General features: G+C 37.8%; 1 protein-coding gene across 1 annotated transcript; it reads left to right on the plus strand.

Annotated features, from left to right (window-relative positions):
- Nucleotides 1–47,154: 47,154 nt before the first annotated feature.
- LOC145787572 (uncharacterized) lies at nucleotides 47,155–52,475 on the plus strand. Its single transcript, XM_082599339.1, has 3 exons — nucleotides 47,155–48,139; nucleotides 49,705–49,839; nucleotides 50,224–52,475. Exons 1-3 carry the CDS (start codon nucleotides 48,088–48,090, stop codon nucleotides 51,261–51,263), a joined length of 1,227 nt encoding a protein of 408 aa, XP_082455465.1. The 5' UTR covers nucleotides 47,155–48,087; the 3' UTR covers nucleotides 51,264–52,475.
- The last annotated feature ends 19,116 nt before the right edge of the window (nucleotides 52,476–71,591 follow it).

A 71,591-nucleotide genomic window follows, 5' to 3' on the forward strand; every position in this document is an offset into this window, starting at 1 on the left:
GTGTTAATAGCCAGATCTCTTGGAAAACGTTATAAGTTTCTACAAATTTTATTATATTTTCAACAAAGGGCTTAACTTTGGAATAAAAACTTTGAAAATTTGGGGGGCGCCATGGCCCCTTTCGCCCCCCCCTGGCTATGCCTGCACCATAAACAACTTCAAGTTTTAATCAATCATAAACTTAACAATAATGAAGTTATATGATGTAATAAATGTTTAGTTTATAAGTATACTGTACGGTGCACATTTGCACGAGCCAAAGTCCTCACTATGCTTCATCAAGTTAATGTTAAGACAACAATTTATTGTTTACGTAATAATCGATCAAAAGACATTCTGGGTAGATAAATGAGAAGCCAAGTATCGGGGTTAAAGTAGAATGCGTTACAAATGCGCAAAGTAAACTTTTGTGTCGGTTTTTCCTGCTGTTTAGAGGCATGTTTGAGTTTTTCGGTTTTAGTTTGAATATTGTTTTCTTTCGCTGCTCTGAAAAGGCTGTAGTGGAAGCCATAAACAAGGAATACAACTGATATTTTTCTTTATTATATTTAATAGCCCTATTTTGACTTTAGATATGACTTGACCTGAGTTTACTTTTTTTAAACTTTAATCATGTTTTGGTAAATGCGCATCCAATACGCTCAAAATCGCAGGCAAAACCACCTAATATGGTTGCAAAGTCGGAAGTTCTTTGAAATATATTTTGCAATAAATATTAAACTAGTCTGGCCGCGACTTGTAGAGGAAAGGTGGGGTGAGTTGGAACTTTACAGTTTTCCAATGAAATGTTTTACTTATAAATCTATGCTGCCACCTAGGGGAAGTGTGGGATCTATGGAACGCCGGGACCTATGGGACACCAGATTTGCGCCCAAGCCAAAAGTGGATTTAAAAAAATATTTATATTTGGAAACACCGTTTTGATATGTAAGCAGAAATCAACTTCAAAAATTCTGGAAAAGGCTGTTTTGAAAGACGCAAACGCTTTTTTATGTTTTTGAGCTTGAAAATGTACCTTTGAGGTCTAACTTTGTAAGAATTCTTCAGGAGTTTAGGGCAAGCAGGACTCTTAGCGCAGAATTTCCGATGAAACCATTTATTTAAACAGTATATAGACAAGAATGCAGCACAGTGAAGTGCATCATTTCAAACTTACAACCAGTTATCTAAACATCATGGCTATGTGGGACCTATGGAACACTGTTTCACATACCGGTAGGTGTTCTATAGGTCCCTTTTGTTCTTGAATTACAGATCATGCCTACTTTCAAACCTAGAAAGTCAAATAAGGGATTGCTTTCTGAACAAAACCTGAAAAAAGCTATAAATGGTGTTCTTTCAAATGCTATGAGTATTAGAAAAGCTTCCAAAATTTATGAGATTCCTCTCAGTACCTTGCATCGCTACAGTACAAGAAAAATATGGTTACAGGAAGTACTGAAGTTAAAAAAAAGACCATGGTTACTCAAGTAAGTAGGCCTAAGCTACTTATAGCTCTGTTTAGCATTAAGATTACAAGTTTTTGCTTTACTTAAACCTAGGCCTAGTTTTAAATAGTTATATATAAGCATGATATACAGCAGAATTGATGTGAATAGATAGCATACCAGTAAGCTGGTAAGTAGGTAAAGAAAATAAATTTCAATCTTTTGCTTCATCAGTCATTGTAGCCTAATTTGATAAAACAGGAACAACAAATCAGCCAACTCTCATCATGATTTGATACAGAAGAGAATGGTGATGGAGAAGTGTAAATAAAGCAGAGGAGAAAAAAAACTAATCTGAATGTTTACTTTTGTAGATATTTACAATGGACGAAGAATCCGCATTGAAACTCCACATTGTTAAGATGTCAAAATTATTCTATGGTCTCGACAAATTAAACGTCAAAACGTTGGCATTTGAATATGCCCAAAAGAAGAAAATTCCAGATTCATGGAACACAAATCAAATAGCTGGAGAAGATTGGTTAAAGGGCTTCCGTAAGCGAATGGGTGATCTCAGCTTAAGAACACCAGAGTCGACCAGCCTTGCCAGAGCAATGGCATTCAATCGCTTTAACGTCAAAGCATTTTTTGACAACCTTGAAAATGTGTATGACAGTGTAAAGCCCCCAACAACAAGAATCTGGAATTTGGATGAAACAGGGAAAAACACCGTTCCAAAATCATGACAAATTTTATGTCAAACTGACACTAAGCAAGTTGGACAAATTAGATCAGGAGAACGTGGGGTGAACGTTACGATGTGCTGCTGTGTCAGTGCTGCTGGAATAGCCTTACCACCTGCCTTCATATTCCCCAGAGTAAGATTTACGGCCCAGATGATGCGTGGTGCTCCTGCTGGAAGCCTTGGTTTGGCCAATTCATCAGGATGGATGAAGCAAGACATTTTCCCTCAGGTATTAAAGCACTTTATCGAAAATATGTCGGTGTCCAATGAACAACCAGGTGTGTTGATCATGGACAATCGTAATAGCCATATTACACTCGAGGCTATTGATTGTGCTAAAGAACATGGGTTGGCTCTTCTTACACTCCCCCCTCATTGTGGCCACAAATTACAACCATTAGATGTCGGTGTATTTGGTTCCTTCAAAAGATTTTACAGCTTGTTTTGCAACGAATGGCACTTGACGAATCCTGGAGAATCGCTTTCAATCTACTATGTTGCTGAATTAGCCAATAAGGCTTTCACTAAATCCTGCACCTTGGAAAACATCACATCATCATTCAGGCGAACCGGCATCTTTCCTCTAAATTCAGAAATTTTTACATAAGAGGAATTTTTGCCCTCCACAGTGACTGACCAAGTGCGAAATGAAGATTCTGGTGATGATGAGTACAACAATACTGGTGAAACAAGTGAAGTCGCTGCATCACAAGCTTCATCCTCCATGATGTCATCAACCTCAAATTGCCACATGGAAGCAAATCCTGAAATTTCCATAGTACAATCTGTCCATCGTTTGCCAAAAGCTAAGCGAAGAAAAATTCAGCGGCGTAAAAAAAGTCTCTTCTTCAATTATAACCAGCACTCCAGTGAAGACGAGACTTTTCCTTCAACAAACAGATGATAGTGACACATCAACTGATGAGGAAGTGTCTTATGCTGACTCAGAAAGTGATGTCAGTTTGTCAAAAAGTGATGCCAGTCACGACCATAGCAGTGAAGAACTGAAGCCAAACTGTGGAGACTTTGTTATTGCCAATGTACACACTGCTGCTGGGAGGAGCAAGAAGTTTGTGGAAAAATTGATCAGTGGGCTAGATGAAGATCATGACTTTGAAATCAGTTTTTTGGAAAGGTCAAAAAAAATTAAAAATGCATTTGTGTTTCCTGAAGTTGAAGATTTGGCCTCTATTGCCACTCATGACATTGAAAAGATTCTGCCTCCTCCTTATGCGGCTGCACAAACCAAGCGGTTGTGCAGTGTGTTGAAATTTAGTGTTGATTTGTCTTATGTGTGATCTCTAAGGGGCGCTATCATTATTCTGGCTAGATTTGTCATTTAAATGGTAAAAAACTAAGAAAGAGACACTGCGGTTTTAAATATGCTCTGCATGCAGTCGTTGCCGAAATGTTACTGTTCAATGTGAACCCTATTACCCAAAATTTGTTAGTGGCAACACTGTTCAATATATAATGTTCGTTGCATAGTGTTTTTACTGAAAACTTCGGAATAAGGAATTCACTTTGAAAGGTGATATCTTGGAAACGCCTGCACTTCAGTAAGAAAGTTTAAATTTGGAGGGGTAGAGTTTTTAGGTTTTTAATATTTTTAGTAGCCTAACAACTTTACCACGTGTCTTTATTTTGTAGGTTTCATTTTTTGTTATTTTTCTGTGTATTCGTTTTTTTCGATTGGTGTTGAATGTTTTCCGTGATGCTTTGTTAAAAATCTAGATTTTGCTTGACAATGAGCAGTGCTTTTAGCTCTAATGCAATAGCGTTCAATAGGTCCCATCGGGTGTTCCATTGGTCCCATAGGGGTGGGACCAATAGAACATTTCGCAAAATTTTGGAGCGTGCAGTGGAAGATGTTTTGGTAAATAAGCGTCCTTGTCGGTCAGCTGCAAAAGATTTCAGCATTCCTCATGTTACGCTTAGGCGTTATTGTCTTAAACATAAGGAAACCATGTCTGCTTCCGAAACTGAAGTGTCCATTCAACAATATGGATACAGCAATCAAAAAACAGTTTTCAGCACTGAAAAAGAAAACATGCTGGTGGAGTATTTGCTAAAAGCTGCTTCGTTAAATTATGGCTTATGTCAGGAAACGACGAGGAATTAGCATATGAGTACGCTAAAAAAATGCAGATCAAAATCCCGAAATCGTGGGTAAAAAACGAAAAAGCAGGCAAAGACTGGATGCTGAGTCTAATGAAGTGGCACAAACAACGTATCAGCTTGAGAACACCAGAGAGCACATCTTTAAGTCGTGCAACCAATTTCAATCGGCACAATGTAAAAAGTATTTTTTCAGAGAGAACTTGGAACGTGGATGAAACTGGTCGCACAACGGTTCAAAAACCAAAGCGGGTTATTGCGGGCACTGGTGTCAAGCAAGTGAGTGCCATGGTTTCAGGGGAACGTGGTCAGTTAGTTTCTCCTTGTTGCGCGGTAAACGCTTTGGGAAACAGCATTCCTCCTATGTTCATTTTTTCCAGAGTAAACTACAGGGACCATTTTATTAATGGATCATCTCCAGGATCCATTGGTGCTGCACATGAATCCGGATGGATGACTGCATCAAGCTTCCTTTTATTTATAAAACATTTTGTTTCACATTCCCAGTGCTCTGCTTCAAACAAGGTTCTTCTTTTGCTGGACAATCATGTCAGCCATATATCCCTGGATGTTATCGATTATGCTAAAGACAACGGACGGGGTGGTTTATGCTAACATTCCCCCCTCATTGCTCCCATAAATTACAACCACTGGACAGAACAGTCTACAGTCCATTTAAGAAACATTACAATAGTGGATGTGATGCGTGGATATAAAAACCACCCTGGAAAAGCAATTACAAAATTCCAGGTGTTGTAGGAGTTGCATTTCCAAGAGCTACAACACCAGCAAATATCCAAGCTGGATTTAAAACCATGAGCGTTTATCCATTCGATCGAGAAGTTTTCACCGACCAAGCTTTCCTTCCATCTGATGTCACTGATAGACCAATGTCTGGCTCTGCTGCTGCTGAACAACCATCAGTTTGTGCTCTTCCATCCGGCAATGAAAGTGCAAGTTCTTCATAAGTGTGTCAGGTATCACTTCAGCTCATACTTCTGTTTCTTCAAACATCATTAATTCACGTCCATCAAGCGCTCCTACGCAATTGGCCATAACACCTGAGAGCATTTGTCTATTCAAAAACCCAAGTCCAAGAAAAGGAAGAAGATAGGAGATCAGGAAAAACAAGAATCCTCACTGACACTCCAGAAAAAAATGGAACTTGCTGAAGCAGCTCGTATCATTGGAAAGGGTAAAAAGAGAAAACTGGCGAAATGTTTGAATAACTTGGAGCCTACAAATAAGAAAATTAACAAAGTCAAATGACAGCAACACAACAGGAAACAATGAAAAGGAAACGCGAAACGAATGCAATATGACGACAACATTACAACAAAATGCTGAAAAATCTTCACAAAAGTCCGATTCTGACGTTGCGCTGGGAGACTTTGTTTTGCTGACAGTTTGTGGAGAAAAAATTATGCACCACTATATTGATCAAATCGTTGCACTTTCGGAAAATGAAATCCAGTCCAAAATCATGAAACGTTCTGCACACTGCAGCAATGACTGTAGTTTACCAGAATTTCACTTTCCCGAAGATGCGGAAGAATAAGTTCATGAATCATGATTCTTGTGATGTCCTAAAGTTACCACTTCCATTTTATAAACAAGGCACAAAACGGTGCCAGCAAAAATTTGTTTTCCCAATTTTCCTGTGGAATTGTTTGATTTTAATCCAGAGTAAACAACAAGTTCAAATTGAGTTTGTAATGTAACGGTAGTCTTGTAATGTAATCTAGCGAAGCATAATGTCACCTTTCGTGGACATGACGAATCAAACTCATCTAAAAACAAGGAAACTGTTTCGAAGAACTTTGTGTAGAAATACCACATGCCTCTAAAAGAATGGATAGAAAAGCACCCTCAAAATGTGTCATACTTTTCTCATGTCAGCCAAAATGAGATGCTCAGTAATCAGTATTGTAGCAATATTGTAACTGATGTTATCTGCAATCAGGTACGTACTTCCAAGTACTTCTCAATTGAATGTGATGAGGTGACATCGCATAAAAATGCCTACATGTCTATTATAATACGTTGTGTGGCAGATTTTATGATACAAGAACGATGTTTGAAGCTTGTACAGATATCCAGTTTGTCTGGAATATCTTTAGTGGATGTCATTGTAAAATTTTTCTGTAATGTTAAACTTCCTTTGAAAGACCTAACAGGCAAAGGTTTTGATGGGGCCGCCAACATGTCAGGCAAGGATGAAGGTGTACAGCAGCACCTAGTTGCAGCAGGCGCCAAACTGTCGGTATATCTTCATTGTTTTGGACACCGATTATATCTTGTGCTTGAGCACAGTGTTGAAAATGTGGTGACAGTCAAAACATTTTTTGAAACAATTACCCTAGTGATATCTATCGCTTTATCGACTGTTCTCCCAAGATACATTCTTTGTATAAAGAGCATTTCAAAAATGAGGGAATCACATCTAGAAAAATTGCATTGCATTCGCTATCTGATACTAGATGGTCTGCACGTTCAGATAATCTGGATGTTATCATTAACCCATATATGCCTAGCGTCCTATATGTAAGACACCTACTCAAATTAAAATTTTTCTTTGCACGTTCAGTTTTTAGATTTAGATGAAGTCAAAATACGTTTATGAGTGTTTTTGCAGCATATTACACAACTTTTTTCAAAAATTGCTTGTTTGGTTGAGACTTGACATCATTTTCAATTTTCCCGATTTCGCTAAGTCTGAAATTTTGAAGATGCATGTCGAATTATATCAATAAATCCTCATATGCAAATAAGCTTCTAAAAATATTTGTCATTGTCTTTATTCGTTATGTATCAACACATTTTACAGCAAATGTTTAAATTTAATTGGCAGCAAAATTTTCGAGAAAATTGATTCAAACGATTGGTGTCCTATATAGGTCGCCAGGCACACGTGTTAGCAAAATGAAGCAAAAGCAACAATCAATTCCCACGCATCAAGTGGTATCAAACAGCGATTCCCTATGATTTCTATGCCGTGAATGGAGGATAAAGATGAAGAAATCAAAATCAGATTTCAACCTGTGACCTACCAATCACAGACCGCCGGAAAAACGGCGTGTTAGACCTTTCGGCCACGCTGCCAACATTTCGATGGGCTAACCGTTTTGAGTACCGGTAACCTACATTCTTCAATGAACTTTCTCCCCCTACTACCGAGATTTTAATTCAGTTCAGCCCCCTTAGAGAGTGTGCAATGTGCATGATAAAAGAAATATTGTTACCTTTAGTAAGAGCGGTAAGAGTAAGGCTTTTGGTCGGCTGATTTTTGCTAAAGTAAAATCTATTCCTGTTTTACAAATACGTATAGCTAACATTGAGATGGTAGTGCTTTCTTTTTCAGAGTTTTTGAAAAGTTGTGATGAAGGGTGATTGATACGGCTATTTTCTCAAGACGCTAAGCGGTTGTCCTGCGAAACTGGTCTTTCGATGGGCGAGCTCCTAAAATGTTTAGATGTCATTCCAATAATTTTTTGCAAACGGAAGAATGAAGCCACTGCCAGCAATCTTCAGACCTCAGACATTGTTATCAGTGACGAGGATAAAAAAACAGTGAAGTATATTGGAGGTTATATAATAAAAAATCTGCTACGCAAATCTTGGAACAAGGAAACAGAAAAATCTTTTTTGCAAAGATGCGTTAAAAAAAGTTTGGATTCTTCACTGCTCGAAATAACGGACCTCCTTCTTCGCATATTGATTGCTTTGGAAAAAGCCTTTCGAAAGAGCAAGTTGTTCGCTGGTATCGATTTAAATATTATGAACGAGTGTCTGACAGCGCCACATGTCCAAGCACATATACAACAAATGTGTGTACATATGGATCTGGAAGATACCAGGTCATGCGTCTCGTGCGTCCATACAATTTAATTAATAAATTTAATGTCTCATTTTCACACAAAGTATAGACGTTATTTACCATATGCAATAAGTACCCTACTGTACATTTAACATTTACAAGAACGTAAGGCACAACTGCAGAAGCATATCTATGTTGGTCAGTGGTCATGTTTCCTGATGCACTTGTGTTGTGAATGTAAGCAATTTTGAACAAATAAATTCCCAAAAACTGTGCCTTCACTGCATTGAGAACAATTTGATGCCAGTGCGACTCATATCACAACTTGCAGCAAGTAAAGCAGAGATTTTATCCATTAAAACATGCAACACCTGGTAGCAGCTGTAGTGTCGAAGAAACGCATAAAAAAGGCATACCAATTGGTAGGTTTAACCATCATGATTTTTGAAAATGAATTTCCAAAGTAGTGTAAAATAAAAGAAATATGCATGGCCCTGGATACACTAGGCTATGTGCAAAGTTCAAAGACATTAAATACCACTTGAAGTATCCAATGAGAGAATGTGAAAGACCTAAATGAGTGACCAGCCAGAGTGGACAGGACGCTGAGTCTACACTGCATCATCATCATGTTACCCTCCCAGTACTAAGTAGGCCTAGCTTACCGGTACCTTCAATAAAGTTGATTAAGACTGTTAATGTTGCAGAGCAACATATTGGACATTAGTAACTGTATGGACATGTGATAAGGAGGGAGGAAGGAAGTTTTCTTAGAAAGGCACTAGATCTAAAGGTGGATGGGAAGAGGAAACGCGGTCGTCCAAGAAGAACGTGGAAACAACAAGTGAAGGATGAATTTAAAAAAGTCGGACTGAAGGAGGAAGATGCAAGGGACAGGGTGAAATGGAGAAAAAGGATAAAAACAATTGCTGTGCGGAAACAATCGGCCACCCCCACTAGTGGGGAACAAACCGACGATGGATTATGATGATAACAACCATATACTGGTATTTATAAAGTCACCTAATGCAATATGAATATTTAACATACCGATAGGCCTACTGTCTGTAAACCTACCAATTTTTCAACTGATACCAGCAATCAATGATGAAATTCAACAGAACTTACTCAAGATGAAATCAGAAGTTTTGAGATGCTTCTCGCAAATTCCACATTGCCCACGATGAATTTGAGACTTTATGTTATCTTCTTTTGCATTTGGATTTCGATATGATAATACCAAACGATTAAGCAATTCTTGATGTTGATATATTATTCAACAGTGTCTTCAAAAACTTTAAACTTTTCACTTGCTTAATGCAAACATAGTGTCCCTTTTTATACCTGGTAGAACATCCAGGAACAGAACAGAATCTGGGAGCCATGGAATGACAGAATGTTATACCACTAAGTAACTTGATCTGGGCCTTCCTACCTTGCTTATAATGCAACTGTTAGCTAGGTCTATAATATGATAATAATAATATGAGATAAGGTCTCACTGGACATCTCAATTACCATACACAAGCATCATTCCATCAAACCAACCATTAATTTGCTGCAATAGAGTTCTTAATATGCTGCCTGCAATCTTGCAACCTTATGTAAATACCTGTGACACAATAGACCTTTCATTAGACACAAACACGCTGCGTCGCTGAGCGAAGTCAGTTAGAACCACTGAAGCGTGACTGGAACGGAGATAAAGCACGAAAAAAGCCAGTTCCTCGTCTACTAATATAAAGTCTATGGCTAAAGATTGCAAGGCTTGTTGGAAAAATTTGAAGAAAAAGTTTAAATAAGAAAAAGAAAAGGTCCTGCATTCATGTTCGGACAATTTGAGAAGGAGATTTAAGGTGTGGAGCCTTTATGAAGTATCGCGCCTCATGGAACCCTTTTTCAAGACATCAAAAATTGATTGTAAAACTAGTCTTTTCGAATTTGGACCGTTGGATGGAGGACATTGATTTCGAGGAGAAATTCTTTTTAAATTGCTTCGCTGCAGTAAGTGATGCCATTGGTTTTCATTGTGTACTGTATTGATGAGTGTGTGTGGTAAATTGCTTTTGACTTAATTGTGCATTACTTTATTTATACTCCTCATTTGTGTTTAGCTGCTAGAGAAGTCAAGAGTAATTTATTGCAACATAATTAGTAGGACTTTGGATATCGAGCATTATTTGTTAGCTGCGGCAAGCGATCATAAAACATTTCAATCAACAAAGCTAGGTCCGTACTCGTCCAGAACATTAAAATTAAAAATAATTGTCTACTTGGTTGAAACTAACTAGTGGTTAATTTGTGTATGAAATTAGTTAAGTGTTTCTCTAATTTACTTAGACTTACGAAGTCTTCTTTGGTTTGTGATTTGTGTCATATTAGTGTTACATCAACCTGTGTGGTAGATCAAGTTCTTGTTGATACACTGTGGTAGCCTTGACTACAATTCAGTCTCTTGTGTCAGCTTGGTGCTATATTGTGGTAGTCCAGCTGTGACGGTACAATTCAGTCCGTCGTTGTGTCAGCTTAGTGCTATATCGTGATCTAGATGTGATTGAAATAATTTCCTTAGCCTTAAATTTATGTAAATTTCTGGTATTGTTGCAACCTGGTATAACAAACAAATTGTTTACTTAGTCTTCGCTATTCAATTTAGTCTTTTGGATAATAGTTCAATCTTATTATCAAGTGGTGAAATGCCATTGTATCACAAAGAAGTAGTGTGTTTCAGCTATTTCACTCTTGTTGTGGATAGTAGAACATGTTTCCAGTTTCATTGTTACATGCCTTGCCATTAAATTACGTTGATCTAAGGTAAATGAGTTTAGAACATATAAAGTATAATCTTAGGTCTCGTACAAAACTTGTTATGTCAGATTCCTCATCAGAAAGTAGTGTGAGTGTGCTTACAAGCACAGTTGCTGCTAGTCAAGAAGATGCCATCTCCATTTCAGTTCAAGGTACATGTATTATTGGCGAACAAAGATAGCAACCAAACAAGTCTCAGCCATTGCCAAGAAAGGTTAATTCTTCACATGAATTTATTTTGTTGAGAAAAGGCTTTCTCTCTGCAGAGGCCAGGCTTGTTGAGCTTAAGCAAGAGTTGTGGGTCCTGGTAAAGGATCTAGAGACAGTGGAGGAAGAGATTGCTGATTTGCAGGAGCAATGAGAGGTGGTTATGCATGAACCTGCATTTGCTTGAGTCAATTAAAGAGTTGACCAAACTAAGACTCCCTCTAAATTTTATTGAAGTTATGTGACGAGTGAGGAAATGACACCTCGTAACAATAGTAATGTGCTACACAGTGTGGCAATAAATACAGGTTCTCGGCCCAGCACTGTGCAGTCTACCAGCCGTTTCCCAAGTTCTGGCTTGGAGATTCATTTGACTGATAGTGTACCCAGTCTTCAGTTGGAAAGCAGTGTCACCGGCCAGCAGCAGAGAACTGACCATCCATTTTCATCTTCTGGGTCACAAGTAAACAGCAACCTAGGTCATTTGAGAGTATGTGATAGTGACCAAGGATTTGGACAAACGAGGGAATTACGAGCAGTTGCCAAACATTTTTTGCTTTTCAGGATAGATCACAACCAGCTGATTCGTATGGTGCAGGAAATAGTTGCCCAGGTACTCATGTTGATTTGCATGCTACACCAGTGAGACACCTCACTCAGGGAATATCTCCACCAGTTACTCTGCCAAAGTTCAGTGGCGAAATTATGGAGTTCCAGGAGTTCAAGAAAAAGTTTCATAAGTTGGTAGGTGACATATATTGGGATGATGTGCGTTAGGGTGCACCATTTGCCCCAACTTTTTACAAGAAAGCCTAACTTTTTTTTACTTGTGAGGTTAGCTTAAAAAATAACTATTCCAAAATTTTGAGTTGATCGGACAAGGTTTGACCCCCCCAGCCGGCCATTATTTAAGGCCACCTACAACACTTTTTGGCTATTTTTACCACTAGAGGGCGATGTGTAAAATACACAACTAACAATTTAGTTTCAACAGATGCCTCTCTTCTTACTAAATCATTTAAAAAAAAGTTGGTCAAAATTGGATGAGAGGATGCAGAAATATAGGCAACTTTATACATTCTTATGCTTAAGAGCACCTCTAGTGGTGATAATACATTATCAGATATCTTGCTTCTTTCTTATCCAAATCAAATGAAACTGGTGTCTAACCCCTCATTTTCGAGGGTGGAGAATTCATTTTTGATGCTTATTTTACAAATTAGTCACTATAGGGCACTATATCCTCATTCACTCATATATCACTATATCCTCCATCACCTTCAGATCTTGGTGGAATCTTTCTCCTTACTCATCGCTGACCACACCAATGTTTTCCGGGAAATTAGCAAGATGGCAATGCAAAAAATGCATCTTGATGCTCATGTTGCAGCCGAGTTCTTTGTAGCTTTCCAATAGCCTCTGAACAATTTCAATATAATTCTCTGCCCGTGTATTCCCAAGAAATCCCTTGACAAGGTTTTTAAATGATAACCATGCATTTTCTTTCAATTCTGACATTGAACCACAGAATCGTTCATCTTTGATGAGTTGCCGAATTTGTGGACCATCAAATACACCAGCCTTAATTTTTTGTATTGACAGGCCAAGAAAAGCCAAAATGAGGTGATTGAAACAGTTGCTTTCAGTTGACAATGCTTTAACGAATTGCTTCATTAGGCCGAGCTTTATATACAGAGGTGGGAAAATAATTTTCTCTTTGTCAACAAGGGGCTCATGTAGAATATTGGAATCACCAGGTTTAAGGTCAGATCTCGGAGGCCAATTCCTCTCCATCCAGTGCTGATCTGGGCTCTGCTGTTCCACATACACAAATAGCGGGGGTACTTTGTGTATCTGTGTTGCTGACCAAGAAGAAAACATACAATTTTAAAGTCAACGCATATGATCCAATTGTGCTTGTGATATTGCAACGATTCCATAACTCTTTTTATGTTTCCGTATTCTTCACGAAGACTAACTGAATGTGCAATTGGTACTACACCGTATAAATTGACATTATGGAGAAGGTTGTACTAAGCTCCTCTTTGAGCTGTCAATGAACAATCGCCAATCAGTTAAGTTGTAGATCGGAATTCCCAACTCCTCTAGTAAACCTTTTACATTATGGCAATACACAAAGCCACAAATACACAATGCAACTGTCACTTCGAAAGTACGGTAAAAACACACTTTCTCTCGATCGAAAGTACGATATGGTACCTTCGCTCCTTTTCCAAGTAAGTTTTTCTCATTTAGTCTGGATGCTAAGTTCCGAAGCTTTTTTCCTAGTCTCAAATCATTCAACTCATGCTGATGGAATACTCCAAGTTCTGAATCATCTTCAATTTCAAAATCTGCATCATTAGGCCTGCCATCAATAAGACATTCATCATGATCCAAATCTTCGAGCGTAGGTGTTTCGAATACCAATTTGTGACGTGTTCCCTTGGTCCACATCCGCAAACTCTCGATACACTGCTTACATACCTTGTGGGGTGCTCAAGACTTATCTTTATCACCAAGTTTTATTTTAAAATATGCAAAGTAGGCTTATTTGACAGATGCACTGACGTCTTTTCTTTGGCTAGGAAAGTAAAACTGCCGCAAATATATATAGCAAAAGGAAACCAGGTTATTTAGATACTGACGACGAGAAACAGCAGACGCAGTAGCAGACATGATAGTATTCTAACAAACAAACGGCCTACTTACATGGTTGAAAGTGGAAAGCAACTAACTTCAATTTTACCATTCTAATCTAGTTTCGTTGGATGATTGCATCCTCCAACCAAAAATGTGGGAAAAAGCATCGACCTAAATCGATGCCTATGCCTTTGTTGCTTAATAATTGAGTTGACCCTTCTTGTATATAACTTACTATATGTTTTGCTTGTGCATTCCTAATTACGTATAGAAAAGCTATATGGCTAAAGTGGTGAAAAGTTGCATACTTTGGATGTATGCTGTAGAGCAAACACTTGGCGTGATAGAAAAAAACTGGCCACAATTTTGAAATCAGCACACCGGAATTAGCCTAAATCAAGTGTGAAATCAAAGTCAACAAAAATTTGTTTCAAAATTGTTCCCCAGTGTAATTTGCCTCAATTGAAGTGGCAATGATATAGGCAAATTCTTTTGTATATTTATTATTTGTATATTTATTATTTGCTAGTTTATTGCAATAACCAGGGGTTCTTAAACTTTTTTTAACGCGGACCCCTTAAAACAAAATTGGTTTGCGTGGACCCCCTTTATAACCTAGTCCGAGAAACTTTTTTGATCAGCATGAATTGGACATAACCCAATAAAATTGAAATGAATTGGTAACAAAATTTATTTCTATTTGAATTAGGACCTTCTGATGATCCTCCTTTTAGGGTGAAGAGAGTAGTAACTATCTTTGATTTGAGGTAACAAAATTTATGTTTCATTAAATTTAAGAAATAGCGAGTGCAGATTGTTTTTCAATATCTTTGATTTAATTTCTTTAATTTGAAGGATGCTGCTGTTCGTCTTTAACAAAAACATGAAATTATGCCTTCGTCTTTGATAGGGCAACAGCAACACGCATATCATCCTTTGCATCCAATCGGTTTCAACTCTTTGTTTTGATAGTTACCAAGAATGAAAATCCAGACTCACATAAATATGTAGTTGCAAAAGGGATTATAGCAGCCATGGCTCTCTTTACCAAAAACCTTTCACAATCTTAACCGAGCCTAGCTGACGTCTAGCTTAGCTGCAACTGATAAAATTTTGCAATGTTCAAATAGCGGTAAAAACAACAATGTGGCAAAGACAACAAAACAACAATTCATTTTTGAAATTATACACTAAGATTTCCATTTGCCTTTATGGACCCCCTAAAACTAGTCCGCGTACCCCTTGGGGGTCCACGGACCCCAGTTTAAAAACCCCTGCAATAAGCCATTGCTTTAGTTCTCCATTAAACATCTCATTTTGTGTAAGCTAATATAAAAAACCGCAACTCTCCGTAATAACACAATTTCATCTTTTGCATACAGTACCGTAGTGTAAAATAAAAAATATGATGTTTTTGTCATTCAGCACCAAATCTGTTAAAACCAAGCATCAAAAATGAAATCTCCACCCTCGAAAATGGGGGGTTAGACACCAGTTTCATTTGATTTGGATAACAAACAAGCTAGTTATTTGATAATGTATTATCACCACTAGGGGCGCTCTTAAGCATAAAATTATATAAAATTCCCTATATTTCTGCACCCTCTCATCCTATTTTGACCAATTTTTTTTTTAATGAATGAGTAAGAAGAGAGGCATCTGCTGAAACTAAACTGTTAGTTGATTATTATCCACAGCGCGCTCTAGTGGCAAAAATCATCAAAAAGTGTTGTAAGTGGCCTTAAATAATGGCCGGCTGGGGGGGTCAAACTTTATCCAAACGACACAAAATTTTGAAGTAGTCTTTTACTAAGCTAACCTCACAAGTAAAAAAAAGTTAGGATGAAATGACAGAAGTTTTAAAATTTTTGGGGCAAATGGTGCACCCTAATGTGCGTATGACCTATTTGCAATCATTGTGTGTAAGTGAAGCTAGTGGGGCTATTCGTGGCCTTGGTGGTCACACTGATTGAACCTTAGCCTACGAAAAAGCTTGGCGTAGGCTTGATGAAAGGTTTGTCAACTTTCATCTGGTAAGTCGAGTTAGAAATGAAATGCTGAGCGAGCCAACTGTCCATGAATTTGACGCCTCTGCTTGAAATGACATCCGGGATAAGATGTTCAACTGCGAGCAAATTTATCTTTGCCTGGGTCGTTTAGCAGAGCTGAACAGTCTTGTCATCCACCAAATTTATGATAGGTTGCTTGAGGCCTTTCGAAAACAATTTATTTCAGTGTATCCAAGAGGTCAGGAAGGCTTCCAAGAGCTCTGACAGCTAGTGGACGAGGCAGCTGCAGAGTCACAATCTTCCCTTGGAAAGAAGCTGCATTGTTTAGGGGTTGAATCCAGAAGAGTAAAAATAGTAGTGCGGTACAAAAGCAGTCGCGTAGCCCTGTCAAGTTTAATGCAGTTAGGGAGCCTCCTCTGAAGTCCCCAGCAGTGCAGCAATCATGTGCTTTGTGTGATGGTGCACATTAGTCATTAGGGTGGAGGGTCATTCCATGTCAAATCACCCAATGGGTTAAACACCACCTTCTCCGATTTTGATGAAATTTGGCACGTTTGTTGCATATGGGCAGAAACCCCCAAATATTAAATTTTATCGCGATCGGACCATTCGTTCTGGAGATATTGACCTTTGAACTTTTGACCTTTTCGACGAGGCGCCAAATTATAAAATTCAATATCTCATTAACCACTTGACCAATACCCATGTGTGAGGTATCATATTAAAGGGAATTGACTCAGGAATTCATTTTTGACAATAAAATCTGAATTTAACTTTGTTTAGAAGTAATGACCTTTTCACCTATATTTTGACCTTGAATTTCACCCTGTGGAACAAGTTCGATTTTTATTTTGAAACACCCAAATTGTAGTCAAGGTAATGGACTTTTACTTCTGTAAAAATCAGAACACTATTATTTTTCGTTTTTGAGATATGTGGATGTAAAAATTCTGTATTCGGTGAAAAAAAATTTTTTTTTGCCACAAGTGCGAAATTTTTTGCAAAACGATCAGATCAACCATTTTTAAAATTAATTATATATAGTACTACTTTAATTATGGAGAAATATCACTGGAAAAGGTTTATTTGGAAGAAACTGTTGTTAAGCATGCTGTTCGCTCTGCAACATAACGTTAGGGCCAATTCACATGATACGTGTGGTGCAATCATGCGATTTAGCATTTGAAGTCCTTTATTTTTTATAAGTTGTGATTATTTAGCAAATATTTTCAATATCTTCATTTTTCAGGTGTTAATTTTTACTAATTTGATAGCAGTACCAATATAAGCTAAAAGTAAATTTAGATTTAAGATGGTAAAGAATTGTAGTTTTAACAGTAAAGATAGTCCGTGTCATCAGAACACTCACACAGAAAAAAAGACCATGCGAAATGTGGAAGACGATGAACTTCAATTGTTGGCATTAAGAACCAAAATATCTGAAGCTGATATTGAAACCATATGTTGCCATCACGATCAACTGCTTATAAAGAAGTTTTCAACACTGAAGAGGAAATGTTGTGATCCTTATTCAAGCCACAGCAAAATCAGAAGAAAGTCATTGCAAGTTGTGACTGCTGTTGCATATGGCAGCCTAATGAATCCACCAGAATGTGTTATACCAGGAGAGAAGGTGTGTTGTGCATGCATGATAAAATTAAAACAAACACCTGATGAAACTAGCACTCCATCAGCGGCAACATGTTCAGATCCAACACAAATGCATGATGATGAATCAGTTGACACCGAAAGCAGTGAGCTTATGAGTACAACAGAGTTTAGTTCACCAGAAAAAAACACTTCTTTAACTAACATAAATGCTGCATTAGTTCGGCTCGATGAAACACCCGTCAAAACCGGAGGCTTGGCACCATCAAGCAAAAAATCAAAAGGAAAACAGAAGCTAAAAAGAGGAACAATCAAACTAAGGCGTGGTCTGGAAAAGCTCTATGAAACTCAACTGGAATCATCAGAATCAGAGACTGATAATGAAAACCACGATCTTGAACTATACAATTCTATGTTCAATGAGCTGAAAAATAGATTCAAACAAAGTAATTCCTATGCTGAACGTGTTCAAATACTGACTCTCTCTCCGTTCACCATTGAGCGCACAATGCAACTATTTGAAGCAACAAACTACATGGTTAAAAAGAGCAGGACTGTCAAAAAGGAAAAAGGAATATTAGGCCAATGTGACAAAAAGAAGGGAAAAGCTATGGATTTGACACTGCGGGATAAAATACTACATTTTTATGAAAATGATGACAACAGCCGTATGTGTCCAGGAGCGAAGGAGAAAGTAAGTGTTCGTAACAAAAATGGGGAAAAAGAAGAACACCAGAAACGTTTGGTTCTATGTAATTTGAAGGAGCTACATGCAGCTTTTAATGCGACTCAAATGCAGTTTGGTTTGAGCAAAGTAGGGTTTTCTACATTTGCGACTCTTCGACCAAAATGGTGCGTATTAGCTGGAACTTCAGGGACACACTCTGTGTGCGTGTGTAGGATACATCAAAATCCAAAACTCATGGTGGAATCATTCAGTTTCACAACAAATCAATTAATGGCAAGTTGTGTTTGTTCCACTGAAAATGAAGCGTGCATGATGGGCTATTGTAAGAGTTGCCCTAGCAAACAGGGAACTATCGATTTTTTGCAAAATTGTGGTGAATTAGCAGATCTGGATGATATAGGTTATAAGCAATGGGTGAGTGTTGATCGTACTCAATTAATCACCATTGTAGAACCAAAAGAAGAATTTGTAGATACATTGAGTAATCAGATTTCAAAACTTACACGTCACAGCTATATTGCTAAATCTCAAAAAGGTTACATGAACAATCTCAAATCTACTATGACGCCCATGAAAGAAGCTGTTGTACAAGGTGATTTTGCAGAAAACTATTCCTTTGTTATCCAAGACGAGATTCAAAGTTACCATTGGGAAAACTCACAAGCTACTCTCCACCCCTTTGTTGCATACTACCGCTCTGACGATGAAAGCCTTGAACACCTTAACATGTGTGTTATCAGTAACTGCAAGGAACACAACACTGTGGTAGTCCACACCTTTCTAAAGCATGTAATCCCCTATCTGAAACTTAAACTTCCACAAGTTGAAAAAATTCACTACTTTACAGACGGGTGCAGTGGTCAATACAAGAATAAATACAATTTTATCAATTTGTGTTACCACCAAGCAGACTTTGACCTAGAGTGCGAATGGAACTTTTTTGCAACCTCGCATGGCAAGAGTGCCTGCGATGGCATTGGAGGTACAGTCAAAAGGCTTGTTCGTAAAGCAAGCCTCCAAAGACCCTCCACTGATCATATTTTAACCACCACATCAATGTTCGAATGGTGCCTCCACAACATTTCTGGCATTTATTTTTTCCATGTTGACATGGCTGAAGTAGCTATTTCAGAAGAGGAATTGCGACCTAGATTTGAGTGTGCGAAAACTATTCCAGGTACACTCCAATACCATCGCTTTGTTCCTGCAACAAGTGCAACTCTTAAAGCATTTAAAACCAGCTCTCAAACTACTCCTCCTAAGCTGGTTCCGATTTCAGATGTTGAACCTATGGTTTGCAGTGATGAAATATTGCAGGTTCCTTTCATAATAAAGGAACAAACTTATGTGTGTTGCATGTATGATGAGTTTCCCTGGATAGGAATGGTGGAGAAGGTATCTGAAAAGTTTGGTGATTTCCTAATCATTTTTATGCATCCACACGGACCATCTACTCAGTTCCGGTGGCCATTACAAGTAGATCGATGTTGGCTACCAGAAAAAGATATTCTGTGCATAGTTAATACCCCATCTTTGACTTCTTCATCATCGCGCAACTACATGCTGAGCAGATATGATCTACTGCAAATATCCAAAGTTTGCCCAAATTGGTCCCTTAATTCCTCCATTGCAGAAGAGTAAAAGTAAAACTGTTTTTTCAGTAACCACTTACCACTTTCTCAAATTGGTTAAAATGATCATCAACTCTTGTGCTCACTATCTAATGTCTTGCTGGATATTTTACCCATAGTAACCTTGTACCGTACATTACTATCATTGAAATCAGAAAAATAACATTTTTGTCATTGTGTTAATTGCAATTTTTCTTTGTCTTGAAAATATGCATGCTAATTATAGCTCATGCATTTTTTCATAATTTGAGCATTGTATTTGTACCAAATATTGCAGGTAAATAGCGAAGTCAAAAAACAACAAAAACGTTTAAAAACACATTTGTAACTTAGATTAACATTCAAACATACTAAATTAATAATTAGTATAAGTCTGTAAATTAGTCAGGAAGGTCGTAAATATCACAAAACATCTCAAATTTGAAAAATTCTCAACTATTCTTCAAGCACTGTAATTCAGCCTATTAATTCTGTACTTAAGATGTATGATATTACACGGTTGTGTCATATCATTGTGAATTTATGCATATCAAGCAATTGGAAAACTCCTACATGGATGCAGATTCATCCAATATAATTATATACTGCCGCTGTTGCGTTATCATGCAGGAGAATAATGATAAAACATCAAAGATCAATGCTCTTTTCTGATGTATTTATTGTGAAACTATTTTGTGATTCAGTCCTGAAGTTTAGACTTCAAGTTAGCAATCATTCAGATACCATATTTGAGTTTGCAAAAAATTTTACCGAAAAAATTTTTTTTTTCGACAAATACAGAATTTTTACATCCACATGTCTCAAAAACGAAAAATAATAGTGTTTTGATTTTTACAGAAGTAAAAGTCCATTACCTTGACTACAATTTGGGTGTTTCAAAATAAAAATCGAACTTGTTCCACAGGGTGAAATTCAAGGTCAAAATATAGGTGAAAAGGTCATTACTTCTAAACAAAGTTAAATTCAGATTTTATTGTCAAAAATGAATTCCTGAGTCAATTCCCTTTAATATGATACCTCACACATGGGTATTGGTCAAGTGGTTAATGAGATATTGAATTTTATAATTTGGCGCCTCGTCGAAAAGGTCAAAAGTTCAAAGGTCAATATCTCCAGAACGAATGGTCCGATCGCGATAAAATTTAATATTTGGGGGTTTCTGCCCATATGCAACAAACGTGCCAAATTTCATCAAAATCGGAGAAGGTGGTGTTTAAAATTTCAATTTTTTTGGGTGATTTGACATGGAATGACCCTGGAGTGAAAATAACTTTTTCGCAAAATTCAAAAACATAGCCCCCTAAAAAGTTGCTTTTGTTCATGAAAAACACATTTGTGAAAAAAAAAATAAAAAAAATAATGTCTTGATGAATCTCAATCCACAAATCAAAGATGGCCGCCAACTTTGCTTGAAAATACAGTAAATTCACCATAACTTTGCCAATACTTGCCCAATTTTCATCATATTTCAACAAGCTTTCCTCGTTCATGTCATAAAACACTAGAAATACATATGATGACAGCGTGAGCAAATTATGACGTCACCAAATCCAATATGGCCGCCAAATTATGTTTTTTTGCATTTTTTCCATTTCTACTATTTCTTCTTTCATTTTTTTATAGATATATAGGCTCGCCTTCGTATGTCTAAATTCTATGAAATCTGAGACAAGACTTCTAACACCAAATCCGCTTTTAATTCCATTTTATACACAACATGAATTGCTGTATATCTAGATTTCGAGTATTAAACTCTCTTCAGTACAGCTTGAATAGCGAATGAATAAACACTACAATGAACCAGTTTATATAATGCTAAAGCAACACGTAGGCAACGATGACGAAACAAATGCTTCATCATCATTGTCTACCTGGCAGGAGATTTGACAGTAGCGAAACGGTTTAAGCGAACAACAGATAAAGGCCAACGGATAAAGCTACACGTTGAGGAAACTGCGTAAACAATAATATCAAAGTGAAACAGTATCACACTAGTTTAACGTCTTTTCGGACGAGCGGTTAAGCTCGACTGGGTCTCGGCCCAACTAAGTCGTCAGGATCTAGGAAGCATATCTGTCGAAAGCGAAACCTTGAAACAAGCAAATTTGAGGAAAATCAGTATGAGTTACTACTGTTGACCCCTAAGAGAACAGGTGATAGTGACAAACGCCAACACCTTAAGCGTGGTCTTTGTCCATCGTACTTTCAATGCCACCGTCAGGATCAGGACAAAACGCAACACCAACGGAAGGAGGGCAAGTCCCACCAACAATAGGAACGAGATACCGGAGCCTGATAGTAGCAGAGTCCATAGAATTGATAAAGCAGAAACACAAAAGCTAGAAAAAAGAAACAAAAGGAGAACATTGTTAAAGCATTGTGAAATGACCCCAAGAAGTTGTGCAACTCAGTCGTCTGCATCATCTCAGGTTTATCATAGTGACAGTAACAGCGACACAGAATGTCCTAACAATAGTGGTACATATATAGATGCTTCCTGTCCAAAGAAGAGAAAGGTCTTCTCCAAGTCTTTGCAAACAATGGCAACCATATGTGACAGATATGGAGTCTCAGATAGGGCAGCAGAAGCCATAGCGAGTTCTGTTCATGCTGATGTTCAAGGCGGCAACTCCTTGGTGATCGACAGAAGCAAAGTTCGCAGGGAAAGGATGAAGAAACGCACAGCTTTGTCAGGTGAAGCCAGCACAAAGATTACAGGTTTATATTTTGATGGCCGAAAAGATAAGACAATGTTTAATGCAAAAGAGATTGATGACAAATTTCACCGTAAAATAATAACAGAGGAACACATGACAATTATAGCAGAACCAGGATCATTTTACTTCAGGCATGTTTTTGCAAGTAACGGGACAGGGGCTGAAATAGCTTCAAAATTGTTAGATTATTTAGAAAAAGGGGGTAGATACAAATGAACTAATGTAGTTGGTACCGATGGAACAGTCGTCAATACTGGTGTAAAGAAGGGAGTCATTCGATTAATTGAAGAGTCACTAGGTAAACCATAATGGTGTATCTGCCTGTTGCATGCCAATGAGATTCCTCTCAGGTATCTTTTTCAGAAGATAAATGGTCCAATTACTGGCCCCCATGGATTTGCAGGACCAATCGGCAAAGCCGTTCATACCTGTGACCGTCAACCACTGGTAAATTTTGACAAAATACCTTGTGATTTAGAGCACATATTGCAACCCAAAGACTTAAGCACCGATCAGAAGTATCTGTTTGAAATCTGTCTGGCTGTTAGCAAAGGTTGTTGCTCTTTGGACCTTTCACTCAAATGCCCTGGTACAATTAATCAAGCAAGATGGCTGACTTTAACAAATCGCATATTGAGGTTGTATATTTCAACAGAAGCACCGTCCTTAGAATTGAAGACTGTTGTCACCTTTATTTTGAAAGTGTATGCACCGATGTGGTTCTCTATTAAAAAGGCATCTTTGTGTACAGATGGAGCAAAACATGTCTACAACATGGTAGACAAGGCCAGATATCTTGAGGATGAGCTTAAAGGAAGTTGTTATGAATGCTATCCAGAAAAATGTCTTTTTTGCGCACCCTGAAAACTTTCTGCAGGCAATGTTGGCAGACGACAACATCAGTATCAGAGAACTGGCTCTCAGGCAAATACTGAAATCCAGAGAACGCAAGAGCAGCAGTACAGTGCAAGTTGTTAGAGTGCCAACCTTGAACCTTCACGCTAGGAATTATATAGAAATAATTGACTGGCACGAAGATATCACTGAACCTCCCCACACCAAGAACCTTAGCAATGAAGATTTGATTAATATGATAAAAACAAATCCATTCACGATGAGTCCTCTCACAGTTGAAAGTTTCCCCTGTCATAACCAGGCTGTGGAACGCCATGTTAACCTTGTGACAGAGGCTTCAGGCTCCGTTTGTGGAGAAGATAACAGAGATGGTTTCATTAAGGCTCGATTAGAGAGCAGGCGCAAAATGCCAAAGTTTGACAGCAAGGCTGATTTCAAAGTTTAGAATTTCAGTGAAGGTTACATTGAACAGGTCATTCTGGGGTGAAATTCATATTCCTTGGACTTCCCAGAATGCCCTTGGGCGACAAACGCATTCCATCCCCGGTTTGTCCTTTAAAAGGTTCACATGTAGCCTGTAGGACTACCTCCACGTGGCGTGAACTGGAAACGTTAATTCTACGAGCTTAACGGCTAAACGTCCTATCCTACTCTGTTGCAATTATTGAAGGTATTTTTAATTTCTAGATGAATACTACACTAAATAAAGCTTCCATCTGTATGTACTATTATCAAGAGGAACAATCGTACCTACGACAGAAAACAGCATAACCATATAACTGTCAAACGTTGGAACAAATCGAAAAAGAAGTGTGTAACATGGATAGGACATGTAAAAAACTGAATTTGGCGGCCATATTGGATTTGGTGACGTCATAATTTGCTCACGCTGTCATCATATGTATTTCTAGTGTTTTATGACATTAACGAGGAAAGCTTGTTGAAATATAATGAAAATTGTGCAAGTATTGGCAAAGTTATGGTAAATTTACTGTATTTTCAAGCAAAGTTGGCGGCCATCTTTCATTTGTGGATTGAGATTCATCAAGACATTATTTTTTTTATTTATTTTTTTCACAAATGTGTTTTTCATGAACAAAAGCAACTTTTTAGGGGGCTATGTTTTTGAATTTTGCGAAAAAGTTATTCTCACTCCACCCTAGTGCACATAGAGAAAACTGCAGAGGAAAGGAGTTCTTGAGTCAAGGCCAAAAACATAAGTTTTAATTCGGACCACATGGCCAGGAGTTGTTCCAATAAACAAAGCTGTCGACATTGTGGTAGGCAGCATAATTCCTTGTTACAGTTTGACAGCAAACCACCTGATCCTGTCTCCATTGACAGTGGTAAGTTGGTAACAAGGTGATAGTATCATGTAACTCTTGCTTAAGTTTCGTTGGTCGACTGGGCAGGAAATTGCATAAAGTGGTTCCTGTGAGAGTGTGGTCACATGATCCAGCAAAGGCCGTGCATACCTAGGCCTACAAGGACGAAGGGCCAGAAGCAACTTTGTGCACGTGTGCACTTGCTGAGGGGCTTGGCGCTCCTTTGTCCAAGGTCAAGGTGAAAGGTCCCAGACTGCTTGTCCTTCACAAGACGACATACGTGCTGAAACTTCCATTGTAATGTCAAGATTATGGAAGAGTCTGTGCAGAAAGTAGGAGATCACTACCAAGTAGCGTTACCATAGAAAAAGGACAGGGTAAATCTAAAAATAACAGGAAGCTGGCAGAGAAACGTTTAGCTGGTTTGAAAATAAAGTTAGAGGCTGACCCAGAAGTGTGTAAGTAATACTGTGAAAAAATGCATGAAATGATTGAGAATGAGTATTGTGAGTCTGTTCTGTTGATTCGACTTGAGAAGGCAAAGACTCTTATGCTCCACACCACTACACGTCAGTGCTAACGAAGTTTCGTGTGGTGGTTGATTGTAATGCAAAGGTTCTTTCCTTAATGATAGGCTCCTTCAGGGCCCAAATTTAACTAATAATCTTGTAGGTGTTTTGATGCGTTTCAGACAGAAACCCGTTGCTGTTGTAGCAGATGTCAAAGGGATGTTCTTCCAGGTTTTAGTAGTCGAAAAGGACAGTGATGCCTTAGGGTTCCTTTGGTTCTCAGACCATGATCTGACTCAACTTCCAGCTGAATATCGGATAAGGGTGCATCTGTTTTCGGAGGGACTTTATCGCCATCAGTTGCTACATTTGCCCAACAACGGACAGCTGAAGCGAACCTCACAAACCTTGGCCAAGAGACAGTTAAAGCTGTTTGAAACAATTTCTTGTAGATGACATGTGTAAATCTTGCGCAACTGTGAAAGATGCAGTAAAACTAGTAAAAGAATTGCAAGAGCTTTTGATGGTGGTGGTGTTAAATTGACAAAGTTTCTTTCCAACAATAAGCAGGTGTTGTTAAGCTCTACTCGTCGAAGGACCATACTTCAGGCGTATTTGATTTAGAGTAACATAATCTTCTTACCCAGAAATCTTTGGGCATCTACTGGGATGCCGAAAGTGATCGTTTAAAGGTGAAGGTAAATATAAGAGAAATACCATGTATGCGACGGGGGCTTCTATCAATGATTTCACAGACATATGATCATTTGGGGCTTCTCCAACCATTTCTGTTGCCAGCAAGGAAATTGTTGCAAGAGGCCTGCCAATTGAAATTGGCGTAGCTTTACCTTTACCGGCCCTGGGGGGTGGGAAAAACAATTGGGAAGAATGGGTGCAGGCACTCCCTAGTTTAGAGGCAGTGTCTCTTGCAAAGTTTGAAGCTCCAATACCGTGTTGTGACTGTTGTGGACTATTATGAGTTGCATATATTTACTGATGCTTCTACCGGAAAAGTTGCGCAGCTGTTGTACCACCGAGTATGGTGCTTGTGCTTATTTACGCATTGTTTAATGTTTATGTAGACAATTTTATTATGGTTTAATGAAAATTTAAAGAAATTATGGTTTTTATGTCTTGTGTTGCAGGCAAAGCATGCATAGCATATTGGTGATCAACCACACTTTCACTTGTGCTGGTACTTGAAAATCTCAAAAACGTTGATTTCTGCATTTATTTAACTGATTTTTGTGCATTGGATAGCACTTCCTCAATTTTTTTCGCAGACAAAGAATCTTTGCCAAGAACCCTGGTAGCAACAACCGATGTATGTGCTTCTCATCATTTGCAGACACAGTCTGCGGTGTTCATTACTGGCGACCATGTACGGGTAGTGAAGGAGCGGATGCATCATTCATGGAACGGTTAAACGAAAGTGATGTCCTGATCGAATGCCAGTGACAGAAGCATACGTGAGCCAGCAAGCTTGAAATCAGCGGAAATGACATGCTCTCCACCTAACCAAAGTTGTCTCTTCATGGAAGATTTCTTTTGGAAGGCAATACTTTGCAGCCTGAATTGCTCGGCTCAGCTTCATTGCATAAGAAATCAGGTTAGATTGTTGTTGATAATGTTTTTGTTATAAACTTGCATTCTAAGACATCAACTATTGAATGTTTAGATCAGTGTTCTTCAACGGGGGCAATTTTGGCCATTGCGGGGGCGATTTGTACAATTTTTGAAATTGGGGGGCGATTTTACTGTTTAGGGGGGCGATTGGTAAGGCCGAGTGCAATTATCGATCAAGATCGTTCTGGATGCTTTTGCTTTTAAGGTTGAAGACCACTGGTTTAGATAATGTCACTTGTTCGGTTTATGCTGTTTGGTGCAGTAGCCTACCGAACAGGTCATTATCACCAAGCTGCAGATGTTTGGAAAAATGAATAATTCCGTGTCAGCTCTTCAGGCTGCTTATATGATCCTCTTCTATATCTTCCAGAAATTTACCAACACGTGTAATGACACGTCATTATGTATTCATTAACAAGCAGCAAAGTCACTCCAACAATAAGATAAGCCCAATACTGTAATCTAAATCTCGGTAAGTTTAAACAAATAAAGATTTCACTGAAAGGTATGTTTATCAAGAGTGGATAAAAGTCCTGATTTACCCGAGCAACAGTAATAGGCTACAACATAGTACATTAGCAACTTGGCTTTTACTATTGCAGGTCGAAAAGCAGACCCAAACAATTAAGAGAAAGCTGCAGAACGCTAATTCCCACACTGAACGTTTAATAGCTGCAATAACAGCAGTCAATGTGGTCAGTAATATAGCTTACGAATTTTTAAGTGTTCGTTAGAGGTACAAAATTGGAAATTATGAGTGATTGAACTATACCACAATTTTAAGACAACTGACTTGTTATTTGCACCCACCATGAAATGTCTCTGGCAGAGGGCCCTGGCTGTTAGTGCATTTACTATGTGTGACCTGCTGACCATAGCCATCGAGTTTGTTTTCACTTCAGGTGCAGACCATGAAGAAGACACTACGGAACGTTTTTTTATTTTTGTGGCTGGTGAGGTGAGACGAATGCCAGCAGCAAAAGGAATGAGGTGCAAGCACAAATTATGCAGAAGGTCGTGGCCAGCCATGACAAATAAATTTGTTTAAGTTGCTATCGTGTTTTTCTTGTTTTTGTGCTACGAGTGTAGGGATTGTTAAAAACATTTTTTAGTCGTCGTTTTTTAATCGTTTTGTTTTTACACTTTTTAAGTGGTTCCAATAAACCGCCCAACTTTAAGTTTTGTTACTTCCGAGGTTGACGAGCTGGAAATTCAAAGGAAATTGCAAGCAAAACAAAAATCAGTTGGCATAACCGTCGGTAAGCAAGCATGTCGTTTACTAAAGTTTGGACGCCCATTTACAGATTTTGAGATTGATCTCCTCGTTAGCTGATGCAAGTGCAAAAACTGGCAACTTAAACCATTCAAGAAAATCTTCCGCAGAGCTGTGACTAGTTCTTACCAAAATCATTGATGATATAGTGAAGGATTACTTGGCAAAAACACTTGATGCAACATCCAATCTACCGTACCGCCACTGGGTATTGTCGCCGATAAGCTTACCACTAAACGTCGAACCGGACAAATGTTCCTATTATTCAAGCCAGGCATGACAAGTCTTCTCACAGCTATTTCATTGGGTGTTGAATCGGTAGCCAAACACGATAGTGATAGTATAGCTGAAGATATATGCAATGTGTGCACCAAGTACAAAATCCAAAATGACTAAATTGCAGGATTCGGTTTCGACGGCCAATATTTCAATTTAAATGTTCATACAAAATTGCAGGACAAAATGAAACTAAGACAAAACGTCAATTTTTCATAGGATGCAGCATATCTGTTACAACTTGCTGATGAAGATATGCGGAAAAGCATTATTGTAGATCGACAGTGTCTGCAGAGATATTGGTACGCTTCTAAGCAAATTCCAATTCGGAAAAACCTTTGAAGCAGCGCTTAATATTCAAAAATTTCTTGTACAATTATAGTATTATTTGTCACGTCTTGGAAAGCATCGCAGCTATCTGTCAAGCAAAAAGGCTGATGACCTTTTTCGTCGAGACGCTGAAATTCTTTGTCAAATTCATTTTGTGTGTTGATTTTTATCGCACATTAGTAATGGTCAGTCAAGCGTTACAACAAGTCAACACTCCATTTTGAAACAAGACAAAGGCCATCGAATCTTTTAACAAATGTCTTGGTGAAATGGCTGAAGAGAGTTCCAGGCAATAAAACAAATATGCAACAATACATTTACGCTGGTTTGTTCCTTGTAAGTAAAGATACCGGCTTAATAACCCCATTGCATGAAACTTGTATTCGCACAGCGTTGTGTCACAAGATTCAGCAAATGACGAAAGTGGTCTTGAACAATGAACAATTGAACATGAACCTAAAAAATGCAACGTAATTTCAGCAAAAGGTCAAACAACTCTACAAATTGTCCCAGGATGCGGCAGGGAAAACACTACTGTTATGGCTGCTTATTCTGCCAGTGGTTTGAAACTTCCACCAATGATTACATTTCAAGGACTACAAGTGCAAATAACCTGGAGGCCAACAATTTCTTCCACATCGCCTAACTATTATCCATGGATGTACGCTAATAAATCTGGCTGGATGGACAGCAAAATCATTTTGAAATGGATCGAACAGCTTGAATTGCAGACGAAGAATTTTAAAAATCTAAACGTTAGCATACTTGAGCCGAGATTACTAATTTATGATGGTCACCTATCACATGTGTGGCATGGAACATTGCAACATGCAAGAAAATCCAATTTCACCATTATCAAGTTACCTGCTCACACAACCAATTTGTTGAAACCGTTAGATGTAGCTGTGTTTAAGTCAGTAATTGGAGCCAACTTTTAAAAAAGTTGGGTACAACGAGAAGCCAGTTGAGCAAGTCAGATTTTTCCACATTGTTGGCCAGTAATGATGTATGGGAGAAATCTTTTACAAAAGAAAACATTAGAAGTGGATTCCGAAAATGCGGAATTGCTCCATTAAATCGTGATGTGTATCCAGTTCACAGATTTGACAATCTCCTCAAAAACAGGTACGATACATGGCTAGATAATGGAAAGCGAGCACACTGCCGATCAGTTGGATGAAATGTGCTCCCCAAGAACAGTTACAAATGTGGGAGATCACTTGGCTACGTCACCAACTTCCATTAGGATTACATGTACCAAGAAAAACCAGGAAAATTTATTACTTATTTCATTCCTAATGATGGGCCAGATAATTTGATTAGATTGGCTGATAAGTCGCCTTCAGCATCAGCAAAACAGAAAAAACTACTGTTTCTAAAACCAAAAGCGAAAGAAAAAAATGGTTTCAAGTAGCGGTGAAGACGAGATAAATGTTATTTTAGAAAACGAAGAAGATGAAATATAAGAGAGGTACAGTACCAGCAGTTCAGATAAACCAGAAACGTCAAAAATAGCAATGGTTCCACCCTCAAGTGAAAGGCAATGCTACATGTATTTGCAGAGTGTGTGGCAGAATATACATTTACCTGCTGCTGAAAAAGGTCTCAAAGGAAAATATTTTGCTGGTATTTTTATGATGACAAGGGAAAAAAGGGCACCTTGTTTATTGGCAAAGTTCTTCGTCGATTGCTGTATGACGCTTCAGGCCCAACCAAGGTCGTGATTGCTTCAAGTCAGGAATTGGCCTGACAACAACCTTAGAAGAGATTCCAGTACACCTTCCGAAAGATATAGACAATCTTTTTGGTTTTAATATTATCACAGGTCCGTTGATTGTTACAGCAATTAAAGGACAAAAGTGGGAAATAGAAGATTATCCAAACGTCCAACAAACCTTTCAAAGGGTGGTTAAACTAGACAGTAAAGAAGAGTATTTAAAAGTCTTTCCTGAAATGCCTGATTGCTAAACTTTTCGAACATAGTTCCTTAAACAGAAAGTCTGTCTCTGATATTTCATCGATGCATTTCTATGTTGAATCAACGTAAAATGCTTGACCATAATTGTAACAATATGTTGCTTACTTTGATTGTATCGCTCAAACTACAAATCAAACATTACATTTTTTTCTTTTTATATGCTCTCGTCTAAACCCTTGTTCAACGCTATTACCGAAGTAATAAATACACTTGTTTCTTAGAAGATGCTGAAGCCCATATTTAATTATTTTTGATTTGATTCTTTTTGATGCATGCTGTACTCCCATAATCATAACAAAATTGCATGATTATTGATTTCAAAACACCTTATTGTACCTTAGATTCTTGTAAGTAAATTCACTTATATTTATCTCGTGGAGTGTCGATAGAATATACTGTAATACAACACCTGTCATGCTACACAACAACACCTGTCATGTACATACACAACGTGTTTTGTCAACACCATGGTGTAGGGTGGGGTAACGTGGGGTCTGAGGAAAAGTGGGTGTAATTCAAAAAAACTTAAATACCCGTATACTTTGAAAATGTATGTTTTAAAGATTTAGTAAATATTTAAGTCATGTCCAAGACTATGTGTGACTCAAATCTCAATGAATACTCTTGGGTGTTTCAGGGTGTTTTTAAGGTCACATTTTCTTGTGGTGAGAAAGCAAAAAAAGTGCATATTTTGAACTTCTTAAAACTTTAATGTTTTTGGAATATTTTGTGAAAGGGGTGATGTTAGGTTGTTGTCAATGACTGAAACCACCAATTACCATTGGTATCATTTATTTTAGTATTGTGCATATTTTTTTTACAAGAAGCGAAAAAATTTGGGGTAAAGTGAGTAGAAGTGAATTTTGATATGGGGTAAATTCATGATTTTGGTACTATAAATCGTGTTGCATACAGAATGACAAAGATATTTCACTCTCTCCCCCTAAATGTACTCTTGTGATAAATTAGCTATTGTATTTAGAAGCATATATAGTTATATACCTCTAACTCTTCTTATTTTTCACAGATTTGACAAAAACATTTCTTAACTTTTGTTAAATAAATTTAAATGCTTCGTACGTATATAAAAAGATGTGTTAAAAATATACCAAGGACGATCTTGTGAAAGCTGTGTGCCGCACAAGTTTCTGGACAAGTATTGGACAAGGTTTCTTTGCTTCAAGAACGAAACATATTACTTAATCGATTTTACACTTCACTTGATTTGGCAGAAAGGCTTTGGGACAAAAACATTACTTTAGTTGGGAACATGGCAAACCAATAGAAAAGGGGTTTGTGAGTTAAAATCTCTCACTGATCGTGAAGCATTCAGTAACAAAACTTATTGGGAAGAGTCGAAACCCCATATTACCATTACGTCGTACGCACTACGCAGTCAAACCAAAATCCACCGGTAAACGTAATGTTCTGGTCTTATCAACCATGCAGATAATCCTTGGAGTAACCAAAGATGACAAAATAAAAAAACCTGCTATAATCGAGCTCTACGATTTTACCAAGGATGGGACTGGTGTCGTCGACCAAAAGATGCCATACTATAAGGTCAAGCCGAAGTCGGCAAAATGGATTGTATCTTGCATTTTCGTCCATTTTAGACGTTGCGCGTGTCAATGCGATGACCATTGGTTACCTGAACTGCGAGTTGTCCTTATCAAAAACCAAGGGAGACGAAAGTTTTGTGGAGGGGTGGCAGCTGGCCATGCCATTAGTCGAACCACACATGTCTAGACGTTTGGATAATGTGCCTACTCTACATGGGTCACTCCGCCATACAATGTCAACATTTTTGGAACGAAGCATTATCAGTGTGCATCCTCCACAGCCACAACAACAACCACAATATTCAAAAAAGCGTTGCTGTACATGCGTAGACGAAGTAAGAGGCATTGGCTATACCAATAAAAGAAACAAGTTTGGCAAAACTGTTCATCGCTGCGAAAAATGCAGCAGTCCAATTTGTATGAAGCATATGAAGCTTTGCCAATCCTGTGCACATTTATAACGCATTACAAGCTAGACTCTTTGTGATATTTGTGAGTTGTAATATTAGAATTTCCAACACACTGTTAATTTATTTTTCCCGAATTGATTGCCTCCTGTTACTCTGGATTGCAGATCCTCAAGCAAGTGGCTTCACAAGCAGAGCCATAACATGTACTCAAAATGGATAACTTGGATTTCTTTCTTTTTTTTGGATGAAAGAAGAATTCATATTTTTCAGGCAAATCAAAGGTACTTTTTCATAAGATATACATAAATGACAATATACAAAATGTGGGGTAAATTTACAAAACTTCTTTTCAAAGTGCCCGACAGGTTGGATCCAAATACAGTAACTTCTTTAACTATTTCCTAGCGCAGAATTATGCTTAGCAAACATTTCAATCTTAACCTCGAAGCTCAACTGATTAGGGCGTAATTTATATCAAACAACTGCTCCGCAGCGCCACCATAGGCGAAACTCCATATTTCACTGCTCTGGGACGACTTTGGTGGTGTTACGTCATCCTGAGTGGGCGTCGTTAGCGACGGATGAAACAAATGTTTCCTAAATGTAATTGGTGGATCACAGTTTGGTCGGAGTTGGTACAAGCGGTTGCTTTTTTCAAAGATTTATTGTTTTTGCAGTTTAATAAAACTGTACTGGATGCTTCCTACAAAACCTAAAAAATATTTGAAATGAAAAATGAAGAAATCGTACGAATCATCATTCATATTCAGGTCATTCCATGCCAAATGAGCAATGGGTTACAACACATGTCATGGATTTTATTGAAATTTGGCATACTTGTAGATGTCAAAGAAATATGAAGAATGCAAAAAAATTTTGGAAAATTTTAAATATTAGTAGAGTTATGGTTATTAGAAAAAATCACCATTTTTGCCTGTTCCGCTTCAGTTATTTTGTCCAATTTCTTATTATATTTCTAATTTCTTAACCTATGATCAAACAAAATGGCTGAAAATTGCTAGGCAGACATTTTAAGACCCAAGGAATCCAAAAATGTAAATTAAAAAGTTGACAGCGAACTTCTTGCTACATGGTTATAAAGGTTTCAATTTGCTACATGCGTTTTTCGGAGGCCAAACTTTGGGGGCCTATAAAAAAAATGGGTACAAAAATTAAGAACTGAAATTCACATGTTTTATATTTATACCAATACTCTTTCATGTCAAATAAAAATTATGAATTAAATTTGATAACTACTAGGATGAAAGCTAAATTTTCTGACATGCAAATTTTTTACTTTTTTTACACTCATTGTTCAAAATTTTTGTCTATGACATCACAATTTACATTATTGCTTGTTAATGACATCATAAAAAAAGTTCTCAGAACTGCAAGATGTAAGTGTGCCTCAAAATTGGTCAAATTTGTAACACAACTAGATGGGTCTTTCTTCAAAAGTTCTTTCATCTGTGGCACTTCATGGCAACATACGCATTCATCGGGCTGGGGCATAGACTCGCACTTGTTGCAAACGCACCACCATACCAAAATCATCTTCAGTGAAGTGAAGAGAACATATACGACTAGTTTTGTATGGCCCATCCCACTTTCGAACACTTGAAGAAAACTTTGACCATTTTCTTCTCAGCACCTTGTTTTGTGGGAAAGTGTGAAAAGATAGCACATGGTCTTTGTCACTGACACATGAACAGCAATTTGAAGGCATTGCCTCAACCATAAATTAAACGTAGGGAACTGTTTGTGAGATACTGTTGTTACACTGCAAATGGCTATAGCCAGATTAGGACAAATAAAAAATTATCAAAATTGTAGCCCTACGAAACTGCAATTTCAAGTGAATTGAGATGCTGTTTGATAAAAATAAACTCAACCTATTTGATCTAAACCTGGTAGTAATACGTAATAAGTTCACTTTTTCATTTCGGTAATTCTTAATTTGCACATGATTTTTAGACCAACAGAGCCCCACATATTCACGTTTTGCAGTAGTCGTACTATACCTTACCAAGTCACCACAGAGAAAGAATGTATCCTTCCCACTTATGGTGACGTTACAGCAGTGTTGCCGTTTATATTTTCGCAATTAAATGAGTGGCAGGGGACGAAAGCAAGTACCTCCACGTGGTCGTCCCCGCAAGTACCGACTCTGGGAAACTAAACTTGCTACAACTGTCGCTATAAAGTTATCATGCGGAACAACACGAGAGAAGAAATGAGTGGCAGATTCGCCAAAAATCAACAAAAGTTTGCAAGCGTGCAACTTAGTAGCCTGTTGGTATTTTTCTGTCTGAGTCTGAGGGTCCATGAGCAGAAAGGAATTTGAGATCTGTGTATTTTCTATTCGTGCGCTCATGTTAAAGCATCGATTAACGCTCCACTTGCTGTGAAAGCTCCTAACAGTGATTTGCGTTTGCTCAAACGTTTAAAGGAGTATGCAGCCACCAACAATGCAATATCAAGGGTGACAACTGAGAAGATGGCACGCCATTTATGGTACTTCTCCGAAGAGTTGGTAGGTCTTTCACTCTTTGATGATGATTCCATGCCAAACAGTAAAGACCAGATGGCAAAAGCAATATTGGAGACTGAGGCAAAAGAGGTTCCACCAAAAAAAGTTAATGTGTCGTTGGGAAACATTTTGGGTTTGACGTTGCCAACATTTGCTAATTCCAACAAGAGGTTGTTGTTCCAAAAACTGAAGATTTCAGATTCCTTTCTTCATCTTCCTGGACATGTGGACATGGAAAAGGCATTTGATAGAGTTCCAAGAAGAGTGATGGAATGGGCAATGAGAAAAAAAGTAATGCCAGAAGCTCTCGTGCAAGCCATAATGGGTCTTTACGACGGTGCAAGGACAAGAGTTCGCGTTGGATCTGCCCTCTCAGACGAGTTTTCGGTGAAGGTCGGTTTACACCAGGGTTCTGTCCTCTCTCCTCTAATCTTTGCCATTGTGATTGATGTGATTACCGAATGTGTAAAAGAAGATTCATTAATGGAGATACTGTACGCCGATGATTTGGTTTTGTTGAGTGACACAATGGAAGATCTGAGAGGGAAATTTGAGAAGTGGAAGGAGTCGTTTGAATGTAAAGGTATGCATGTGAACATCAAAAAGACAAAGATCGTAATAAGCGGAACGGAAGGGGAAATCACAATGAGCAAAATTGACCCATGTGGCGTCTGCGGAAGAAGAGTGATGGCAAATTCTGTTACATGTACGAAATGCAAGAAATGGGTGCATGGAAGATGTGCAAAGATGAAGAGAGTGACATGCAGATCTGGAGATGGTTTTGAATGTGAAAGATGCAAGAAGATTGAGGAAGGAATGATTGGTCCTGTTGAAAAGCTGAATGACGAAGTTGAATCAGTAAATGCCTTTTGCTATCTAGGAGATAGATTGAATGCCAGTGGTGGTTGTGAAGCGGCAGTGACTGCAAGAGGAAGGTTTGGTTGGGTGAAATTCAGAGAGTGTCGGGAGTTGTTGTGTGGTAGAAGATTTCCGTTGAAAATGAGAGGAAGAATTTATACTAGTTGTGTGAGAGCTGCAATGCTATACGGAAGTGAGACATGGTGCTTACGGGAAAACGAATTGGCGATTTTAAGAAGAACTGAGAGAGCGATGGTGAGAGCAATGTGTGGTGTAAAGCTGATGGACAAAAGGAATACCGAAGAACTTATGAGCTTGCTTGGGTTGAATGAGAGTGTTGATAAGTTGGCAAAAGCGAATGGAGTGAGGTGGTATGGGCATGTTTTGAGAAGGGATGAAGATGATGTTTTGAGAAGAGCGTTGGAATTGCAAGTGGAGGGTCGTAGAAAACAAGGAAGACCAAAGAAAACATGGAAAAAGCAAGTTGAGGAAGAAAGCAGCAAGGTGGGCTTGACAAGAGAGGACGCGCTAGACAGATCGATGTGGAGGCAGGGTGTGAAGATGATTGCGGCACTTGGAGGTGAATCCGGCCACCCTCGGTAACGGGGACATCACCGGATTAAAACTGGACTACTACTACTACATCTTCCAGCAACTCAGTGGAAAAAAACGAATATTTTCAGATTGCCAGAATATTCTGCAGGTCATTAGCTGTAACAAATGACCATGCAGAAAGAAGCGTTGCCTTTGTGCAAACCTTTTCTGGGCACTTAACAAAATAGGAGGACCAACTACAGTATCTTTTGCAAGTTGTTTCTCAGCACAGCAAGAAGTTTCCTTGGCCGCTTAAGAACGCTTTAATTGGGCAACAATGAATGGTTGGTAGCCATGACACTCCTGTTTTAAACAGCTAATACCCACCTGGCCATGGTGGGGGACCCAAAATAACCTTGTGTGGATTGTGGAATTAGCTGATTCATTTCGGACATAACTACAGTATTCGTCTTTCAAAATATAACCTTAAAGTGAAAGATTATATTACTACGAAATTCATACCGAAAATTCAAGAAATACAAATTTTAAGTTGTTTGACTTCATCAAAGGATCAAAATATTTGAATAAGACTACTGATGAAGTCGCCTTTACGGCGGCGAAAGCTTTACTAATAAAATATTTGTAGTTACCAAACCTGGTTGCTTTTTTACTGATTTTCTACGTTTGGTTGAATCATTTTACATGGATCTTACAAATAATTTATGATTTGCAATTCTCTAAACACCGAGAAGCCAGAACGGAGGTTAAGGGTCTTCAGATACATTTTATTACTGGTATGTTTGTTTCAAGGGTTTTCAAAATACGGCCGTTTTAATCTGCAGTAGTTCATCAAAAATGTCAACATTTCTGGGGCTTTGGGCCACCTCTAAATATTAAGATTTTTCAAAAATATTTCACACAAGATGTTTTTGTAGTAAATGGAAGCTGTTGGGAGGGTGGCCCGCACAATTTAAAAAAATCCAGCAACACTTACGCGATGTGCGCTTGAGCAACACATTTCAAGGACTGCTCTCCACTTCAACAATTAAAAAACTTTACTCTGCCAATCTCGGTAATCGGCCCTGCGTTTACAACTAGTTACTTTTTTCATTCATTTATGCGCGTCAAGTAGTACGTCTCCATTGAAAACAAAAAATGGGGCTTTGGTTTTAAAAATAAATATTTTGTTTCATATTTAATTCTGTGTGATGCTACGAGGGTCAACACAAAACACGGGCAATCACAAAACTATTTGTTTTGCGCGATCAAAGTTCATCCTTGCATTTTCGAGAACTCTTTTTTAGGTAATTTGAGCAATATCACTGCTTATTCGACACTAAAACATTAGTGAAAATATTATTATGGCTGTAAAAATGTGACATCACAAGTCACAACATGTCTCAATAACACTATGTACATTTTGTATGTACATCGTACAAAGGTGTTTTTTTCATTTTTAAATAGTCTTTTAAATGATTAGAGGTTGTATAAAACACTTCTGGTAGTAAAAATTAATCTTTGTGTTATTGTGTGCTTGTTATTCTGCCATGATTTCGTGCTTATGATTCAATGGAAAGGAGAACTATACAGTATGAGCTGACGATAATATTAAAATAACATTTTTGTGAATAGATTCTTCTGCACCTGACTTCGGTATTTTGCAAGATGATTTCACCAAGTCGTTTGAGTTTGATCCCACTCTTTCTCATTCTTCATCCTTCACCAATTCTTTTGGAAACAACGAAACAGTCATTGAAGGCAATAAGTCGTTGTGCAGTGGTGATGGGAATGCTACAAGCAGCCAAAATCCAAAAAATGATCCAAAAAGTGTTTCCAATCCTAATTGGTTGCTCTCGTACAAACTTCCAGACTTTCCATTATGCATAACGGAAAGTCTACAAAAGAGTGAAGACAAACCATACCAGTATCTTTTCCCTTACGCAAAAAGATTGGAAGAATATTATCTAATTCCATTTCTGCTATGACGCTGTAAGTGTAGATTATATTTAATAAAGGGCCTACGTTGTTTTGACAAGTGTACTGTTAGTACCACCAAGTGATTTAAAAAGGCATTGCTTTAATGAAAAGGTTTTCATAAGACAGTGGTATCTATAACATTTTAAAACCACTTCTTTAACAGCTTTACTTCCATCACTAGCTTCAGAATAAGCAAACTTTAAACGTTTATAATCACGAGGACTTTGCACTTATTGTCATATTTTCATCAACTTATCACATTCAGTCTTGAAGTCAAAAGATTTTACACAAACTTTGTTTTGATAAGAATCTGACAAGAGCAAATCAACCATAAAAGTGGGTAGATGCCTTTTCACAAATAACTTTTCTTTTGGCCTCACAATTGAATAGTGGAAGTATATCACCGCCAAAATCCTCTAACGGTCTTTGCATGTCTAAATGAAATGTTGCTTAATGGCCATCCCATTAGCTCATTTATTCAAGCGCCTGACTTTGTGCACAAGACACTATAAAATCCAAGTCGCGCGATTTGACTCTCCGAGTATGCGCTTAAGCAACTCATTTCAAGGGCTGCTCTCTATTTAGTGGCTAGTAGTGGTGGAATAATATGAAAACAACGATTAGCAGAAACTTCAGTATGCCTGCAATTAGGGTGCGGTAAAAAAATAAAATTTTAGAATTTTAACAAAAAGTATGTCTTAAATGGTGGCCCTACACATAAAAACATGTCGGATGGTGTTTTGGAGCTGTTGCACCCCTGGAATTGTTGCGGAGGCCCCAAAATCATAAAAAATAGCATAATTCATGATCCATTCGTCGTAGAAAGTTAATTTTTGGCTCTATGGAATCAAAAACACCATGTTTCTATTTGTTCCACGAGAACTTTTAACTTTAAGAGCAATAGAATTTAAGTTACGTGTAGAAATCGAATTTCAGTGCCCAATTATCTCACTTGTCATGAAATTTCACAAATTATTGCATTTTGTTTCATCACTTTTTATGTCTCAAATAACTTGAAATTTTGACACTTGCACTTTGTTACGTCACAATCACACAACTTTCATTAATATTACGCTACTTAGTGCTTATATCCAACTTTTCCTCAGATCATTGCAGGAATGCATGGGAAATGAAGCAGTGTTATCAAGCAAAGCTGGGAGTAAAAGGATACGTGTCATAATTTGTACACAATCTTATTGCAGAACGAAATGTTTTATTTTCATAATCATTTTCTCAACAGCGTTTGAACCAAAACAGTTGATTGCCGTTTACGATGTTTATACAAGCTCTTTCCCATTTTCAAAAGTGCTGATATACTTCGATTGGAAATAAGGCGATTTCATAATAGCTGTGTAGTGTGTATGAAAGATTGTGGTTTGTTAGATGTGAAATAAGTTGTTTGAGCATAGTGCATAATAATTCTTTAAAGTCGCTTCAGTTACAAATTGAGATGTTGAAATTGTATGTTAATATTTTATTTTGTTGTACTAATTGATTCTATTTTAATAAGGTTAATTATGAATAATTACTAATTAGAAATTAATTTTACCTGTGAATATGTGGAGTGTACAGCGGATTAAACCAGAAAGCTCTCGACAATAGTACAAATCATGATATGATGAAATATAAATATGAAGTTCATAAGGAGTAGGCTGATATAGTTGCAGTTGCACACTACATAAAATTTTGTTTCAGAATGCATATGAAGAATTTAAAGTTAGTTGTTAATGGTTGACTCGATAGTTGTATAAAGTTATCTATATTAAATTAAAGAAACATGAAATAAAGAAGTCAGGCTACAAAGCGAACGAAAGTGCTTCACTCAGGAACTACATTTACAAGTATAGAAAATTTTCTATCTGGCCTTTTACCAACTAAAAAACAGGTTATTGAAAAAACATTGAATGAAGATAACTTCTTACAGAAACCTGCTGCAGTAAAAGTTGCCAAAGACCTCATCGATTTGTGGAACTGGTGCAATGTTTACACTATTCATTATGAAACTGTTGCTGATGGAATTTTTGACCTGATGAATGTATTTAACATGCTTTGTCATTACCCTAAATCAAAACGAAATAAGAGCTACGAGTCAAAAGAATCAAAGTTTTTGGCTGACATAGACTGTTTATTTGATATATTTTGTCATGACAAAAGGAAAACATTGTCTTTGAAAAAGCAGCATGGTGTTCAAGAACCTTATAGTTTTGGCTGAATTTTGTTTGAAAGTATATTTTTCTTCTTGGTTTGACATCAAACTGAACAACAAGATTTCTGACGGCAACAAGAATTTCTTCAGAATGTTGCAGCGTGTTATCAAATTTTCAAATCAGCAAGTAAACGATGAGGCCTTGAAAACTCTTCAAAGAAATGCTTATTTTGGCCACCACGAAAACATCTTGCTTGCAATGTTGTGACGAGGATGATGATATTCGAAAATTGGGTGTAAATAAAATATGAGCATTACGAAATAGCTCTACTTCTGGAAAAGGTTCTGGATGGCATCAAGGAGAAGAAGATTTGATTGTTGAAGATATTGATAATTCCAACCAAGCAATTCGAAAATTTGTTTTACCAAAGCTTAATGTCAAGGCAAAGTCATATCATGAACTTACTGATTTGGTACTCGAAAGCATCACAGAGCCACCTGCTGTCAATGACTTAAGTGATGCTGATTTAAACGTGCTGTATGTCAAACCTTTGAGATTAAAGCATCCCTGTCACAATCAAAGAGTAGAGAGACATGTCAAGCTTGTTACTGAAGCTGCTGGAGCAGTAGCTGGTTTTGAAAAACGAGATGGCATGATACGCCAGCGAATCAAATCAAGAAAACTTAAGAAAAAGTTTCATACTAAGCATCAATTTACTGTCGACAAACTCTCTTAAAAAAAAATTTGACAACACATTGTATTGTGTGTACAGATGCACTGCTTATGATTGTGCAATGTATTGCTTATGATTAATGTCCCATACGTTGATTAGTCAAGTGACAACATTTAAAGAGCTTAACTTATGTACCGGTAATTAGCCCAAACTACAGAGTTTCTTGTCCAAAAGTATTTGAGCGCATCATACACAACTTTGCATCATTGTTTTGTACAGTATACTATAAGCCAGTGGTCCTTTATCGAAATTTGAAGTGTAACTGTAAGCTCAACAGTCAAGCACTGACACATGACAGAAATGAAACCTTTTCTTGTTTAAATTTTGTCATTGGTTTGTCCAAACTTGTTGTCAATTTTGTGATATTTTTGCCCACAAAATGTCTCAAATTCAGATATTTGAGCATAACTTAGAGCTAAAAGTTTTGGAATAAAAACATGGTGTTTCTGATTCCACAGAGCCAAAAATTAACTTTCTACAACACATGGATCATGAGTTTTGCTATTTTTTATGATTTTGGGCCCCCTGCATACAACTTTCCAAAGTTGCACAGACAGTTAGGGGTGCAACAACTCCAAAACATGTTTTTAGGTGTAGGGCCATCATGTAAGACATACTTTTTGTTAAAATTCTAAAATTTTAATTTTTTACCGCACCCTAGCCTGCATCATTGATTCAAACTACCTATGAAATTTGGCAAAACTGCCAGGATTATGCTCTCAAGATGATAAAGATTTCCTCATCAATCAAAATAAGAGTGCCTCTTTATCTTTCATTTGCACACTACACAACCTTTGCTGATTTGAATTATATTGTTTAGTTAGGTTGGAATGTTATTCTGTTGATTTTTCATATATCCATCATCTCTTGAATACCACAGCGCATGCATGGAACTGGTGAAAAAGTTTCCATGTTCGGGTGACAAAACTCAACAAATCTTGTGGTGCGTAAAAAGTATAGTCTTGTTTTGTAGTGTTTAAGATGTAAACGACACTAAATCACTATATGACGGTTTCTGCTTTACTTCAGGGTACATGGGTAAAATCACTGAGGCAAAGGTTCCGTGATTCCAAGCGATCCACGGTGAGCAACCCTGATGTTGCTTCCATGAAAATAAAATACGGTTTCGAGGCACAAAAGAATCCCACCAGATTAACCAATAATTCGCAAGTGGTTTCTTTGAAGCGTCGAAACACAAAAGTGACCACAGTAAATATTCTTTCGTCTTTTTTGGAGATTGAAATATCTCTGGTAATTCAGCAATTCATTGTTGCTAAAATATGTTGTACTTTCACTACAGATGTAACTTATTGTCTCATGTGGTAAATATACGACATACGTGTCGTAACAGAATGAAGAGGGTGATGGCTGCGAGGATCATGTAAGCTTGTCAAAGCACATCCAAACTTTGAGCAAGGAGTGCAAGAAACGATCAAAAAACATGACTGTAATTGCGGACCGGATGGAACGCACGTTTTCAATGGGCCGCCTAGATGTTTGTGAAGGAGTGCTTGCAATCGAAGCTGATTGAAAAATATCCTGCGTTGAAACTTCCAACATGTGTAAGTATTTTGGCTTTTTGAAGCAACCATAAAATTTGACGTTTATTGAAAAGTAAGATAGAATGCCTAAGTGCTATGTATCGTATTTTCTGGAGTAGAAACCGTGGCTAATTTTTATTTATTTTTGAACGTTTTGTGTGGTTTCTATTCGAAGGCGGCTTCTTTTTTTGTATAAACGTTTTTGTCTTCAAATTGGTGCTCAGTGGGCATTTAAGTTTATCTACCATACGTACCGGCAACAGTAAGTTAGCTGCAATTTTAATGTCTCTTTTTGTAAAACCGCTAATCCAACAGCAGCTATTTTTTTGTCGCATCTGTGTGAAGCAAACAAAACCAAAAAGAAATAGGTACTGGTAGTGTTCATTTAGGTGACAATAAAATTTAGCACTCTCTTTTGTCAAAAAGTTTTTATTCTATCATTATCTGACTACTACTGTAATGTGACAACTGCTGTTTTTCACATGTGCAAGCTCTCAATGACAGCCTTTATATTACAACAGACTCCGCTCTATCGTTTTATTTTGAAATAGTCCTACCTTTAGCAAGCTGCAGTGTTTTGGAGAAATTTTGTAAAAAGTTACTTGTAAACATGAGCAAAAGACGTGTAAGACGTACTTATTCTATAGAATTCAAGACTGAAGTAATTAAGTTTGCAGAAAAACATTTAAATCAAGACCGGAAGAAAAATCGTGCGGTTTCAATTCGAGGGCGGATTTTATTGTTTATTTTTAATCAAATCGTGCGATTTCTCTGCAAGGGCGGCTTCTAATCAGGAGGCGGTTTCCATTCAAAAAAATAAAGTAGCTGCAAACATTTTAACTACTGTTTGCAGGAATGCAGCATTCTCAACTGCTTATGAAAGTTGGAGAATTGGTACCCGGACATTTTGCCGAAAGACATTTTGCCGAAACCCATTTTGCCGAAACCCATTTTGCCGAAAGACATTTTGCCGAATGGACATTTTGCCGAATGGACATTTTGCCGAAACTCATTTTGCCGAAAGGACTAATTGCCGAAAGGACTAAATGCCGAATGGAAAAATTGCCGAAATTATACAAATGCATTTTATGTATTATCATAACTTAATAACACATAAATGTCATTCACAAACAGATTTCACTCACAAATTATGTGCGACAGCGCGTAAGTATCCGACAGAAGTGTTATATGTATAAGCGAACGTCTAATACTGATCTCCAAAACCTGTGGAGACTGCATAGCCTATAGCCTATACTTATAGATGAGACTTGGTGTCACTTCAAACAGGGATACCAAAACAGTACGGGATGCGCAACTACGCCCCTAGTGATCATTTTTGACGCCAACTGACGGTACACTCACACATGGCAGTGATGAGTGATCAGTGATGGCACATTTGCACAGTACTCAGCACTCAGCACTAGCAGTCAGTGACCACAGGAAATCAATAGTCTACGATTATCGGTGATTAACCTGATCTGTGGGCTACTGTATATTTTAGTTAAATTGTAAGGCCAATTTACAGAGACATTGCAGCCCGTGAGTAGAAATATATTTTAATGTTACAATTGGTTTATAACTAAGGGTGTTCACTGTGTGGTTAGTGTTAAAATCAGTATTATTCAAGAAGAAGTAGATTACCTGACTCTAACTGACTATTTTATGCATGAAGCCTAACCCTTTCTAAAAGTTACTGATAAGTGGCACATGAAAACAGATGTGTAGTGGTGTCAGGCCTAACTGTCCAATTTTGCAAAGAGACATTGAGGTTAATCTGGTATTAAAAAATGATTGCCTACTGTATTTTAATCATTATGTAATACTGTAGGCCTATATACTATAGCCTAACTAACCAAATATAGAGCTTTGCAAAAGGGTGCAACCTATTTCGTCCCTTGAACACTTCGTACCCCGATTTCAGAGGACGAAATCAGAGTACGAATTGTTCAGGGACGAAATAGGTTGCATTCTTTGCAAAACACATTTATGTTATGTGCTGTAGAATAGAAATTATTAATGCTATTTATTAACCAAAACATACAATTTTGCAACATTACAATTTTGCTTACCCTATTGTATGGTACGGTAACTCCCTAAAACAGTAATTCTGTTTATTTATAGCTTTTCTACTTGTACAATATTACAGTTCAAGGTGAAATTCTGCTCCAGTATTATAAGATTTTTTATGCAATATGGGATACTATTGTTGTGCTCCAGGGTGCAAAGTTGGTAATCGTGCGTTTAAAACAGTGGTTTCCAAAGTGGGCGCCAGCGCCCCCCTGGGGGCGTTTGCAACCATGAAGGGGGCGCTGGCTATAAAGTGGGCGATTGGGGGGCGCTGAGAGTAAATCGGGGCATTTACAAGAGGACTGCAAAGAATTTTGTTATCAGGCAATTATGTTGGCAACGTCGCTTCGCAGTAGACCTACCTTACAAGTTTGTTGAGGTCGTAACGCATCTTACTTTGAAGCACTGCGATTATGCAAATCCAATCTTTTGAGTGCTTACTACTCCACACCGAAGTAGGCCTACGATGGTTTTGAAGGAAAATTGCCTTGCACGAATTTATTCGCTGTTTGAAACTGTCGTGGAATTTCTACAGAGTTGTCACCCTGATCATGCTAATGACCTTCTGGTTGTGAGAAATGATATCGCCTCCTTGTCAGACATATTTCCGGGGTAGGGTAACTAGTCCTCACGCCCTTTGGTTGAGGTTGCCTTACATACGAGAGTGGGAGCTCCCTATGTTGGGTTTCTCAGCGAAGGCAAGTCGACCCTGCGGTTGTCTACCAGAAACAACTTAGGTTTGTGGTACGGTACCGAAATAGAGCTAAATCCCGAAAGCGGATTAATCATAGCCTACATAACACCCCACTAGTGTCTGAGGGCTAGGTTTGTACGACACACGCAAAGGTAGAGTGACTTGCGTTGTTCTGAACGTCAGGGGTTACCAGTGCGGGGGAGGGTGACTAGTCCTCACAGGCTCACACCCTTTAGTCGACGTTGCCTTACATGCGAGAGTGGGAGCTCCCGATATTTGGTTGCTCAGCGAAGGCAAGTCGACCCTGGTGTTCTACCAGAAACAACTTAGGTTTGTGGTACCGAAATAGAGCAAAATCCTGTAGCGGATTAACTGTTTCGTGCCACATATTTTCCAAATTTAATGAATTAAATGCATCCCTTCAGGGTAACGAAGTAAATCTAATCAAAGTGAAATCGGCACTGTCTGGTTTCAGTAATTAGCTCGTGTTGTATCAGCGAAATTTAGATAGACGAGACTTTTTCCAAATCTCAAGCTTGCATCAACTTGATACCAGTGACAAAGGCATATCTGATGTTGATGTAGAGACGTACAGCAATCATCTTCAAGAATTACACAAAGACATGGGAGTTCGATTCCAGGATGTATTCTAGTTACAGTAGAAATCCCTGACTGGATAATCGACCCATTCTGTGATATTTCCGAACATGGAATTCTTGAGAAGGAACTGATAACATTGCAAAGCGATTTTGCATTCAAACCGAAGTTCAATATCTCGCATCAATCGTTCTGGTTACAGAACGAAATCAAAGAGAAATACCCTCACGTGTGAAATCGTGTCAAAGTTTTTATCATAGCCTTTCTCAGCCTATACTTGGTGAAGCGTGCTTTCAGTGCCGTGACAACGCTTCTAGATAACAAAAGAAACCGTCTTGACGTAGTTAGACAGGGAGACTTAAGATTTGTTCCTATATCCAAACTGAAACCCGATATCAAAAGGCTGATGTCATTGCAGCAACCTCATCTGCCTTGCCTCATTAGAGTTGAACTTTAAGTTGTAATGAATGGAAAACAACTTTGGTTTTACTTTTTTTTGTCGAGGGAGGCGTTTGATACTCCGTTCGTTGTCCAGGGAGGCGCTATTAAAAAAAAGTTTGGGAAACACTGGTTTAAAAGAACTGGGGAAAAAGTTTCAATGTTTCGATTTCCAGCAGATCCTGAATTGCGTAAGGCTTGGATTAGAGCTATATCCAGAGAAAATTTAACTGTGACACCACACACAAGAATTTGTGGTAAGCATTTCTACGGAGATGATTTTGAAACAACATCAATCGATAGCCACTTAGATCGCCAACAACGCAGAGAGTCTGCGAAACTTAATCAGCCACGGTTGAAGCCATCAGCTGTGCCTCGCATTTTTGCTGGCCTGCCTCACTATCTGACAAAACCGGCTCCAGTAAAGCGCTCAACTTCTGCTGCAACTGCCACAGAAAGACTGAAAAAAGACAAAGCTAAACTTCAAGATCAAAATGAAGAATTTCTGTTGCAAGACTCTTGTTGTGATTTGGGTTCTTTAAAAGATAAACTCAATGAAGTGGTTATTCCTTCTGGATATATCAAATTGTTAAAAGAATCTTCTTTGGAATTCCACTTTATAACATATAACAATGGCAGCCACATTTCTCCTCAGTTAATGGCATCTTTGGTGGTAGGGGAAACTTTAGATGTGCATGCATTTGTATGTTCTATTTCTGTGCCACAAGAAACATTTCAGCATCTGATGAGCTCCGATTCATTAAGCAAAGTATCAGAGCTTTGCAATATTCTGGCATTCTGCAAAAACCTTATAGAATCACCAAGTGGTAACAATAGTAAGACTTTTGCCAAGTCGGCTGTTGCAGCCCTTGAGCAATGCAAAGCAAACCTGGAAGAAAACGAAAGCCAAGATGAAGGTTTACCCCTAATTCAATTTGTGTCCGAGCAACTTCAGTTGTTGTACATAGATAAAAATGGCCGACGGTATTCACCCAGGTTACTAACCATGTCGTTTCTGTGGCAGCTCACTAGCAACTCACTATACAAAAAGCTTAGTGAGTTTTTTATACTGCCATCAGTCAGAAGACTTCAGCAAGTTTCGAGTGATTGTAATGTAGAGACTAAATCTATAGATTTGCAATACCTGAAGCAACGAACTGTCGACTTATCTGAAGGAGAAAAAATGGTAACCTTGCTTATTGATGAGGTATACACTGCACAAAGGGTTGAATATTGCAATGGCGCTTTCATTGGATTAACAGAGGAAGGCCAACGAGCGAAAACCGTGTTGACATTTATGGTGCAATCAGTATGTAAAAAATATAAAGATGTTGTGTGCCTGGTGCCAATTGAAAAGATAAGTACACAGCTGCTTCGAACCTTCTTTAACAAAGTGATGCAATCTCTAGATGAAATTTTCTTTGTTGTTGCTATATCTGTTGACAATCATGTGTGCAATAGGTAAGCTTATAATATGCTTGATGACAACTATCTATAGCAAATTTAATAGGATTACAGGGTGTATCAAAAATTTAACACCATTAACCTTTAATATGTATTAAAATCAAGGTTGTGAAAAATCCTATGTTTATGGGTTTTTTTACAACAATGATTTCAATACATTTCAAAGGTAAATGGTGTCAGATTTTTTTAAACACCCTGTCACGTATTATATTTTAATCCTATTTCAATATTGTTTTTCACAACCCGTCCATAAAACAGAATTTTTAAAAATGTGAAAATAGAAGAAATGCTGTTCAGAATTGTTGGTAAACCTTGATTATCATTTTATAATAACATGCTAAAGCATTAGGCTATTGTTTTCACATTCAATCAAAGTCCAACCGGTTTTATGATATCTGAAAATTTTTTGCAAAAAAAATTGGACTGCAAATGGTTAAAATGTAATAGTTTTTATACAAACAATTTCTGCACTAAAGTCCCAATATGGAGAAAAGTTACAAGTTTATTGCAAACTGTTTTTCGCCAGTTTTTTTTTTTGGCTGACAAAACTGAAACAACCTCGATTGAAAGAAGTGGTGTCACGTTTTTTGAAACATCTTGTCTATTGAATGAAACTGGTTTAATATTACATGCTAAAATTTATGTGTGATTTATAATGGGTTATGCATTTTCAGGAAGTTGTTTATGGATTTATGTGGAAGCAATAAGCTCTCAAACAGCATTGCACACCCTTCAAGGAATGGAGAGCGTTTATTTCTCTTGTTTGACTTCACCCACAACTTTAAAAACATTTTTAACAATTTTGTGAATAAGAAGCGATTCCACATTCCTCATATTTCTGGTGCTGAACATATTTTGGGAGAGCAATGCACAGCTGAATTTGCACATATAAAGCGCTTGTACACTCTTGAAGAGCATAAACCTCTGAAAGTAGCATTTGCACTGAATAAGGCATCACTTAACCCAAGCAATATTGCCCGCACCTCACCTCTACACGCTTTAAGTAAGTACAGTAGCTTTTGTAAGCAGGGCTCAAATGAAGATCCTCCCCGGTCCTTTGGAGTGATGATGATCGCCCCTACAAAGGTTGACTCAAACTTAACTTCCCTCTCCCCCAGAAAATGGTCACGGGATCTTCAGTTGATCCTTCAACCCTATGCAGGCTACATTTTCACATTATTTAGTCATCTAACTTGTTTTAGTTTGTATAAGAAAATTACATTATATATTTATTGTATCATAAAACAATGAAAACTATTAATACTACAAAAAGTGCTCAATGCCAAGCAAAAAGGCAAAGCAGAGCGAATTAAATCAAATATATACTTATTATTATTTGAAGCCTTTACAAATTGTTTCACCTATCGGATCATCAGAAGGTCTTATTCAAATAGATTCTATTTGAATAAGACCTTCTGATGATCCGATAGGTGAAACAATTTGTAAAGGCTTCAAATAATAATAACTATATTTGATTTATTGTATCATATATATATAATCCAGAAATTGATTGCAGCAGTTGCAATTCATATATATATATAATTTTGGTTTTTCACTTGCAGGTGTGTTTAGTGAATCCACCGTAAATGGACTTCTTATGTATGCTGACACCAATCCGGGCTTTAAGGAAACTGCCAAATTTCTCCAATTCATCTGCAATGTTTGGAAGGTGATGTCTGTCAAAACACCATTCAAAGGTATATTTTCCAAGTGTGATTAATATTTTTAAATATAGCCAGTCGTTGCGGCACGTCGGCACAGGTTACTAGTTTTCTCTGGGCATATTTTCTGTACAGTTTATGCACAACTTTTTAGAAAGCTGCACAAAGATTTTTTGCAATTGAAGTAAAACATTTGGATTTTTTCCTAGAATTTTATTACTTTTTTGTACAAATGACCTAGTTGTTACTTACAGAGTAAGTTTAGAAGCTCATTGAAAAATCAATCTGATTATGTTTTGAATTTTGAGACTAAAAGATGCAAAAATGCACACGGCCTTGCACTTGGTATACAGGGAACCTTTACTTTAGAACTCTAACCAGCCTTCACTATTTTTAACAACTTTTATATATATATTTCAGGCATGGCAAAAAATGATGAGATGTGCATGCCAATGAAGTTCACTTCAACGGAAGAAGAAAAACCTGCAAATTTACGCTTTCTTAAGTCAGCAAAGGATATTTTAGTGAAATGGCAGCAATCCGGCACTTCTGGGCTTACAGACCAAACATTCCTAGCATGCATTCAAACCATGTCTGCAATGCCTGAACTTGCTCAATACTTGCACGACAAGATTGGATTGAAGTATGTGTTACCGGGAAAATTTACCTCTGATCCAATCGAAGGCCGTTTCGGGTGGTACCGCCAGGTTAGTGGAGGAAACTTTTTTATGTCCATAAAGCAACTGCTTGAGGCAGAAAAGAAAATACGCAAGTTGAGTTTGCTTCAACAACATGGCATACTGGCTGCATCCAAATTATGTTCGCTTGACTCTATTTCTCTGGGAAGCGGAAAGCTTATTAATGCAGACAGCTCCATTGTTTCTTGGCTCGAAAGGTTTTTCTCAGAGGTAACACTTGATGATTTGTCGGAGACAGATGCAAATGTGGCATATTTTGTGAGTGGCTACATTGCAAGAAGTATATCCCGAAGACGACGGTGTTCGCCCTGTAAAGTTCTGTTGGTAAAAAGTGATGACTGCCCAGCCCCAACATGTGAATCTGAAGAGCATGTGAAATTGTTTGAAATTGCCAATCGAGGTGGTCTGTCTGTCCCAACAGAATTTTGTTTTTCTGCAACAACATTGGCTGTTCACTATTACAGTGCAGTGATATCTGATTATAATGCAAAAGAGAAGTTGTGGACTGCACCAAACCAGCGCTCCGTGTTTATACGAGCCCTGAAAAAGATAGTGGAGGCGTCGAACGTTTACAGAGGTGCATTCAAACAGATGTGTTCTGCAGGCCACTCAAATTTCGAACTTATTCTTCAAACAGCATTTAATTGTTTTGCTAAAAATGAGTTGAAACGTTTTAATGCACCTGGACGTGAGGAACCAGAGAAAACGGCCCGGAAAGTACGAAAACTTACCAGTGGCAGTGGTACAAAAACTGCATCATGACTTACATTAATTAGAAATTTAGGAAAGCCACGGACCCTTTAGCCCCCCTGCTACGTCTATGGTTATTTTACCGGTACTAGTTGTAATGTATTGGAACCGCACCGTTGCACTCTTAATTTTGTGTGGGAATTCGCCCTTGCCAGTGTCCCGCGTTTTGCTTTACGCGCTTTTCATGAGAGCAAGTCTTTTAGGCGCAGACAGTTAGGCGCCAGTCAAATAGGCGCGCACACTGTGGTCTGTGGCGTCTGGATATTTAGGTGCGGAGCACTGTGGCGCCCGTTCATTTAGGTGCTATTCCTAGTAAAGTCTGCAGATTGTATCAGCTTGGCATGTAGGGCAATGCTTTTCACACAAAATGTTGTATTGAACAGAAAAACATAATGTTTTTTAATGCGCGTGTTCGGCACTTATTTGTTGTTAGTCCAGGTTTGCGGCGGCGAAAGCTTTATCAATAAATTATTCAAGTTTGCGAACATAACTGAGTTCACTTTTAGTGAGTCAAATAATAACTACCGGTACACTAAACATCAGTAAAAAATATACCGTAGTCTATATTCAAGCGGGTGGTAGGCTTGAGTGAAGAGTAGCCTAACTTAGTTTTCCATCAAAACCCCGACTAGGTTTAATAACGAGCAAAGTCGCACCATTATGCTTGCAACTTGTAGGCAGGGTTCATAATGCTCTATGGAAATGTATTATTATTCATGTTGTAAAGCGTTGTCTCATACGTAGCCTACTCGCAATACGACCAGTCGACCAATCCATCCCGAGTAAAAGTAATTGCGAAAGATAACAGATTAAGTAAAGTTCCATCTGGCTGCAACCTGTGTTCAGGATGCATTGCAAATGTCCTGTGGAGATGTGCTAACACCAAGAGTAGTAGAGCGTTGTCTGGCACCTCATCTCCACACGCGCATTAACAAAACAACATATGTTTCTAACCAATGTAACATTATATGTGAAAAGCATTGCCCTACATGCCAAGCTGATACAATCTGCAAACTTTACTAGGAATAGCACCTAAATGAACGGGCGCCACAGTGCTCCGCACCTAAATATCCAGACGCCTAACTGTCTGCGCCTAAAAGACGTGGACCCCTTTTCATGACGTCATAATTGGTCGCCTTTAGGCTTTCTTGACAGTGTTGTGCTATTTCTTCTTACATTCTGACATTTATTACATTATTACAATTATAAGTTCAATCGACTTAGTGTCGGAGTCATGTTGTAGTTGTCGAAGTCTGTGCAACATTACATGGTGTCAGAGATGGATTCGATGCAAGCAACAAAGTCAGAGATGAATTTCCAACAAGGAAATGTTGCAGATAATTTTAAAAAGTGGAGGCAGATGGTCGAGTTAACGTTCAAATTTGCGAATTTTTGTGATAGTAGGAAAACTAATCACCGAACGTCTAGGCCATTATACCCGCAGTCAAATCTAGAAGAATGCAGCTACTTGTTGCTGCTGATGAAAACGCTATTGCTGATGAAAGCGTTGCTGCTGATAAAAATGTTATTGCTGATAAAAGCGTTGCTGCTGATGAAAACGTTATTGCTGAATGCTGATGAAAACGTTGCTGTAGATGATTTTAACGACGAGCCCAATGTGCCATGTAAAAATAATATGCCAGCACCGTGTACTACCCGTTCTGGCCGGATAGTGAAGCCGCCTGATAGATATGGTGTTTGTGTAACTTGAATCGTTTTGTATGTATAGTGATACGTGGAGATTTCGTGTTGTGCATCATGCATACAATGTAGACTTGTGCTGTTATCGGAGTTTGCACAACGAGAGTATACGAACTATAAGTTTAATGCTTGCTGTTCACTTTGAGTCACTGGAAAATTGTGTAGTAAACGTGACATCGTTATTGCATCTGCAGTTAATAGTGTACTCCACTCCATAATTTTAATCTGTTTGTGTATCGATAGATAGTTCCTTTCTTTCTTCAGACAAAGGGGAATGTAATGTATTGGAACCGCACCGTTGCACTCATAATTGTGTGTGGGAATTCGCCCTTACCAGTGTCTCGCATTTTACTTTGCGCGCTTTTCATGACGTCATAATTGGTCGCCTTTAGGCTTCCTTGACAGTGTTGCACCATTCTTTTTACATTCTGACATTTATTACGTTATTATAATTATAAGTTCAATCGACTTAGTGTCGGAGTCATGTTGTAGTTGTCGAAGTCTGTGTAACATTACACTAGCAAGCTCCTACTTATTCCTTGTTGTTTGCAATTAATTTTGACAAAGTACTTGAAAAGATAGAAATCGTTTGAATTTGCATAACGTTAGAAATAACTAATTTATTTGGTCGATATGCGTTGTATTTAATGTGCTGGCGTTATTTTATCATAGAACTTTACATATTTCTTGATTTTACAATTGTTTTTTAACAACGTAACTGAAGATGCAAGTCGTTTACACATGCGAAACGTTGGAAATAAAACAGAGAAGATGTCAGTCACTTGTATATTGCAAAACGTTAATCATCATTGTGCTTATATGGTAACTGCAGGCTTTGCAAATAGCTTAGAAAAGCAATGGCTTTTATTGCGACAACGTCGTACCTTCAGTTGGCGCCTCGTATTTGTAGTTTCGCATCCCTGAATGTTTAGGTATCCCTGACTTCAAACTAATACTGATTTCCAAAAACTGTGGATACTGTATATAAAGCAATTTTTAGGCAAACAACAGTAGCAAAGTAATTACTACAGTATTTCAAAGCCACTGCTTGCATGGTAACGAGACTTGGTGTCACTTTAAAATAATTATCAGTTCAAAGGCATTGCTTGCATAGCAATGAGACTTGCAACTTGGTGTCACTTCAAAATAATTACCAGTTCAAAGGCACTGCTTGCATAGTAACGAGACTTGGTGTTGCTTCAAAGTAATTTTTAGGCAAACAAACAGTAGCAAAGTGATTCTATTTCAAAAGCACTGCTTGCATAGTAACGAGACTTTGTGTCACTTCAAAGTAATTTTTTTCCAAATTGTTTCGGCAATTTGTCCATTCGGCAATTAGTCCTTTCGGCAATTAGTCCGTTCGGCAATTAGTCCTTTAGGCAATTTGTCCATTCGGCAAAATGTCCTTCGGCATATAGGGTTTGAAGGTATTGAAATAGAGCAGCTATATATTAGTTACCTGGACCTTTTGGTGAGATAGCCCAATGTCTAGTTTTCTCATTTGACCAACAATAATGCTTTTACTGTTGTGTAAGAAGCAGGTAAACCACGCACCCACTAACTCCTTATTTAATTTGATTAAATAGGTGAAGCAACTTACATTGCATAGAATTGTCTGATAATATTTTATTGTGAAATATTTAGTGTGAGAATAAGTTTGAATATTTCCTGACGGCTTGTCATGTCTACTCACGATAGTTTTGTTGTATCTACTGTCTAGCGTTTTGAAAGTACATATTAAAGCCAAGAGAAAGTAACTGCCCATTCTCCTCCCGTTAGTGCCAAAGGCTTAGTGTGATGACAACTTTATCTTCTCATTCCCGAAACTTAGAAATTGAGTTTGGCACCACATTTACCTTATCTATTAAGCACATCTAATAGGCCTAGTTATTGTGTATTTGCAGATCCCTGGAGAGCTTTGCTGTGCTTACCACTTGTATTCAAAGAGCAAATGCAGCACTTTGTGATAACTGGCGCTGTAAGTCATCAGCCTATCGCTAGCTACAATTGATTACAATCACGTTTTTTTGCTTAAACAGTTGGACTTACATACTGCTTACGTGCATACGGACAGTGCAAGGTAGGAGGCACTGCTTCACATATCAAAAAGTATAATAAAAAGGAAAATGATGATCATCGTAGAATATGGATGACTGTCTTGCAAAATTAGTGAAAGTTACATCTCATTTAATATCCGGCATTCACATCAAACGCTTGCTTGATGAAAGAAAATCGCCGAGAAATTGCCTCAATTCATTACTCACACCTAGCGGTCAAAATCATAAACCGAGTATCAGCGGAATGCCAACTCTATTTTCTTTGCAATAGTGCACTATCCAAGACAGAGCGTTAAAAAGAAGTGAGATCACGGGCTCTGGGTCCACTGACGTCACAAATAAAAAAGATATAAACTTTTTTGCCATTTGTTTTTGGTTATGAAAATGCGCATGGTTTTTATTAGGGCTCTGGAATAGGAGTCATTAAAAAAGGCCGACTGCAAAATACGCAAAACTATGAACAATAAAATGTTTGTTTACAACTTTAAACTGCTTGCAATGTGATAAGACCAAACTTCTATTACTTTCAACAACACAACTTTAATGCACAACGTTTCATTAAACCACTGATAATCCAAAAAAATTCTTTAATGTTTGCTGAATGCTTCATTGGCCTGCTATTTTTATACTGGCACGAAATTGTTACATTGCCATTAATTCTATTATAGCTTATTTGTTCTTGTGCCAGAGATGGTAGCAAGCCACAACAACAGAATTCGTTGGCATCAAGTATATACCTTTTCAAGTAAGCTATAATCAATTTTACCATATGCCTATAACTCTTATAAGGTTGGTTCAATGCTAATGTTACATCTTGTTTTACAGGATGACAGTTTCAGCTTGAAAAGTGGCAACTCCTTATCCCGTCCTCCAATCGAGCACATCCGCGGGGTTTGCTTTATACGCTCACAAACAACTGCTGTGCCACATCGTGCAGCAGGAAACTGCAGTGCTTCTTCTGTTATATACATATCCAAAGAACTCGCCAAAACATTTCAACTTTTAAGTTACTTGTGTGGCATTTCCGTTGATATTAGCACACCTGTGCAAACTTTAATAAACCAGTTTTGAATAGCAATTGGGTTAGTGCTGGTGTAGGTGTAAGGCAGCGATTTTTATGAAATTTATTAACTGGACTATGTCGTTCCATGGAACACACCAAGTTTGTGCTCATCCAAACAGGCCCAGATATGGCATTGAGAAAAATTGAAAGTGAATAAATTGTTGTTGTATTGTTTATTTTATTGCATTATGCCAATAGCCTATTATAAAATCCAGTTTGGTGTACCGCATGATTATTTTAATGCATAAAGTGTACCGTGGCTCAAAAAAGGTTGAAAAAAAACATGTGTAAAAACACTTTTCACGCAACCTGGCAGATTAAGAGGCAGAAAGTACAACGAAAAAATACAGGAAAAAGGAATTTTTGCGATAAAAAAGGTCTGAATTATAGAGTGGACATTTCCACCTCAAGCAAAAGGAATAAGGTAAAGAATAGGACCATCCAAAAGGGTGGAAATTTAGACAGCCTGAGAGTGGATGCTGCTGAGGTGGAAATTTTGCACCTCAGATGAAGTGTGGAATTTTACACCTTCTGTGGTGGAAAAATTTCCACAGCTTAGGGTGGATTTTGCTGGGGGTGGAAATCTCCACCATTGGTCAAGGAATCCACCATTTTTGGTAGAAAATCTACCCTACAAAGGCATAGGGTGGAAAACAGAGACCACCCTTAGGGGTGGAAATTTATACGCCTTTCACTTAACAGTGTAGAAGATTGTTCGTCATCTTGTGCTGATTCAGAATTGATGACAGACAAAGATTCCGATTATGAACCATCAGATTCTTCATCCGAATCTTTACCTGAAAGTGAAGAGGAAAGTGAGCAAGAATATTCTGCCACTTCTTCTTCAGCTGTTGGGCCACAAAATGCCAGTGAACAGGAAATAGGAAGCAGAAAAAATGAAGAAAGGTAAAGTACTGAAAGCAAATCGCCAGCTGATGACTCAATTGTGTGGTCTGGTATGACACAACAGCTTTACCCTCGAATGTCTCTTTTCCCACCTGAAATTCAAACCCATCCTGATCTTACCGTGAGGTCCAGTGTTGTTGATATATTTTTGAAGTTGTTTCCTTACAGTTTGTTTATCCACATAGCTGCATGTACAAATGAAAGATTAGATATTTTTCAAAAACAAAAGCGGTAGATCAATCTCACAAATGCTGGCGAAATTATGGAGCTCTTTGGGTGTTTTCTAATAACTTGCTACTTACAACTGCTTCCCAAAAGTTAGACAACTTGTAGATAACTTTGGAAAAAGTGACAGTAAAAGCAGTGCTACATCAACTTCGGTTGATGAAGAAATCGTCCATTGTCAAGGTGCTCTGGCTCGTAAAACTCTGAACATATCTCTTGAAAGCATTGGGAAATCACCAGTTAAATCGCATAGCATACCTTCAAGCAGCAAAGGAATATATGGCAAAAGAAAGTGGGAAAAGGTAATGGAAAATTTCAAGAAACGTATTTGCGAAGCACTTATGACAGAGCCAATCAAAAGTGTTGACATTGGTGATGAAACAGTAAAGAAAGAAAAAAGGAAAGCAAAGCATTTTGATCTGCTAATGAAGAAATTACAACAAAAATTGAAAGATACTGGAACAATCAGGGCAGAAAAAATACAGCTATTGACGATCTCACCCTTGGAATGGTCTAGCAAAAAGACAGCAGACTTTTTTTCAGTCAGCGAAAGTGTTCGAATTACCCGTTCTCTGGAGCAAAAACATGACATTCTTGCAATGCTCCATCTCCAAGAAAAGGTAAATGTCTTGAACCAGAAGTAGTTGAAAAAATTAGGAATTACTGTACCGACTGCTGTCTCACACCTTGTGCACCAGCCACACATGCAGTGCAGTTCTCATATTTAAACTCTTTGGGCCTACTTTCAATTATTGTTTAATTAGCATTGCGCCTGGCAACACCCGGCGTAGGAATATTTCGTATACAAATAAAAAGACCAGCGCATGTATATTTCTGTTTTTCAATCGACACGTTTCTGATGGAAGGGTGTGACGCTTTCTGAATCCGCTGTGATCGCTGCAACAATTGCCGCAATAAAAGATGTACTTCCTGAATTATCAAATCTAGTGTTGTCTTTAAGTCCTCCAACCCAGCAACGTTATCATCTCAAGCCAGAAGCCTTACTTCTCCACGTCCGAAGCGTTACAATGGTGCCTCCGAGTAAATTTTCTGAACTCACGACCTTCAACAAAGACATCAACCTGGTAATGTAGCACGTGTTTGCAAATTTTTCTTAACTTTTTGTTCTGGTTGCTATACAAAAAAAACGGCATGCAATTTTTTTTTAAATATTTGTAATCATCTAGCAGCTACAGTTTTTCGTGGCGTAACCCCATACAACGAAATTCGTCATACTTACATTGGCTCAACGTTTATCGACGTTGAATCAATGTAAGGGTGACTGATCCACCTCTGCGCCCGTACAATCAAGTTTATCGCCTTCATGACGTAGCCTAACCACTGCAATGTCAACTAACTACGTCATGATGTCTCATTGCGCTCTGGTGAACTGCCAGCGCAAATATTTCTGTGCCTATATAAGCAAACGCCATCTTGTATGTCATACGCTACCTACACCTACTGTATTGTTTCATATGCCCAAGGTATCGTAGGCTACTTTTTTTTCATTCACTGACATTCTTTCACCAATAAGTCACTATGAACTCACATGTCAGCCTACCGATTTTATCTCGGTATGTAGCCTAGATCACAGCCTCGTACACCGCTTTAGCCTGCACTTGTCGCTATTTTTTCAATGAGTCCTTTGCCTACTCAGTATTTCTGGCAGATGCCACGACTTTAACAGGTTCTTGTGCCGCCATGGCACTGCCATGCAACATAATGTCAACAACTTGTATGCCTGCATGCATTGCCTTTTGCTTTAAAGTGTCTGAACTGCTTCTGTGTTACTTTGTAGCGGTCGCTACTCTGTATCAATTTTGTTTCAGGCGCACCCACCTACACGGCTGTTGCGAGGCCTCATGGGACTTCCATACAGCACCACGATGATGTCACGACAGACTCACTGATGAGAATGTAGCGCCAGAGAGCTCTGTCGTCTCTGACGTCACACGTACACGTCACTAGAATCTTCCAGAAGACTCCGCCTTGAGCGCATAACTGCACGTCTCGGGAATTCAATTCAGCAATCGGGAATTCAACTTCTGTAATCAACGTCACTATGCCGAATTCCTACCTTGGTTCATCGTTATGTAGAATTGCAGTCGTGTTGCGTTGTGTGATCATATGTAAAACTCGCAATCTCACACTAGTACCTTCTTAAAGAAGTTAAGCTCATGATTTTAAATCAATCAATCAGTCGTTTGTTAAGTTCTTGCAATATGTAAAATCAGTTCTTGCTATAAAATCAATCAGTCATTTGCTATGTGAAATTTGGTCTTTTGTAGAGTTCTACAACATGTAAAAATCAGAGTGTGTTAAGTTTTTGCTATGTGAAAATCTATAGTTTGTTGAGTTTTTGTTCAATATGAAAAGTCGGTTCTTTCAATATGGAAATCAGTTGAATGCAATATCAAAAGTCAGAACTTAAAACCAGTATCAAGAAATCAGTCTTGGTAATTCTAAAGCAATATATCAGTTTCGTTGTTGCTATTGTTTTCTATTATTGGCACTGCCAGGATGACGTTTGGATCAGTTTATTGTTAATGTAGCAGCGACAATATTTCGTATCCAGTTGTTGGTGGTGGAGCTTTAATATTCCGGTGTTTTCCTTTACTTTCTGTGTTGCTGGATCGAAGATTAAAACCTATAAACAATCACGTTGTGAGCAAGCATCGATCTTCTGAGTTTGAATTAGCAACATACAGCAGCGTAGTCGACCTCGTGTCCTATTATTCCTTGCCGACTTCGCCCAGGAATGTTGCCATCCCACTGATGGCTGTGTATGGGTGGATATGCTGAAAGCAGCGTCCGCTACAAGAACACTCCAACATGGCACCATAGCACCCCATGTTCTCCACGACTTGCACAGAGTTGCACAGTCCCTAATCAGATGCCTCAACCACGAGATGCCTCCACGGAGATGATTTCTACAGGGCTATTAGGGTGTACCACTTTGTAAAAAAAATTTCACAACTAAGGTCTCAACCCATTTTGGGGTTTCTTTTAGGACTGAAAACTATCCCAAAAATTTTTTCGGAAAAATATTCGAATTTAGTGGTGCCACAGAGCACTTCGCGCAAATTCGGAGCAAATTTGGACAAAATCGCTATATCTGACCGGTAAGGATGGAGAGTTAATTTTAGGCTCTATTGAAAGGTAATCATCATGTTTCTATATGCTTTAAAAGAACATTTTTCTCTAAAACAAACAGAAATTAAGTTATTGCCAAAAAACTGATTTTTGCTGTATTTTTGGGCATTTTTACTGTGTTACATAGTATTGCCTTACACTTTGTATAGGTTTTAGCAGATTTTTTTTATTAGTAGTTTGGTGTTATACATTACTTGTTAACAAGTGAGAAATTGTTGTATAATTGTTGTATAATATTGTCGTCATCATATTTATGAGAGAGTGGTGGGTGATATTGCTGAAACCGTTCTTGGTAACAAGCTCTCCTGAGACCTTGCCTTTACAAAATTATAAAAGATGTCTGGCTAAACATCAGAGTAAATGACCAGTTTCCATGTCAAACATTCAGCAGAAGCCTTGACTCATATGTTAAACATTTTATTGAATTTGCAACAAATGCATTAAAAAACCTCCCACTAAAGGATAACTATCAAAACTTTCTTTAATATTGCTTGCATCATATCCCCATGACATGATAGCCCCTGTGATCAAAAGCATTGGTGCAGTGAGCCATACACGTTGGATGGCCAAATTACTGTGTAAGTTAACCTACCCAACATAATACCATAAAAAGGTTCCTATATTTGTTGTATTCATAGTACTGATTCCTGAAATTAAAAATACAGATTGTTATATTTCATTTGACACCCAAACTGAGTATAAAAATGAACATGTCACAAAATTACACCACTTCAAATAATTTTATAAATTTTGGGCCAAAGTCACCCTCAAGGGCCAAAGCCACCCCAGTTTACGGTACCTTCATGTCGCTGCCCAATCACCATTCCGCAGCTTTCCCAACGCAGAGTAATAGTCCACGACCACCCTCGCGGCCACATTCCTATCCTCAGGCTATGCCACCTTTTAACCCTCGTAGTCGCACAGATCACAGCACACGCTTCACTCCAACTCTCTGTTATTATCATCACAGATTTGGCCACAAGGCATGCAAATGCTCCCCTCCTTGTGAATTCTCAGGTCCAGCAAAAAACGGAACTACCCCGCTGCCTCGTCAATAAGACTCACAGCGTGGTAATCAATAAAGAAATCCTTTTGAAGAGCAATCATAGTGCCTAATAAATGTATTCAGATAATTAGGATGACTTCCAACTGAGTTATTTCCCGTTGCTAGCCAGCAGAAGACAACATCCTGTCAATTTTCTTCTGTTGCCTCATGTCAACAGTTTGTTGGGAAACACCTCAACCACGCTATTTCCTCATTCTGTTACAGGTCCACCAAAAAGTCTCTTGGAAATTGCTTGGTGAAGGAAACATTTTCAAGAGATCGTTTCAGGCTCCTCATGTCAAAAGTGTACCGGTATGCCGCTAAGCCTGACAAACCATCTGCAGCCAGAAAGTTGTATTATATTGAGGATTTAATAACTTGCCTCAAATTTACTTTTGAAAAATATAGAGAAGATAGTCCTTACCAAAGTATTGATGAATCAATGGCGAAGTTCAAAGGAAGATGCTCCATCAAACAGTATCTTCCTATGAAGCCTGTCAAACAAGGAGTGAAAATATGGATGCGCTGTGATTTTCAAAGCGACTATACATATGACGAGAATGTGTATTCTGGGAAAGAGGAAAATCCTGCACAAGGTACTCTTGGTGAAAGAGTTGTGAACAAACTGGCATCAACCATAAAAAACGGAGGTGTTACTTTAGTCTTTGATAAGTTTTTCACTTCTGTTCATCTCATAATTCTATCAGCTTTGCTGCAGTACTAGGAACTTGCACAAAGTCACGGAAAAATCTCCCGGTGTTTCAGAATCACTTAGAACGCGAGGAATCAGACTTTAAGTGTAATAACCAGGGAACCATAACGGTGCGGCGGATTGACACAAAAGGAGTTATACTTCTGTGTATCTGTTTTTCCAATGCTGTTGTACCAGTCAACCAAAACCAAAAAGATGGGTCTTCCCAGACCACTGCTTGTCCCGAAGCCATTAGATTTTACCGCAAAGCAATGGGAGGGGTAGATAGAGCGGATCAAATGGCTGACGTATGAAATTGACAGAAAGTCAACAAAATGGTGGAAGAAAGTCCTATGTAGAATGTTGCTACACTCTGCTGTAAATGCATGTGTCATCTACAAAGATTTACAGAGAAGAAAGAAAATGCCTTTATTTCAATTTCTGGTTGAACTAGCGGAAACGCTAAATCAAAAAGGGCAAAGTGGTGGAAATCTGAGACACCGTAGGGGTTCTGGATGGCCATCTAAGCTTGTTTGGATGATGGTAAATGTTGGCATTCATCTTTCCGAAAAAGAAGCAACCCATCGAAGGTGTGTTGGCTGCAGCAGGAAAGGAAACACGCACAAAAATCATGTGTATGGAGTGCAACCTGACATACAACAAAGCTTGTTTCAAGCCCTGCCACACCTAAACTTTTAGAAATTGCTTTTTTACCGTAATTGAACTCCATGAACAATGAACATGCATGCTTATTTTTTTCTTTTGACGTTTTTCGTGTGTTTCATTTTCATTCGTTAGTGTATTCAAGACTGTTGGAACACTGGTGTCCAGGTAAAAAAAGACTATTGGGACAATATAGTCCCAGCCCCATTTTATGCAGCTGAAGTTAACAGTATGTATAACACGCAGTATCAACGACGTAAAGCACAAAAAAGTTGTTTAAATTTTCTGCAGATTATATTCAGACTTGAAGGTTAAACTCCACTTTCAAAAAAAAACAAAAACTTTTCAACTAATCCCAGTCTCGCTTATTTTTCTTTGAGAAAATGTAAAGAAGTGAGGAAAAATATGTGAATCGTATTAGAAGTGTGATTTTTTGTTTTTGAAACAAACTGAATTATATCAATATTATGAATTCAATATGAGTTATGTCAATTATGAATTCAATATGAGTTATGTCAATTATAAAATCAATATGAGTTATGTCAATTATAAAATCAATACGAATTATGTCAATTATAAAATCAATACGAGTTTTTTCAATTAAGAATTCAATATGGTGGAAGTTGTAACTGAAGGAGTGAGGGAGGGCTTATTGAGTGAAATTTTGTATGCAGACGACCTGGTCTTGACAAGTAATAGTATGGAGGGAATGGAGAGAAAGTTTGAGAAATGGAAAGAAGCATTTGAATCCAAGGGTATAAAGGTGAATCTTGAAAAAACAAAAGTGATGGTGAGTGGAGCAGAAGGAACAGTTGTTGAAAGCAAAGTAGATCCCTGTGGAATATGTGGCAAGAGAGTGATGAGAAATTCAATGCAATGCAAGAAATGTGGAAAGTGGGTACATGCAAGATGTGCTAATGTCAAGAGAGCCGCAACAAGATTGGCGAAGTGTTTTGTTTGTAGGAAATGCAGTAAGGGAAGGAGAAAAGTGGAAGGCCATGATGATGAGTTCTGCCATGGCATCGAAACAGTGACAGACTTCTGTTATCTGGGTGATCGGATAAATGGAAGTGGTGGATGTGAAGCAGCGGTGACAACAAGGGCAAGATTGGGCTGGGCAAAGTTCAGGGAATGTGGGGAAATGTTGTATGGCAGAAAATTTTCACTAAGGATGAAAGGAAAAGTATATCGGAGCTGTGTGCGGCCTGCAATGCTATATGGTAGCGAGACATGGGTATTGAGAGAGAGTGAACTGGCAATCCTGAGAAGAACGGAAAGGTCAATGGTGAGAGCAATGTGTGGGGTGAAAACGAGAAGGGAAAAAGGGACTGAAGAATTGTTGGACATGTTAGAGATGAGAGAGACCATAGACCAACTGGCAAGGGCAAATGGAGTAAGATGGTATGGACATGTGATAAGAGAGGAAGGAAGTTTTCTTACAAAGGCACTAGATCTAAAGGTGGATGGGAAGAGGAAACGCGGTCGTCCAAGAAGAACGTGGAAACAACAAGTGAAGGATGAGTTTAAAAAAGTCGGACTGAAGGAGGAAGATGCAAGGGACAGGGTGAAATGGAGAAAAGGGATTAAGACAATTGCTGCGCGGAAACAATCGGCCACCCCCACTAGTGGGGAACAAACCGACGATGGATTATGATGATGATGATATGAGTTATGTCAATTATGAATTCAATACGGGTTATGTCAATTATGAATTCACTACGAGTTATGTCAATTATGAATTTAATACGAGTTATGTCAATTATGAATTCAATACGAGTTATGTCAATTATGAATTCAATACGAGTTATGTCAATTATGAATTCAATACGAGTTATGTCAATTATGAATTCAATACAAGTTATGTCAATTATGAATTCAGTATGGGTTATGTCAGTTATGAATTCAATACGAGTTATGTCAATTATGAATTCAATACGAGTTATGTCAATTATGAATTCAATACGAGTTATGTCAATTATGTATTCAATACGAATTCACTGTCAAGTTCATGTTTTGCCTAATGTTTTTCAATATTGTATTTAATGTTTTTTATCACATAGACTAGCATTTGTGTTTTGTAGTTAATATTTTCACCAAGAAAATATCTTCTTTTTACATGGCATCTTGTCCTTCAGTCTGACTTTGAATGCCTTATCCTTCACCTGTTTCCTCACTTGTGACCTCTTTTTTTCCATCATAGTTTTGTTATATAAACGACATTTTACGCTTGTTCACCATTTTGAACAAATCCAAATTGTGAGTGTGAACGCTGAAGGAGAACAAAAAAAAGTGAGAACCCTGGTTAAGAAAAAGTTGGTATATAAAATATTAAAAAAGCACAAGTGATTCAAATTCATAACACAAATATGTAGAAATCTGACTCAAGTGCTCTCAATTTTGCATTCCACTAATTTAAATGTTATTACATCTAAAAATGATGGAAGAAAAATCAATTGTCAATAAGCTTCTATTTCTAAAATGTAGAAGTTCATCTCAAGTACTTTCAATTTTGTATTCAATTCAAAGATAAAATTGAAGCTTTTATTAAAAAGCTTACAATGTGGTAAAATAGGGCAGAAAATGGTAATTTGGAAATGTTTGCTGCTACAAATGATTATTTAACTGACAATAACTTGTCCAATCTCTTGATTGTCAAAGTCATAGTTGATCATTTGAATAACCTTCATGCACACTTTCGGAAATACTTTTCTACCGACATTAATTCAGGAAAAAAAAGTTGGATTCGTGAACCACTCGTAAGCAAACTGTCAGATGTCACACACCTGCCATTAAAAGCCCAGGAAGAGTTTTCAGATTTATCAAGTGACATAAGTTTGAAACTTATATTTTCAAAACATACTTTATGTGGTTTTTGGACAAGCACAAGGAATGAATACCCAGACCTTTCTGACCTAGCCCTTGATAAACTCTTGCTCTTTTGCACAACATATTTATGTGAAGCGGCATTCTCAAAACTCACCACCATCAAGTGTAAAAACCGATCCTCTCTGGAAACCGTTGAAGATGCTCTTCGCTCTGCTTTGTCTTGTATCATTTTACAAATAGATCACTTGTGTAAGAAACGTCAAGCGCATCTATCCCATTAAATGATTTGTTTTTGTTCACTTTTCATCATGATAGCGGATTTTTTTGTGATTTGTAAATTGGGTGCATTTGTATTGTTTTGTTATAGTCTTAATTAGGGTCGGATTATTTGTTTGTTATTTCTTGTTTTCATTCGTTCCTTTTTTTTTATGTTTCATTGTTGTTGAGCCAAAAAGAACCGAAATAAATTGAGACAAAAGAACTAACCCCATTTTAGTGTCCTTAACGTGGATGTCCCCAGAATGGGGTCACATAAAATATATTTTTCAAAATGGGGTCACAGAACAAAAAAGCTTGAGAAGCCCTGCTCTAGGTGATAAAATACCTACCGTCCTCCTCAACAAAATGCGTAAGCTGCTTGGGGATGACAATGCTCACAATATTACGGCTTATGCCATTCTTAAAAATTTATTCTTGGAAAGTATGCCTTCACACAAACGACCCATCTTAGCTGCTTCAGCGCATTTAGATCTGGATGCTCTAGCCCTTTAGGCCAACAACATCTTAGATGCCTCTACTTCACAACACGACAATCTTAGACCAAACGATAACTCCTCCCAAGCATTAATTAATCAGCTCTTAGAACAGAAAATTACTTCTCTCACTCACTCTCAGTACCGTACCTTCATGTCGCTGCCCAATCACCATTCCGCAGCTTTCCCAACGCAGAGTAATAGTCCACGACCACCCTCGCGGCCACATTCCTATCCTCAGGCTATGCCACCTTTTAACCCTCGTAGTCGCACAGATCACAGCACACGCTTCACTCCAACTCTCTGTTATTATCATCACAGATTTGGCCATAAGGCATGCAAATGCTCCCCTCCTTGTGAATTCTCAGGTCCAGCAAAAAACGGAGCTACCCCGCTGCCTCGTCAATAAAACTCACAGCGGAGTAATCAATAAAGAAATCCTTTTGAAGAGCAATCATAGTGCCTAATAAATGTATTCAGATAATTAGGATGACTTCCAACTGAGTTATTTCCCGTTGCTAGCCAGCAGAAGACAACATCCTGTCAATTTTCTTCTGTTGCCTCATGTCAACAGTTTGTTGGGAAACACCTCAACCACGCTATTTCCTCATTCTGTTACAGGTCCACCAAAAAGTCTCTTGGAAATTGCTTGGTGAAGGAAACATTTTCAAGAGATCGTTTCAGGCTCCTCATGTCAAAAGTGTACCGGTATGCCGCTAAGCCTGACAAACCATCTGCAGCCAGAAAGTTGTATTATATTGAGGATTTAATAACTTGCCTCAAATTTACTTTTGAAAAATATAGAGAAGATAGTCCTTACCAAAGTATTGATGAATCAATGGCGAAGTTCAAAGGAAGATGCTCCATCAAACAGTATCTTCCTATGAAGCCTGTCAAACAAGGAGTGAAAATATGGATGCGCTGTGATTTTCAAAGCGACTATACATATGACGAGAATGTGTATTCTGGGAAAGAGGAAAATCCTGCACAAGGTACTCTTGGTGAAAGAGTTGTGAACAAACTGGCATCAACCATAAAAAACGGAGGTGATACTTTAGTCTTTAATAAGTTTTTCACTTCTGTTCATCTCATAATTCCATCGGCTTTGCTGCAGTGCTAGGAACTTGCATAAAGTCACGGAAAAATCTCCCGGTGTTTCAGAATCACTTAGAACGCAGGGAATCAGACTTTAAGTGCAATAACCAGGGAACCATAACGGAGCGGCGGATTGACACAAAAGAAGTTATACTTCTGTGTATCTGTTTTTCCAATGCTGTTGTACCAGTCAACCAAAACCAAAAAGATGGGTCTTCCCAGACCACTGCTTGTCGCGAAGCCATTAGATTTTACCGCAAAGCAATGGGAGGGGTAGATAGAGCGGATCAAATGGCTGACGTATGAAATTGACAGAAAGTCAACAAAATGGTGGAAGAAAGTCCTATGTAGAATGTTGCTACACTCTGCTATAAATGCATGGGTCATCTACAAAGATTTACAGAGAAGAAAGAAAATGCCTTTATTTCAATTTCTGGTTGAACTAGCGGAAACGCTAAATCAAAAAGGGCAAAGTGGTGGAAATCTGAGACACCGTAGGGGTTCTGGATGGCCATCTAAGCTTGTTTGGATGATGGTAAATGTTGGCATTCATCTTTCCGAAAAAGAAGCAACCCATCGAAGGTGTGTTGGCTGCAGCAGGAAAGGAAAAGAAACACGCACAAAAATCATGTGTATGGAGTGCAACCTGACATACCACAAAGCTTGTTTCAAGCCCTGCCACACCTAAACTTTTAGAAACTGCTTTTTTACCATAGTTGAACTCCATGAACAATGAACATGCATGCTTATTTTTTTCTTTTGACGTTTTTCGTGTGTTTCATTTTCATTTGTTAGTGTATTCAAGACTGTTGGGACACTGGTGTCCAGGTAAAAAAGACTATTGGGACAATATAGTCCCAGCCCCATTTTACCCATTTTATGCAGCTGAAGCTAACAGTATGCATAACACGCAGTATCAACGACGTAAAGCACAAAAAAATTTGTTTAAATTTTCAGCAGATTATATTCAGACTTGAAAGGGTTAAACTCCACTTTCAAAAAAAAACAAAAACTTTTCAACTAATCCCAGTCTCGCTTATTTTTCTTTGAGAAAATGTAAAGAAGTGAGAAAAAATATGTGAATCGTATTAGAAGTGTGATTTTTTTGTTTTTGAAACAAACTGAATTATATCAATATTATGAATTCAATACGAGTTATGTCAATTATGAATTCAATATGAATTATGTCAATTATAAAATCAATATGAGTTATGTCAATTATAAAATCAATACGAGTTGTGTCAATTAAGAATTCAATATGAGTTATGTCAATTATGAAATCAATACGGGTTATGTCAACTATGAATTCACTACGAGTTATGTCAATTATGAATTCAATACGAGTTATGTCAATTATGAATTCAATACGAGTTATGTCAATTATGAATTCAATATGAGTTGTCAATTATGAATTCAATACAAGTTCTGTCAATTATGAATTCAATACGAGTTATGTCAATTATGAATTCAATACGAGTTATGTCAATTATGAATTCAGTATGGGTTGTCAGTTATGAATTCAATACGAGTTATGTCAATTATGAATTCAATACGAGTTATGTCAATTGTGAATTCAATACAAGTTATGTCAATTATGTATTCAATACGAATTCACTGTCAAGTTCATGTTTTGCCTAATGTTTTTCAATATTGTATTTAATGTTTTTTAGCACATAGACTAGCATTTATGTTTTGTAGTTAATAATTCCACCAAGAAAATATCTTCTTTTTACATGGCATCTTGTCCTTCAGTCTGACTTTGAGTGCCTTATCCTTCGCCTGTTTCCTCACTTGTGACCTCTTTTTTTCCATCATAGTTTTGTTATAATAAACGACATTTTACGCTTGTTCACCATTTTGAAAAAATCCAAATTGTGAGCGTGAACGCTGAGTGAAAACAAAAAAAAAGTGAGAACCCTGGTTAAGAAAAAGTTGATATATAAAATATTAAAAAAGCACAAGTGATTCAAATCCATAACACAAATATGTAGAAAATGTTATTACATCTAAAAATGATGGAAGAAAAATCAATTGTCAATCAGCTTCTATTTCTAAAATGTAGAAGTTCGTCTCAAGTACTTTCAATTTTGTATTCAATCAGACTGCTCCAGCAGCTATCTGGTGTAATTTCAGTTGCAAATAGATAATTGGACCTACTGTATTCAAAATAGTGGACATCTCATTTAATTGAGCCAGAGCGAGTAGTTACATTGGTGATAGATGAAGTGTACACCACTCAAAGAGTTGAGTACAGCAATAGAACATTTGTTGGCTTGACTGATGATGGTTCACCTGCAAAATCATTCTTGCATTTATAGTTTAGTCCGTTGGTGTAAAGTACAAAGATGTCTGTTTAATTCCAATCAAAAAGTTGGCCACAGCATTGCAGCGTCTTTGGTTTGTAATGTAATCCTTAGTCTTCACGATTTCCTTAATGTTGTACGGTAGCTGTCTCCACTGATATCATGTGTGCAATTGGTATGCAATATGCATGTAATACAATGCTATTTCTAAATGTATTATTACAGATGTGTCTGAAAATGTAAGCTTTGTGTTGTTCACTAACCAATAGTTTCACAGATACTTTAAGTGATGGCTAAAATGTTTGAAAATACATCTGGCAATTAAATATCGGGCATTTTTCCGCAATCATTATATTTATTAAGTGATTATAATTAGTGATATGTGCATAAAAATAAAATACTGTTCGGATAAGAAAACCTGATGTGTTTGAATAATTTGATGCAACCATACTTAAGCTACAACGTCCGAAAATAAATATAAAGATACTAAAATTTCAGTTTAAAATAGTTTTGTCTTGTTCAAGGAAAAAAGCAGGGATTGGGCCATGTCATTCAAAAAAATTACTCATGAGCTAGCTAGGCATCTATGTGAACCATGTCCAGATGACCAGCAAGCATCATCTTCAACTGGTGGTAGTGTTCCACAGCATGCAGTTATGGACAATGATTTTTAAACGATTGAGTGTTGATTTTTCACAACACAAACTAAAGTGTTTACCTCAAACACCTAAAAAAACGATCTAACAAGAGTGTGCAGGGTGTGAATCAGCCAAAATCAAAGAAGAGAGAGCCGGTACCACTGCAGACAATGTGGTGTTGGTCTCTGTATCACACTCTGTTTTCATGTGTATCACACACAAAAACTACTAGGGAACTGGGAATGATCGTTAACATTGCACTACGCTGATTACGACATCAAAACAGCTTCCAGCACACTGAAACAAGCAGAAATATTCAAACGCTTTATGCTATAATTTGGATATCACTTGGTCAAAAGACCACAGATTTGATAAAACACAGCTTAACCACACTTTTCTTTCAAAATCACGACATGGAACTTACTTTCAAAGAAATCAACACCTCCCAAACTGATAAAAACGTTAAGTTTCTGGATGTTAATCATCGCATTTGGAAAAGTTTGAACTTTAAATGTGTGACCACCAACTACACCAAAGAAACAGCTATAGACCGCTTGTACCTCAATTGTAAATCACACCACTCCACATGTACAATCAAGGCAATCATACATACAGAAGTATAACTACTCAGGAGATTGAAGGAAACACAACCCGACTATACTGCAGCACTTGAACTAAAAACAAAGCTTTGAAATTAAACTTTTCCCAAAAAATTACCAAAGAAAAAATTCAACTTGCTGAAAAATGGACAGAACGAATATCTAAGTTCCCAACCTGGGGGCTATGAGCCTTTTTCAAGGGGACTATAGAAAAATTTGAAAAATAGTAATTTTTTTAATTTATCATCTCCAAGTTCACTCCAACACTATATAACAATAAAAATAAATTAAAATTTAATAAAAATGCCAATTTGGGAAATCTGATGCAAGAATTCAGCAAGTATTTCCTTGACATACCAGATCAAGCTTCTACATTAGTAAGAGATCCTTTGCATTGTCTTGTTACTAATATTCCAGACACAAACGATGGTGTGCAAAGCGAACTCTTGAACCTGCAAGAAGAGACGGCAACCAGATTGAGCTTTGAGAAAGATAGTTTGACCACATTTTGGGCAAAACTAAGCAAATCGTACCCTAAGCTTAATGAAATTGCCATGCCATTGCTGTTGCCTTTCCCATCAACATATCATAGTGAATGTGAGTTTTCAACAATGTTACTTCTG

Source organism: Aplidium turbinatum, chromosome 18, assembly GCF_918807975.1.
Source record: "Aplidium turbinatum chromosome 18, kaAplTurb1.1, whole genome shotgun sequence".
NCBI lineage: Eukaryota > Metazoa > Chordata > Ascidiacea > Aplousobranchia > Polyclinidae > Aplidium > Aplidium turbinatum.

Bases quoted from the DNA above. Each gene is read 5' to 3' on its own strand.
- LOC145787572 (XM_082599339.1), top strand. From the start codon at position 48,088: ATGAAATTTTCTTTGTTGTTGCTATATCTGTTGACAATCATGTGTGCA. The intron at 48,140-49,704 runs GTAAGCTTATAA...TTTCACTTGCAG, and splicing joins GACAATCATGTGTGCAATAG to GTGTGTTTAGTGAATCCACC. The intron at 49,840-50,223 runs GTATATTTTCCA...TATATATTTCAG, and splicing joins TGTCAAAACACCATTCAAAG to GCATGGCAAAAAATGATGAG.